This window comes from Scyliorhinus canicula, chromosome 17, assembly GCF_902713615.1.
Source record: "Scyliorhinus canicula chromosome 17, sScyCan1.1, whole genome shotgun sequence".
Taxonomy (NCBI): Eukaryota; Metazoa; Chordata; class Chondrichthyes; order Carcharhiniformes; family Scyliorhinidae; genus Scyliorhinus; species Scyliorhinus canicula.
This window is the reverse complement of record NC_052162.1, coordinates 133,703,290-133,775,378: the sequence shown is the minus strand read 5'-3', so window position 1 is coordinate 133,775,378 and position 72,089 is coordinate 133,703,290. Positions and strand designations below refer to the sequence as shown.

Sequence of the window (72,089 nt, the reverse complement as noted above, 5' to 3'; positions counted from 1 at the left end):
TGGGAAGGGATTCAGTGATTTATCCACTCTGCAGTCACATCAGCGAATTCACACTGGGGAGAAGCCATTCACCTGCTCTCAGTGTGGGAAGGGATTCACACAGTTATCCAGCCTACAGGTACATCAGCGAGTTCACACTGGGGAGAGGCCATTCACCTGCTCTCAATGTGGGAAGGGATTCACACAGTTATCCAGCCTGCAGGTACATCAGCAAGTTCACACGGGGGAGAGGCCATTCACCTGTTCTCAGTGTGGGAAGGGATTCAGTGATTTATCCACTCTGCAGTCACATCAGCGAATTCACACTGGGGAGAAGCCATTCACCTGCTCTCAGTGCGGGATGCGATTCACTCAGTTATCCCACCTGCGGAAACACCAGCGAATTCACACTGGGGAGAGGCCATTCACTTGCTCTCAGTGTGGGAAGGGATTCACCCAGTTATCCAACCTGCAGAGACATCAGCAAGTTCACACGGGGGAGAGGCCATTCACCTGTTCTCAGTGTGGGAAGGGATTCACTCAGTTATCCACCCTGCAGAGACATCAGCAAGTTCACACGGGGGAGAGGCCATTCACCTGTTCTCAGTGTGGGGAGGGGTTCACTCAGTTATCCACCCTGCAGTCACACCAGCGAATTCACACTGGGGAGAAGCCATTCACCTGCTCTCAGTGCGAGATGCGATTCACTCAGTTATCACACCTGCAGTCACATCAGCGAATTCACACTGGGGAGAAGCCATTCACCTGCTCTCAGTGTGGGCAGAGATTCCGTGTTTCATTCACTCTGCAAAGACATCAGCGAATTCACACTGGGAAGAGGCCATTCACCTGCTCTCAGTGTGGGAAGGGATTCATTGATTCATCCAGCCTGCAGAGTCACCAGCGAGTTCACACTGGGGAAAGGCCATTCACCTGCTCTCTGTGTGGGAAGGGATTCACCCAGTTATCCAACCTGCAGACACACCAGCGGGTTCACACTGGGGAGAGGCCATTCATCTGCTCTCAGTGTGGGCAGAGATTCCGTGTTTCATTCACTCTGCAAAGACATCAGCGAATTCACACTGGGAAGAGGCCATTCACCTGCTCTCAGTGTGGGAAGGGATTCATTGATTCATCCAACCTGCAGACACACCAGCGAGTTCACACGGGGGAGAGACCATTCACCTGCTCTCAGTGTGGGAAGGGATTCATTGATGCATCCACCCTGCGGAAACATCAACAAATTCACACTGGGGAGAGGCCATTCACCTGCTCTCAGTGTGGGAAGGGATTCACTGAGTTATCCAACCTGCACAGACATCAGCATGTTCACACTGGGGAGAAGCCATTCACCTGCTCTCAGTGTGGGAAGGGATTCACTCAGTTATCCAATCTGCGGACACACCAACGAGTTCACACTGGGGAGAAGCAATTCCCCTGCTCTCAGTGTGGGCAGAGATTCCGTGCTTTATCCAGTTTGCATACACACCAGCAAATTCACACTGGGGAGAGGCCATTCACCTGCTCTTAGTGTGGGAAGGGATTACATTGAAACATTGAAAATAGGAGCAGGGGGAGGCCATTTGGCCCTTTGCACCTGCTCTGCCATTCATTATGATCATGGCTTATCATCCAATTCCATAGTAAATCCCTCTTTCCCCTCCATGTCCTTTGATTCCTGTCGCCCTGAGTGCTACATCCAACTGATTCCTGAAAACATACAATGTATTGGCAACTATTTCCTGTGGTAACGAATTCCACAGGCTCACCACTCTCTGGACGAAGAAATTTCTCATCTCTGTCTAAATGGTCTCCCCCGAATCCTCGGACTGCGACCTCACATTCTGTACACTCCCACCATCGGGAAAATCTTTCCTGTATCTACGTTGTCAAGTCCTGTTAGAATATTATAGGTTTCGATGAGATCATCCATTCTTCTGAACTCCAGCGAATACAATCCTAACTGATTCAATCTCTTGTACGTCAGTCCAACCATCCCAGGAATCGGTCTGGTAAACCTTTGCTGCACTCCCTCTAGAGCAAGAACATCCTTCCTCGGATAAGGAGACCAATACTACATATTCCAAGTACGGCCTCGCCAAGGCCCTGTGTAATAAGAGCAAGTTATCCTTGCTCCTGTACTCGAATGCGCTCGCAATGAAGGCTAGCATACCATTTGTCTTCTTTCCCGCCTGCTGTCGCTGCATGCATACCTTCAATGACTGGTGCACAAGGATACCCAGGTCTTGTTGCACATTCCCCTCTCCTAATTTATGGCCATTCAGCTAATAGTCTGCCTTCTTATTTTTGCAACCAACGTGGATAGCCTCGCATTTCTCCATATTGTACTGCACCTGCCATTCATTTGCCCACTCGCCCAACTTGTCCAAAATCACACTGAAGGATCTCTGCATCACAGCTCACCCTCCCACGCAAAATGGTGGCATCAGTAAATTTGGAGATATTGCATTTTTTTCCCTCATCTAAATGCTTAATATATGGGGTGGCACAGAGGTTAGCACTGCTGCCTCATGGTGCTGAGGACCAGTATTAAATCTTGCCCCGGGTCACTGTCTGTGTGGAGACAAGTTCACTCCGTGTCTGCTTGGGTCTCTCTCTTCCCCCCCCCCCATAACCCAAAGATGTGCAGGGTAGGTGAATTGGCCACGCTCAATTGCCCCTTAATTGAAAAGAAAGAATTGGGTACTTTAAATTTTTTAAATGTCATTAATATATATTGTGACTATCTGGGGTCCGAGCACTGATCCCTGTGATACCCCAGTAGTCACTGCCTGCCAATTTGAAAAAGACCTATTAATTCCTATACTTTGTTTCCTGTCTGCCAACCAGTTTTCTATCCATCTCAATACAGTACTGCTGATCCCATGTGCTTTTATTTTACTCACTAATCTCTTCTGCGGGACTTTGTCAAAAGCCATCTGAAAGTCCAAATATACCACATCCAGTGGCTCCCCCTCATCAACTCTACCAGTTACACCCTCGAAGAATTCAGTCGATTTAGCCAAGCATGATTTCTCCTTCATAAATCCATGCTGAGTTTGTCCGATCCTGCCACTGGTTTCTAAGTGCTTTGCTATAAAGTCTATGATAATGGATTTTAGAATTTTCCCCACTGCCGATGTCAGGCTTACTGGTCTATAATTCCATGTTTTCTCTCTGTATCCCTTTTTAAATAGTGAGTTACATAAGCCACCCTCCAATCTGCAGGAATTGTTCCAGAGTCTATAGAATCCTGGAAGATGACCACCAATGCATCCACTATTTCGAGAGCCACTTCCTTAAGTACTTTGGTTGCAGATTATCAGGCCCTGGGGATTTATCAGCCTTCAATCTCATCAATGTCCCCAACACCATTTCTCTCCTAATATTGATCTCCTTCAGTTCCTCCCTCTCACTAAATCCTGCGTTCCCCAACATTTCTGGTATCTGATTTGTGCCCTTATTTGTGAAGACAGAACCAAAGTATGTATTTATTTGCCCACCCATTTCTTTGTCTCCTATTATACATTCCTCTGTTTCTGACTGTAAGGAACCTACATTTGGCTTCACCAATCTTTTTCTCTTCACATACCGACAGAAACTTTTACAATCAGCCTAATTTCCTGTTTTATGCCATTCCCAACATCACCACTGCAGTTTGGGCATCTATATCGGATGCCCATTATTTTTTTTGCCCCTTGGTGTTTCTAAGCTCCACCCATACAGATTCCACATTGTTGGAGCTAATATCCTTCCTCACTATTGCATTAATTTCCTCTTTAACCAGCACTGCCACTCGACTGCCTTTTCCTTTTTGTCTGTCCTTCCTAAATACTGAATATATTCAATTCCCACCCTGGTCACCCTGCCGCCATTATCTCACACCCGTTTACATCTATTTGTGTGATTCACTCAGTTATGCCATCTACAGTCACATCTGCAGTTCATAGTGGGGAGAGGCCATTCACTTGTCCTCAATGTGCGAAGGAATTTTGTAATTCATCGCACTTTCTGAGACACCTAACAAGTTCACAACCGATTACAGGGATTGGATTCTGCTGTTATTGTTTCTGTTCGCAATTACATCCAGGACTGCATTTTGTTCATTCTTAGTCAATGAGGATGGTCAGAGGATTTCTTTCTGCTGGACTGGCCGGTCTCATGGCTTTGTCTCCAGTGGTAATATTCTCTCTGAGCCTTCTTGCGAATATCTGGTTTCACATTTCATAAGGATCAAAAAGTAAAACGGTGTTTGGAGGTTAGAAGATGTTTCTTTACCATTTCTGTTGGGAAACCCCAAAGATCATGCCACATTGCCATGAAGATGGGCTATGGTGGTTACATGGTTCTTTTGTTTTATTCCATCAGGGTATGAGGGGCAGGTGGTCTGAGGTGCACTGGGAAATTACATTGAATAGTATGGTGCGAGACAGGCAATCACTAATATTTAAGGAATTATTACAGATTTACATTTGCACGGTTAGCTCAGTTGGCTGGATGGCTGGTTTGTGCTGAGTGACACCAACAGCACAGGTTAAATTCCCATACCGACTGAGGTTAGCCATGGTCTGTGTCAGTATTTATGCTCCACATGACCTCCACCCACCCCTCTACATCCCCCATCAGCATCTCCTTCTATTCCTTTCTCCCTCATGTATGTATCTAGCTTTACGCTCAATGGATTCATGCTGTTCACCTCAACCACTCGCTGTGGGAGTGAGCCCTACATTCTCACCACTTGCTGGGTAAAGAGGTTTCTACTGAAATTGCTGTTGGATTATTGAATCCCTTCATAATCTTAAAGATTTCCATCAGGTCACCCATCAGTCTTCTCTTTTCCAGAAAAAAGCAGCCCCAGCCTTTCCTGAGTGTTAAATGCTCAGTTCTGTGTATTATGAACCTTTGTTGCACCTTCTCCAGTGCCTCTATTTCCTTTTCTAAATGGAGATCATCAATTTGACAGTGCTCCTAGTGTAGTCTAACCATCGTTCTAAACAAGTTGAACATTTCCTCCGTACTTTTCAATTCTATCCCTCTGGAATAGAACCCTATATATGGGCTCCACACTTTTGGAAAGATGTGAATTTCTGAGAGAGGGTGTAGAGGATATTTACGAGAATGGCACTGGAGATGAGGGACTCCAGTTAGTTGGAGTGACTGGAGCAGCTGATTTTCTCTCCTGAGATCACAGCATCTGGAGGGTGGGTAATGGGGCCATTCAGCCCTTTGAGACCGTGTTGGCTCTCTGTGGGGCAAGCCAGTCTATCCATTGCCCCGTTCTATCACCGAATCCCTGTGGGTTTATTTCTCTCAGTGCCTGTTCAATTTCCGATTTAAATCCTTTTGTCATCTCTGCTTCTCCTACCCTCAAAGGCAGTAGGTTCCAGGTCGTTACCACTCGCTTTACATGTACACAAGGCTGCTAGAGCACAGAGGAGTCTATTTGGCCCATTTTTCCCATGCCAGCTCTCTGTACAGCGACCCATTTAATCCCAGAGTTCGACTATTTTCCTTTTTTCAGAATTTACCAAATTCCCTTTTGGATGGTACAGTTCAATGAGATTCCAGCACCATTTATATACGGTGCATTCCAAATCACAACAACTCGCTATGTTTTACAACAAATAATTGTGTATATGGTGTGTCGGGAGTGTGACTATTCAAAATGGTGTCAATGACATGGTTATTACAGAAATTAAGACTTAATCTTCATCAATGATTCTGGTGAGGACACCGAGTGTAATATATCCTAATTTGGGGACAATTAGAATAAATGTACATTTCTATAAAACCTCTCACTACCACTGGACCTTGTAAACTGTTTTAAAGCCAATGGAGTACTTTTGAAACATATTCACTGTTGTAGTGTAGGAAGCTGTAAGTCCGCATTTGTAATCACATTTAGTTTTAAAATTGTAATTTTCATAGTGTATTCACTGTCATCAGTAACAAGGTCAAGGAAGCACTTTTATACCTCTGACACGTGGCTTCCTGCAGCCATTTCACCTTCTGTACATATTAACTATGTATTGATTTCATAGCAACAGACAATAATTAAATTCATGATTATTCAGAAGTGAACATTGATTACCATTTGTGAATTGGTGTATTAGGTAATTATATTGGAAAGACTAGATCTTGATTTAAAAAATAAACACTGTCAACCAAAATGTTTCCAGAAACATTTCTCAGGCAGCATGGTAGCATGGTGGTTAGCATCAATGCTTCACAGCTCCAGGGTCCCCGGTTCGATTCCCGGCTGGGTCACTGTCTGTGCGGAGTCTGCACGTCCTCCCCGTGTGTGCGTGGGTTTCCTCCGGGTGCTCCGGTTTCCTCCCACAGTCCAAAGATGTGCGGTTTAGGTGGATTGGCCATGATAAATTTCCCTTAGTGTCCTAAAAAATAATGTTAATGGGGGTTGTTGGGTTACTGGTGTAGGGTGGATATGTGGGCTTGAGTAGGGTGATCATTGCTCGGCACAACATTGAGGGCCGAAGGGCCTGTTCTGTGCTGTACTGTTCTTAAAAAAAAAAAATGGCAGAACTATCAGGATTTGTTTAAAAAAATAAATTCCTTGTAATTATGAGAAGTTACAAGACATATTCTGCCAAGAATATGTGGGCTGGGCATTGGAGTAATGGTATTGTTACTGGGCTAGTAATCCAGAGACCAAGGTTAATGCTCTGGGGATCTGGGATCGAATCTGCCTCTGACAGATGGTGAAAGTGAATAAAAGTCTCAAATTAAAAGTCTCATGATTGTTGGAAAAACCTGTCTGGGTCACAAATTCCTTTCGGAAATCTGCTCTCTTGATGTGGCCTGGCCTACATGTGACTCCAGATCCACAGCAATGTTGTGGTTGATTTGTAAGTGCCCTCTGAAAGAGCCTCACAAGACACGCAGTTCCAGCGCAATTGGAATGAGCAGTAAATGCTGGTCCAGCCAGTGACCCCCAACTCCCATGAATGAATAATTTTTAAGGCGGCTCATTGTTCAATCTGAAGATGAGTAAGAAACTGTCTCTTTGGTTGGATTTGATTCATTATCGCGTGTACCGAGGTACAGTGAAAAGAATTGTTTTGTGTACAGTCCAGACAGATCATTCCATACATGAAAAAACAAAGTGCTCACCTTGGCAGTTTGCCCAGTTCACAAAAGAATTTAATGGTTTTGTAGATGGAGATTCAGATTTTAATCACCATCCAAAACATATCTGGACAGCTCATCTTGACAGACACAAACAATACTGTAACTGAATTAGGGGAAATGACAGAGATTTAATTGAACCACATTTTTGAAAGATTCGGCCTTAATGATGGAGAAATAGGAAAAGCCACTCATGGGGGATGAGGAAATCCAGGCTCAGTGCGGATTTACTGTCACCCCTCCTTTCTTATACATGAACGGTATTTAGGCTGCAGAACGTTTCACACCAAAACACAGAGGGGTCAAATATAAGCAACACATAATTCTCAATTCACTTCCATTTAACTATATTTGACTTTGTTCAAAAGCTGTCTGAGGTAAAACTGAACAAAGATTCATGGGATTTGTATTATCCAGTGAAACACTTTCTTGGGCAGTCATGTTCAATGGTGTATATTTCAGAGTGAAGACTCGAGAGCTATTCAATTCAAAATGAAGTCATCTATAACAAATAAATAAACTGAGGTTCAACCTTGAACAATAAAACATATTGAGTAAAATTGGTGGAAATTTTCCGTAGGAAGATAAGGATGATGCATTAATGATTGAACAGAAAACATTGTTCCGTTAGATATTTGCTGAACAAATGCAATACAAGTTCTGTAGCTTATGGTCTTGCAAGTTGAGACATCTGTTTTAAAGGAACAGCAGTCTTCACGTAATAAGTGACCCGGCCTCCCAGCTGAACCATTGAAAGCTGCAGCAAGACTGTGCAGTTGAACGTTGCACAGGTCCATTGGTACTGTGCTTCCAGCTGTTTCTGTAGCATAGAGGCTATCACATTTGCCTAACGTGTGAACGGTGCCTGGGTCGAAACTGGCAAAAGCATCAGATGCTTTTCATTTATGATGTGGAGGTGCTGCCGTTGGACTGGGGTGGGCACAACACCAGGTTACAGTCCAACAGGTTTGTTTAGAATGACTAGCTTTCGGAGCGCAGCTCCTTCCTCAGGTGAATGGAGATGTGGGTTCCACAAACACATATGTAGAAAAATTCAATGATGCAAAATGATATTTTGAATGCGAGCTTTTGCAGGGAATTGTCTTTAGAGGTCCATACGGTGCGACTAGAGAGAGGGATGATCACAGGTTAAAGAGGTGTGAATTGTCTCAAGCCAGGACAGTTGGTAGAATTTCGCAAGCACATGTCATGTGACATGAAACCAGGGTCCCAGTTGAGGTACTGATGTGTGCGGAACTTGGCTATCAGTTTCTAATCGGCCATTCTGCGTTGTTGCGAGTCCTGAAGGCCGCCTTGGAGAACATTTACTCGAAGATCAGAGGCTGAATGCCCTTGACTGCTTAAGTGTTCCCCGACTGGAAGGGAACATTCCAGCCTGGCAATTATTGCGCGATGCCTGTTCATCCGTTGTCGCAGCGTCTGCATGGCCTCGCCAATGTACCATGCCTCGGGACATCCTTTGCTGTAGCATATGAGGTACATAACATTGGCCGAGTCGCACAAGTAGATACCGCATACTTGGTTGGGTGGTGTTCTCACGTGTAATGGTGGGACCCATGTTGATGATCTAGCTCGTCTTGCAGAGGTTGCCATGGCAGGGTTGTGTGGTGTCATGGTCGCTGTTCTCCTGAACGCTGGGTAGTTTGCTGCAATCAATGGTCTGAGGTTGTGCGGTTGTTTGAAGGAAAGTAGTGGGGATGGCCTTGGCAAGATGTTCGTCTTCATCGATGACTTGTTGAAGGCTGCGAATATGATGTTTTGGTTTCTCCACTCCAGGGAATTCATCAGGCGAATGAGGCTCCAGGAGTTCTTCCACAGATCCCAAGAGGCCTACAGCGAACCCAATGAGACAACCAATGAACCGGAACAGCGGACCAAAAGATCTGTGGGACTGGAAGATCCAGCCAACAGGAAGAACTGGAAAACACCACCCATTGAAACAATTCGATCAGCTGATTCTACAGCGCCTCTTCCATGAAACCACTCAGTGAAACTGCCTCGAAGACTTTTCTTGTCCACATTCTGAATTCACATCATTCTCTTTTCCTGCTGTCTCCCATCATGCTCTCTCGGCGCTCATCTTGTCTGTGAGACTTACCTCCTTTGTCCTGATTCTCACGAAACTGTTTAACATCCAACTTCCACAATCATAGAATTTACAGTGCAGAATAGGCCATTCAGCACATCGAGTCTGCACTGGCCCTTGGAAAGAGCACCTTTCTCAAGCCCACACTTCCACCCTATCCCCATAACCCAGTAACCCCACTTGGACACTAAGAGCAATTTAGCATGGCCATCCCACCAAACCTGCACACCGTTGGACTGTGGGAGGAAAGCGGAGCACCTGGAGAAACCCACGCAGACATGAAGAGAACATGCAGACTCCGCACAGACAGTGACCCAAGAGGGAATCGAACCTGGGACAGTGGAGCTGTGAAGCAACTGTGCTAACCACTGTGCTACTCCTGATTTATTGGATTCAAGTTCAAATACAAGCCACGATAGAACATAGAACACTACAGCGCAGTACGGGCCCTTCGGCCCTCGATGTTGCGCCGACCTGTGAAACCATCTGAAGCCTATCTGACCTACACTATTCCATTTTCATCCATATGTCTATCCAGTGACCACTTAAATGCCCTTAAAGTTGGCGAGTCTACTACTATTGCAGGCAGGGCGTTCCACACCCCTACTACTCTCTGAGTAAAGAAACTGCCTCTGACATCTGTCCTATATCTCTCACCCCTGAATTTAAAGCTATGTCCCCTCGTGTTGGTCATCACCATCCGAGGAAAAAGACTCTCACTGTCCATCCTATCTAACCCTCTGACTATCTTATATGTCTCTATTAAGTCACCTCTCAGCCTTCTCCTCTCTAACGAAAACAACCTCAATTCCCTGAGCCTTTCCTCGTAAGACCTTCCCTCCATACCAGGCAACATCCTAGTAAATCTCCTCTGAACCCTTTCCAAAGCTTCCACATCCTTCCTATAATGTGGTGACCAGAACTGCACGCAGTACTCCAGGTGTGGCCGCACCAGAGTTATGTACAGCTGCAGCATGACCTTGTGGTTCCGAAACTCAATCCCCCTGCTTATAAAGGCTAGCACACCATATGCCTTCTTAACAGCCCTATTAACCTGGGTGGCAACTTTCAGGGATTTATGTACCTGGATGCCGAGATCTCTCTGTTCATCTACACTACCAAGAATCTTGCCATTAGCCCAGTACTCTGCATTCCTGTTACTCCTTCCAAAGTGAACCACCTCACACTTTTCCGCATTAAACTCCATCTGCCACCTCTCAGCCCAGCTCTGCAGCTTATCTATGTCCCTCTGTATCCTATAACATCCTTCAGCACTATCCACAACTCCACCGACCTTTGTGTCATCTGCAAATTTACTAACCCATCCTTCTACACCCTCTTCCAGGTCATTTATAAAAATGACAAACAGCAGTGGCCCCAAAACAGATCCTTGCGGTACACCACTAGTAACTGAACTCCAGGATGAACATTTGCCATCAACCACCACCCTCTGTCTTCTTTCAGCTAGCCAATTACTGATCCAAACCGCTAAATCACCTTCAATTCCATACTTCCTTATTTTCTGCAATAGCCTACCGTGGGGAACCTTATCAAACGCCTTACTGAAATCCATATACACCACATCAACAGCTTTACCCTGATCCACCTGTTTGGTCACCTTCTCAAAAAACTCAATAAGGTTTGTGAGACATGACCTACCCTTCACAAAACCGTGTTGAGTATCGCTAATCAACTTGTTCTTTTCAAGATGATTATAAACCCTATCTCTTATAACCTTTTCCAACATTTTACCCACAACCGAAGTAAGGCTCACAGGTCTATAATTACCAGGGATGTCTCTACTCCCCTTCTTGAACAAGGGGACAACATTTGCTATCCTCCAGTCTTCCGGCACTATTCCTGTCGACAAAGACGACATAAAGATCAAGGACAAAGGCTCTGCAATCTCCTCCCTGGCTTCCCAGAGAATCCTAGGATAAATCCCATCTGGCCCAGGGGACTTATCTATTTTGACATTTTCTAAAATTGCTAACACCTCCTCCTTTTGAACCTCAATTCCACCTAGCCTGGTCGACTGAACCTGAGTGTTCTCCTCGACAACATTGTCTTTCTCCAGTGTAAACACCGACGAAAAATATCCATTTAATGCTTCCCCGATCTCCTCTGATTCCACACACAACTTTCCACTACTATCCTTGATTGGCCCTAATCTTACTCGAGTCATTCTTTTGTTCCTGATATACCTATAGAAAGCCTTAGGGTTTTCCTTGATCCTATCCGCCAACGACTTTTCGTGTCCTCTCCTCGCTCTTCTTAACTCTCCCTTTAGGTCCTTCCTGGCTAACTTGTAACTCTCAAGTGCCCTAACTGAGCCTTCATGTCTCATCCTAACATAAGCCTTCTTCTTCCTCTTGACAAGTGCTTCAACTTCCTTAGTAAACCACGGCTCCCTTGCTCGACAACTTCCTCCCTGCCTGACAGGTACATACTTATCAAGGACACGCAGTAGCTGTTCCTTGAAAAAGCTCCACATTTCGATTGTACCCATCCCCTGCAGTTTCCTTCCCCATCCTATACCTCCTAAATCTTGCCGAATAGCATCATAATTGCCTTTCCCCCAGCTATAATTCTTGCCTTGCGGTATATACCTATCCCTGCCCATTGCTAAAGTAAACATAACCGAGTTGTGATCACTATCACCAAAGTGCTCACCTACATCTAAATCTAACACCTGGCCGGGTTCATTACCCAGTACCAAATCCAATGTGGCCTCGCCCCTTGTTGGCCTGTCTACATACTGTGTCAGAAAACCCTCCTGCACACACTGCACAAAAACTGACCCATCTATAGTACTCGAACTATAGTATTTCCAGTCAATATTTGGAAAGTTAAAGTCCCCCATAACAACTACCCTGTTACTCTCGCTCCTGTCAAGAATCATCTTTCCAATCCTTTCCTCTACATCTCTGGGACTATTCGGAGGTCTATAGACAACTCCCAACAGGGTGACCTCTCCTCTACTGTTCCTAACCTCGGCCCATACTGCCTCAGTAGACGAGTCCTCAAGCGTCCTTTCTACCGCCGTAATACTTTCCTTGATTAACAATGCCACACCCCCTCCTCTTTTACCATCTTCTCTGTTCTTACAGAAACATCTAAATCCTGGAACCTGCAACAACCATTCCTGTCCCTGCTCTACCCATGTCTCCGAAATCGCCACAACATCGAGATCCCAGGTACCAACCCATGCTGCAAGCTCACCCACCTTATTCCGGATGCTCCTGGCGTTGAAGTAGACACACTTCAAACCAGCGTCCTGCTTGCCGGTGCCCTCTTTCGAACTTTTAACCCTATCCCTGACCTCACTACTCTCAACATCCTGTACACTGGGACTACAATTTAGGTTCCCATCCTAAATTGAAGCATCTGCCGTGGTGGGGTTTGAACCTGCATTCTCAGAGAATTGTGCTGGGTCTCGGGATTATTCATCCAGTGACAATACCACTACACCATCACCTCTCCAGTCAAGCGTTTGCAGGGCTCGTCCAGGATATGAACCCGGGATTGCTCGTATTTTGGAAACCCCCGAAGCAAAAATCATACCCCACGGTTTCCACGGTATCTCCATGGAGTCTGTGTCTTTGTCCGTTTCATCTTTAGACAATCAAGTGAAGCTTGGTCCTCACACAGAACACGTGTATGGTTTCTCCCCTTAGTGAATGGTGTGTTTTTTTCAGGCTGTAACTGGTTAAAGCTCTTTCCACAGTCAGTTCACTGGAACACACTCAGGTGTGTGTGTGTCTCGGTGCTTTTCCAGTCACACTGATGTTTGAAATATTTTCCCACAAACAGAACAAACATTTTTCATTCCACATTTATAGTCTGAGGATATTCAGGTCCTGATCAGTTGAGTGACACTGTCAGATCTTAATGTGATATTTGGTTTGTGTTTCCTGTCTGAAAATCCTCTCCTAATGCCCTGTAAAAGGAGTTTACAAAGGTCACACTATCAGTACAAGGTAGAAATTCAGAACAGTTAATTCCAGTTTCTGCGGAACATTTTTGTCTCTCTTCTGTCCCCAAAACTGTAAATCCCCGTCCCACACACTCTCCCTCCTCCCTGGGCTGAAATCCAAATAAAGTATTCAATCATTATTTCTGTATCCTTTTACCAAAGTTATATAATTAGAGGTAAGAATATGCTTTATAAGTCACTTCATTCGTGACTTGTGAGACATTAATCTGGATGACCCTGACTGACCAATTGGAATAACAGAGGTGAACCTTGTGCACAGAAGTGACCATGTGGAGATTTGATGAGCAATCGCGAAAGTAATTTCTCCAAATCCTCCAGGGTTTCTTCCAGAAATAGCGAGGCATCTGGATGGAAATTGTCCCATTGGGCAGACACAGCATAGGTTAATAAAGGGCAGATCGTGCCTAACTAATTTAGTGGAATTTTTTGAGGACATTACCAGAGCGGTAGATAATGGGGAGCCAATGGATGTGGTGTATCTGGATTTCCAGAAAGCCTTTGACAAGGTGCCACACAAAAGGTTGCTGTATAAGATAAAGATGCATGGCATTAAGGATAAAGTAGCAGCATGGATAGAGGATTGGTCAATTAACAGAAAGCAAAGAGTGGGGATTAATGGGTGTTTCTCTGGTTGGCAATCAGTAGCTAGTGGTGTCCCTCAGGGATCCGTGTTGGGCCCACAATTGTTCACAATTTACATAGATGATTTGGAGTTGGGGACCAAGGGCAATGTGTCCAAGTTTGCAGATGACACTAAGATGAATGGGAAAGCAAAAAATGCAGAGGATACTGGAAGTCTGCAGAGGGATTTGGATAGGTTAAGTGAATGGGCTCGGGTCTGGCAGATGGAATACAATGTTGACAAATATGAGGTTATCTATTTTGCTGGGAATGACAGCAAAAGGGATTATTATTTAAATGATAAAATATTAAAACATGCTGCTGTGCAGAGAGCTGGGTATGCTCGTGCATGAGTCGCAAAAGGTTGGTTACAGGTGCAACAGGTGATTAAGAAGGCAAATGGAATTTTGTCCTTCATTGCTAGAGGGATGGAGTTTAAGACTAGGGAGGTTATGCTGCAATTCAATAAGGTGTTAGCGAGGCCACACCTGGAGGATTGTGTTCAGTTTTGGTCTCCTTACCTGAGAAAGGACGTACTGGCATTGGAGGGTGTGCAAAGGAGATTCACTAGGTTAATCCCAGAGTTGAAGGGGTTGTATTACGAGGAGAGGTTGAGTAGACTGCGACTGTACTCGTTCAAATTTAGAAGGATGAGGGGGGATCTTATAGAAACATACAAAATTATGAAGGGAATAGATGGGATAGATGCAGGCAGGTTGTTCCCACTGGCGGGTGAAAGCAGAACTAGTGGGCACAGCCTCAAAATAAGGGGAAGTAGATTTAGGACTGAGTTTAGGAGGAACTTCTTCACCCAAAGGGTTGTGAATCGATGGAATTCCTTGCCCATTGAAGCAGTTGAGGCTCCTTCATGAAATGTTTTTAAGGTAAAGATAGATAGTTTTTTGAAAAATAAAGGGATTAAGGGTGATGGTGTTCGGGCTGGAAAGTGGAGCTGAGTCCATAAAAGATCAACAATGATCTCATTGAATGGCGGAGCAGGCTCGAGGGGCCAGATGGCCGACTCCTGCTCCTAGTTCTTATGTTTCCTTTTGTAATGACCTCTAATTAGCATTATTGGTTGGCCAATTGGAGTATGAGCTCCCTCAATGATAGATCATTGAGGGGGCCCATATACACACCTGTGTAGGCTTTGCGAGTAGTCTTAAGTTGACTGGAATGCTAGCAGCACTGTTTGGAGCTGCTCTTGTATCTAGTTTTTGGCAATAAATATTGTTGTGGTGACAGGACTCCTGCGGATTATTACACCTTTGTTCTTCCTCTCCCTCTCGAACAAAGTTATACCGGATATCAGACTTAGGGCTCATTCTGGTTCTCTTTCTGTTTACTAAATAACTCAATCAAATATGGAGACGACGGAATCCACTGTTCGGTCCCTGCACCGATCTCCATTCCTGGCATACCGACTCTATCCATCTCGGCAACAGTCTGAGACTTAGCCAGTCTCTTTGTAAACTTCTTTTCACACTTGATCCAATATGAGCTTCTGACCTCATAATTTACAGCGCAGAAGGAGGCCATTCGGCCCATCAAGTCTGCACCAGGCCTTGGAAAGAGTAAGCTAGCTAAGCCCACACCTCCACCTATCCCCGTAACCCCCCCTAACCTTTTTAGATAATAAGGCAATTTACCATCATTACCTCCCGATTCAACAATTCCATTACACACCTGGCTGCTCTCCCACATTCTACCTTTGGAAACTTAAAGCCATCCAAAAGTCTGCTACCCATGTCTTAATTCACAGCAAGTTCCTTTCCCCTATGATCCCTGTGCTCTGAGACTTGCATTCGCTCCCATTCAATTCTCACCCTTGTTTTCAAACCCCTCCATGGCCTCGTCTCTCCCTGTGCCTGTCATCTCCACCAGCCCCACAATCCCCTGAGATATCTGCACAGCTCTGATCCTGGACTCTTGTACACCCCCGATTCTGATTACTCCGCCATGGATTTAAATTCCCTCCCTAAACCTCCCCGTCTCCACCTCACTTACCTCCCTTCAGACTCGTTAAAACTCACCTCTTTGACCAAGTTTTGGTCACCTGCCCTAATGTCTCCTTTTGTGTCTGGGTGTCTCACTTTGTTTTATAATGTTCCTGTGAAGTTGACTGGGATGATTTATGATGTTGAAGGTGTTATATAAATAAAAGTTGTTGTTGTTGACTGTAACCCTGACCCCCCTGTTTTACAATATCCCATTGGTTTCACAACAAACTCTATCTCTGATGTTTTGCCCCCTGTGCGTTTGCAGCCTCTATAAAGACGGCGGCCGTTAACTCGGGCCTGTCACCGGGAGCAGGCCACAGCTGTCCCCCCCACTCGATGCAAACCCGGGCCCGGAACTGATTGGGGTTCGGAGCCTCCGGTGCGCATGCTCCAGCTCACAATGCCCAAGGGAGTGATTGACGGCAGCTCTGGGCCAATAGGACGAGAGGGTTGGGCCGGGAGGCCCCAGCGACACCCCCACCCCAACCAATCGGAGTGAATGAGAGGCGGTGCTGACTCAGGTCTCCTACGTAGGCTGGAGCATGCGCAGTACCGATGACAACGCAGGATTCAGGATATTGAGTGAACATCCTCAGCTGGTCAAATTCCGTCGGGTAAGTGATGAGGGAGGGATGGAGCCGGTGGATGGGTAGGGAGGCTTTCTGAACACTCCGTGCAACGCAGGCCCCGAATACGAAGCTCGGATACCGCGGTTGAACCGGCGAAAGCTGCTCGGGCTTTTCCACGAGACAGGCCCGGGTGGCCGGGCGCATGCGGAAGGAGCGAGAGCCCCGGCTTTGCTCCGCCTCCCATTCGATCTGATTGGCTGGAGGACCAGCCGCTCTTCTTCGGTCTTCCAGCCCCGCCCCCTCTTCCTATTGGTCCGAACCCGCCGTCAATCAGTCCCCGGGCATTGGGAGCTGGAGCAAACCCTTCACCATCATTGTCAGCTCCCTGGTTTGCAGGAAACTGGGAGTGGAGGAAAGAAATGGTACAGATGCTGAGATGGGTTTGGATTTCAGCCCAGGGAGGAGGGGTGTGTGGGACGGGGATTTACAGGTTTGGGGGAACAAGAGAGAAAAAAATGTTCCAGAGAAACTAGAATTGCCTGTTCAGAATTTCTATCCTGGACTGACAGTGATGGCTTTTGTCAACTCCTTTTACAGGGGGTTAGAATTGGAGAATTTGCACACAACAAACTGAACCCAACGGAAAGGTTTGGCTCTTTGTGAATTCTATCCTGCATTGACAGTGATGACTTGTGTAAAATGGGAGACCACAACTCTCAGTAAAGATTAAATGGAGTGGGGCCTTTTTGTATCGACAACAAGAAATTAAGCATTGACCTGCTATAAATCGTATAAATTATCAGTAGTTTGGAGAGGGGAGATGTGAGAGAGTGACCATCAATAAACAACAGGTCATCAATGCAAGAAAGTTACGATTAAAATCCAAGTGAATAATACAGACAAAATTATTTATCACGGGTTCAGAATGTGCAACTCATTACCATGGAAAGGAGTTGAGGAAAGTGCTGAGATGTTTTCAAAAGGAAACGGGACAAGCACATGAGAGAAAATCGAAAATCAGCTGAAAGGCTGAGATTTGTTTGGTGTGACAGTCGGAGATATGTGCCGAGTATTGACAGCAGCAGAATCTGTGACAGAATGGCCTGGTTGTATCTTATATATTCACAGTAATTCAATGTAATCTCCTTTTACAGAATATTTGCAGTTGCAAACATCATGTTGAGATCTGACAGAGTCACTTGATTCATCAGGACCGGCCTTTCAACGTGGAAGGAGAAGTGTTTGTTTTGTCTTTCGGAAAAAATTTCAAAAATCCCTGTGATTGGAAAAGCACCAAGACACAGACATCAAAGTAATTTTCCACAGTTAGCTGGAACTGAGCTTTAACCAATCACACAGCATGAAATTAAATTGCAGCATTTACATCAGGGAGACACCGTACTCAGGCTTCAACTGATGATCCAAGTTGGAGAGACAAAAGGACATTCGTACCAAAGGAATAAAGAAGCAGCAATAGGACATTCAGCCCCGTGAGCCTGTTCCACCAATTAGTAACATGAAAATGAAAAAATGAAAAGAAAATCGCTTATTGTCACGAGTAGGCTTCAAATGAAGTTACTGTGAAAAGCCCCTAGTCGCCACATTCCGGCGTCTGTGCGGGGAGGCTGTTACGGCGGATCTGATAGTGACCTCAAATCTGCATCCCACCTACACCTGATTTCTTGTCGATAACCATGGAGAAACCGTGGAAATGTGGGGACTGTGGGATGGGATGCCAATCCCCGTCTGAATTGGAAACTCATCAACGTATTCACACTGGGGAAACACCGTTCACCTGCTGTGTGTGTGGGAAGGGATTCACTCGGACATCATCCCTCCTGACACACCAACTTGTTCATACTGATCAGAGACCTTTTAAGTGTGCTGACTGTGGAAAGAGCTTTAAATGCAGAAAGGATTTACTGACACATCAACGTATTCACACTGGAGAGAGGCCATTCATCTGCTCCGTGTGTGGGAAGGGATTCACTCTGTCATCCCACCGCCTGATACACCAACTTGTTCATACTGATCAGAGACCATTTAAATGTGCTGACTGTGAGAAGAGCTTCAAAAGCAAAAATAGTTTACTGTTACATCAACGCACTCACACTGGGGAGAGGCCATTCACCTGTTTGGAATGTGGGAAGGGATTTAATGCTTCGTCAAACCTCCGGGCTCACCGCTGGGTTCACTCTGACCAGAGACCGTTTAAATGTGCTGACTGTGAAAAGAGCTTTAAAAGCAGGAAGGATTTACGGGCGCATCAGCGCCATCACACTAGAGAAAAGCCATTGACCTGCTCCGTGTGTGGGAAGGGATTCACTCAGCCATCACACCTCCTGACACACCAACTTGTTCATTCTGATCAGAGACCATTTAAATGTGCTGACTGTGAGCAGAGTTTTAAAAGTAAAAAGGATTTACTGAGACACCAACGCACTCACACTGGGGAGAGGCCATTCACCTGCTCCGTGTGTGGGAAGGGATTCACTCGGTCATCCCACCTCCTGGAACACCAACATGTTCATACTGATCAGAGACCTTTTAAATGTGCTGACTGTGAGAAGAGTTTTAAAAGTAAACAGGATTTACTGAGACACCAACGCACTCACACTGGGGAGAGGCCATTCACCTGCTCCGTGTGTGGGATGGGATTCACTCAGTCATCAGTCCTCCTGAGACACCAACTTGTTCATAGTGATGAGAGACCTTTTAAATGTGCTGACTGTGAGAAGAGCTTTAAACGCAGAAATGATTTACTGACACATCAACGTACTCACACTGGGGCGAGGCCATTCACCTGCTCTGTGTGTGGGAAGGGATTCGCTCGGCCATCCCACCTCCTGCAACACCAGCGAGTTCACACTGGGCAGAAGCCGTACTCTTGCCCCGTGTGTGACAAGAAATTTACTCAGTCATCCAACCTGATCACACACCAACTTGTTCACACTGATCAGAAACCTTTTAAATGTTCTGACTGTGAAAAAAGATTTAAAAGTGAACAGCATCTGCAGAAACATCAGCGAGTTCACACTGAAACAGAATCATAGAATTTACAGTGCAGAAGGAGGGCATTCGGTCCATCGAGTGCACCGGCCCTTGGAAAGAGTACCTTACTTAAGCCCATACCTCCAACCTAACCCATAACCCCACCTCACCTTTTTGGACACTCAGGGCAATTTAGCATGGCCAATCCATCTAATCTGCACATTTTTGGACTTGTGGGAGGAAACTGGAGCACCTGGAGGAAACCCACGCAGACATGGGGAGAACGTGCAAACTCTGCACAGACAGTAAGCCAAGCCAGGAATTCTGGGACCCTGGAGCTTTGAAGCAACAGTGCTAACCACTGTGTTACCGTGTGGCCTACATGTGGGAGCGGTACTGGGGAGAGGCTGTTTAACTGCTCCGTGTGTGGGAGGAGATTCACTCAGTCAAATAACCTGCACAGATATCAGCAAGTTCACAGGCAACAGCAGGGTTTGGATTCAGCTGTTGTTGCTGCTGTTAGTCACATCCAGGACTGAATGATGCCTGGACGGCTGTTTCCAGTGGGGCTCCACAGATTTCCCGTAAATATCAGTGATTTGGACTGAAATGTATGCACCAGGATTATACAAAAGTTGCTGATGTGTTTTAGACAATGAGGGAGAAAGCCATGGACTGGGTCAGGTGGACAGAAAAGTGGTGAATGGAAATTTAGATAATGAGAGGTTAGGAACACACTTCAGTTAACTCCCGATAAAAATAAGGTCACTTCAGGATAATGGAAAAAACTGATTGGTGGGGAAGCTACAAATAATCCTTTTTTAAAGAATAAATTGAGTACCCAATTATTATTTATTTTTCCAATTAAGGGGCAATTTAGCCTGGCCAATCGACCTAACCTGCACATCTTTGGGGTGTGGGTGTGAAACCCATGCAGACACGTGGAGAATGTGCAAACTCCACACAGACAGTGACCCAGGGCCGGGATTCAAACCCGGGTCCTCAGCGCTGTAGTCCCACTGCTGACCACTGCTCCACGTGCTGCCCTAGCTACAAATAATTCTAATAACTTTATTGAACAGTTCTCAAATGGAAAGGCACTTGACCACATTAAAACTAAGGATCTGCAATAGACGTTTGATCGAACAAGTCGTATTTAGGGCAAGATTATAAACAGAGGGCATTCATTTAAAGTGATTAGAAAAAGAAGCAATGCTGAGCAAGGCTAGGAGAGTGGGCAAAGAAGTGGCAAATGGAATACAATGTGGAAAAGTGTGAGGTTATGCACTTTGGAAGGGGAAATAGAGGCATAGACTATTCTCTAAATGGGAAAATGCTGAGGAAATCACAAGCACAAAGGGACTTGGGACACCTTGTTCAAGATTCTCTTCAGGTTAACGTGCAAGTGCACTGCAGCCTCACGGCGCCAAGGTCCCAAGTTCGATCCCGGCTCTGGGTCACTGTCCGTGTGGAGTTGCACATTCGCCCCGTGTTTGCGTGGGTTTCGCCCTTACAGGTTAGGTGGATTGGCCACGCTAAATTGTCCCTTGGAAAAAATGAATTGGGTGCCAATCCACCTACCCAGCACATCTTTGGGTTGTCGGGGTGAAACACACGCAGACATGGGGAGAATGTGCAAACTTCACACGGACCGTGACCCAGGGCCAGGATTCAAACCCGGGTCCTCAGCGCCGCAGTCCCAGTGCTAACCACAGCGCCACATGCTGCCCAGCGAATACAATCCTAACTGATTCAATCCCTCATACGTCAGTCCCACCATCCCAGGAATCAGTCTTGTAAACGCTCGCTGCTCTCCCTCGAGAGCAAGAACATCCTTCCTTAGATAAAGAGACCAAAACTGCTCACAATATTCCAGGTATGGCCTTGCCAAGGCCCTATATAATTGCAGCAAGATATTCCTGCTCCTGTACTTGAATCCGCTTGCAATGAAGGCCAGCATACCATTTGCCTTCTTTACTGCCTGCTGTAGCTGCATGCTTACCTTCAGTGACTGGTGTACAAGGACACCCAGATCTTGTTGCACATTTCCCTCCTAATTTATGACAGTTCAGATAATAGTCTGTCTTCTCGTTTTGCTACCAAACTGGATAACCTCGCATTTGTCCAAATTATACTGTATCTGCCATTCATTTGCCCAATCACTCAACTAGTGCAAATCACACTGAAGGATCTCTGCAACCTCCTCACAGCTCACCCTCCCAAGCAACTTGTGTCATCTGCAAATTTGGAGATATTGCATTTTGTTCCCTCATCTAAATGGTTAGGTGATGCAGTGGTTAGCACTGCGGTCTGACAGAGCTGAGGACCAGTGTTCAAACCTGACCCCAAGTTACTGTCCGTGTGGAGACATGTTCTCCAAGTGTCTGCGTGGATGTCACCCCCACAACTCAAAGATGTTCACCTCTATTTACATAATTTTTCTAATAATGTGTTTGTGGACCCACCTAGTCCACAAACCAAGGGTTGTTTAGCACAGGGCTAAATCGCTGGCTTTGAAAGCAGGCCAGCAGCACGGTTCGATTTCCGTAACAGCCTTCCCGAACAGGCGCTGGAATGTGGCGACTAGGGTCACAGTAACTTCATTTGAAGCCTACTCGTGACAATAAGCGATTTTCATTCATTCATTCAATTCACTCGGTTATGCCGTCTGCAGTCACACCAGGGTGTTCATACTGGGGAGAGGCTGTTCACCTGCCCTCAATGTGCGAAGGGATTCATCGCACATCCTGAGACGCCAACAAGTTCATAACTGATTACAGGGATTGGATTCTGCTGTTATTGTTTCTGTTCTCAATTACATCCAGGACTGCATTTTGTTCATTCTGTTGGTCAATGGGGATGGTCAGAGGGTTTCTTTCTGCTGGACTGGCCGGTCTCATGACTTCGTCTCCAATGGTCTGATTCTCTCTGAGCCTTCTTGCGAATATCTGGTTTCACATGAAATGAAAAATGAAATGAAAATCGCTTATCGTCACGAGTAAGCTTCAAATGAAGTTACTGCGAAAAGCCCCTAGTCGCCACATTCCGGCGCCTGTTGGGGGAGGCTGGTGCGGGAATTGAACCGTGCTGCTGGCCTGCCTACGTCTGCTTTCAAAGCCAGCAATTTAGCCCAGTGTGCTAAACCAGTTCCTTTTTCACAAGGATCAAAGAGTGAAAGGGTGTTTGGAGATTAGAAGGTGTTTCATTACCATTTCTGTTTGGAAACACCCAAAATCATGCCACATTGCCATGAAGATGGGCTGTGGTGGTTACATGGTTCTTTTGTTGAATTCACCTTGGTGCTTCTCGCAGAAGAAAATTATTAGGGTATGAGGGGCATGTTATCTGAGGTGCACTGGGAAACTACATTAAATAATGTGGTGACTGATAGGCAAACACTAATATTTAAGGAATTATTACAGATTTACATGGGGATCGGTTAGCTCAGTTGGCTGGATGGCTGGTTTGTGCTGAGTGACACCAACAGCACAGGTTAAATTCCCATACTGACTGAGGTTAGCCATGGTCTGTGTCAGTATTTATGCTCCACATGAGCCTCCATCCACCCCTCTATATCTCCCCCACCCCACCAGCATTTCCTTCTATTCCTTTCTCCCTCATGAATGTATCTAGCTTTACGTTCAATATATTCATGCTGTTCACCTCTACCACTCGCTGTGGTAGTGAGTTCCACATTCTCACCACTTGCTGGGTAAAGAGGTGTCTATTGAAATTCCTATTGGATTATTGAATCCCTTCATAATCTGAAAGATGTCCATCAGGTTACCCATCAGTCTTCTCTTTTCCAGAAAAAAGCAGCCCCAGCCTTTCCTGAGTGTTAAATGCTCTCAGTTCTGTATATTATGAATCTTTGTTGCACCTTATCCAGTGCTGCTATTTCCTTTTTCTAAATGGAGATCACCAATGTTGACAGAGCTCCCAGTGTAGTCTAACCCTGGCTCTAAACAAGTTGAACATTTCCTCCATACTTTTCAATTCTATCCCTCTAGAATGGAACCCTATATAAGGGCTCCACACTTTAGGAAAGATGTGAAGTTCTTAGGTTGTAGAGGATATTTACAATAGTGGCACCAGAGATAAGGGACTCCAGTTAGTTGGAGTGACTGGAGCTGCTGAATTTCTCTCCTGAGATCACTGTAGCTGAAGGGTGGGAATGGGGCCATTCAGCCCTTTGAGACCATGTTGGCTCCCTGTGGAGGAAGCCAGTCTGTCCGTTGCCCCGTTCTATCCCCGAATCCCTGTGGGTTTATTTCTCTCAGTGCCTGCCTAATTTCCAATTGAAATCCTTCCGTCACCTCTGCATCTCCTACCCTCATAGGCAGTAGGTTCCAGGTCATTACCACTCCCTTTACATGTACACAAGGCTGCTAGAGCACAGAGGAGTCTATTTGGCCTATTTTTTCCGTGCCAGCTCTTTGTACAGCGACCCATTTAATCCCATAGTTCGACTATTTTGTTTTCTTTTTCAGAATGTACCAAATTCCCTTTTGGAAGTTACAGTCCAATGAGATTTCAGCACCATTTATAGACAGTGCATTCCAAATCACAACAACTCGCTGTGTTTTACAACAAATAATTGTGGATATGGTGTGTCTGAAGTTTCACAGTGTATTCAAAATGGTGTCAATGACGTGGTTATTACACAAAATTAAGACTCAACCTTTATCAATAAATTGGTGAGGACACCAAGTGTAATATATCCTTGTTTGCTGACAGTTAGAACAAATGTACATTTCTATAACACCTCTCACGACCACTGAACCTCCTAACGTGTTTTAAAGCCAATGGAGTACTTTTGAAATGTATTCACTGTCGTAATGTAGGAAGCTGTAAGTCCCATGTGTGATCACATTTAGTTTTAAAATTGTTATTTTCATAGTGCATTCACTGTCATTAGTAACAAGGTCAAGGAAGCCCTTTTATACCTCTAACATGCGGCTTCCTGCATCCATTTCACCTTCTGTATCCTTTCTATATTAACTATGTATTGATTTCATAGCAAAAAACAAGAATTAGGTTCATGATTTTTCAGTAGTGAACAGTGATTATCATTAGTGAATTGGTGTATTGGGTAATTATATTGCAACGGCTAGATCATTATTTTTAAAAATAACACTATCAACCAAAATGTTTCAGAAACTGCAGAGCTGTCAGAATTTGTTTGAAAAATAAATTACTTTGTAATTTTGAGAATTTACAAGACATCATATTCTGCCAAGTCTATGTGGGCTAGGCAGTGGTGGAATGGTATTGTTACTGGGCTAGTAATCCAGAGACCCAGGTTAATGCTCTGGGGATCGAATGTGGCTGTGACAGATATTGAAATTGAATAAAATCTCAAATTAAAAATCTAATGATGACATTGTGGATTGGTGTAAAAACCCAACTGTGTCACAAATGTCCTTTTGGAAATCTGCTCTCATGTGGCCTGGCCTACACGTGACTCCAGATCCACAGCAATGTTGTGGTTGATTTGTAAGTGCCCCCTGAAATAGCCTCACAAGACACGCAGTTCAAGCGCAATTGGAATGAGCAGTAAATGCTGGTCTAGCCAGTGACCCCCACCTCCCATGAACGAATAATTTTTAAGAAGATTTGATTTATTGTCACGTGTACCGAGGTACAGCGAAAAGTTTTGTTCTGCGTACAGTCCAGAAAGATCATTCCATACATGAAAAAACTCGGACATACGATAAATACACAATGTAAATACATAGACACAGGCACCAGGTGAAGCATGCGGAGTGTAGTACTACTCCGTAGAGAACCAGTGTATCTTGTATTAATCAAATGTATCAATTAAAAATTACTGTTAATTAGCTACCAGTCTGTAACAGATGATTAAATAAGCAGTAATCCTTAATTGATTTACAATTAATTAAATAATAATGAATCACTAGTTATAGTAAAAGTCTGAGTTTTATTTGTTGTAAAAATGTAAAAGCTTTATTGCTGTGTATATAAAGAATGTGCAATGAGGATAAATGTACTGGCAAGGGAGACCTTCCAACTCTGATTAGCCTCAACATTTGAAACTATGAATAAGGAATTGTGCAGAATGAGGTAAAGGGATAGTATGAAACTGTTCAATTGTATTCCTGTCTAAGATAATGAGAGAAGGTGGTGTCAGTAATTGGAGATCCAATTCAATTAAATTAGTGCCTAATTGACCAATGGTTACGTTACAACAGGCCCAACTCTGACATGAGGTAATGGTCACTTTGGGGGTAAAAGTTGAGGTTCCGAAGGTCTTCCTTGCTGGCCAAGTACTGAAGACTCTCGAGGCCGAGTTCCAAGGAAATTACTGTCAAGAAGGAGCCAGGGAGGGTTACCCTTCTACAGACTGATCACTTACATGAAGTAAACGTCAAACCCAGCCATGTCGCTCACCCAGATCTCTGATTTTGGAGACTTTGGGTCCCTCCACGCCAGCAATATCCGTCTCCGGGCTACCAGGGCGGCAAAGGCCAAGACATCAGCCTCTCTTGCCCCCTCGACTCCCGACACTCCAAAATTCGCCACCTCTGGACTCGGCCCCCTGCTCTCTGCCACCTCTGAAACCCCCCATCCAGCCTTCCCGGTTCAAATAATGGTTGTCAGAAATTGGGGCCCAGACCATTGCCTCCTCCCTCGGTGCAGCTTAAAATAACGCGACATCAGCTGATTCGTTCATACGCTTGCTACTGGTGCCTGGTACAGCAGCTGAACCCAATCAATGAAGCCCTGCCCAGACCCGAACCTTCCTAACACCTCCCACAAATAATTCCACTCCACCTGGTCACAGGCCTTCTCCGCGTCCATCGCAACCACCACCCCCCCCCCCCCCACCGAGGGGATGATAACGTTTAAGAGCCTTCTGACATTGGCCGTAAGTTGCCCGCCTTTCACAAGCCCCGTCTGGTTTCCCCCTATCACATCAGGGACACAGCCCTCCATCCTCGAGAACAATATTCTGGCCAACAGTTTGGCGTCCACATTCAATAGGGAGATTGCTCTGGGTTCTTCTCCCGCTTCAGGATCGAGGCCTGCGAGATTGTTGGGGGAAGGGCACCCTGCTCCCTTGCCTCATTAAATACCCTCGCCAGCAGCGAGCCCAGCATCTCCGAGAACTTCTTATAAAATTCCACTGGGTAGCTGTCCGGTCCCGGGGCCTTACCCAATGCCTGGCCTCCAGCCCTTCTGCTATTTCTTCAATTCCAATCGGAGCTCCCAACCCCTACACCAGTCCTTCCTCCACCTTCGGAACTTCAACTCGCCCAGAAACTGCCTCACCCCTCAACCCCAGCTGGGGGTTCCAGCTCATATAACTTGCTATAAAACTCCTTAAACATCCCTTTCACCCCTGCTGGGTCCAAGACCGGGTTCCCACCTCTGTCCTTCACTCTTCCAAGCTCCCGGGCCGCCTCCCTTTTCCTCAGCTCATGCGCTAGCATCGTACTGGCCTTCTCACCATACTCATATACCGCCCCCCTCACCTTCCTCAGTTGCTCCACCGCCTTCCCTGCAGATAACAGCTCAAACTCCATTTGTAGCCTCTGGCGCTCCATCAATAACCCCACCTCCGGGGCCTCCGAATATCTCCTGTCCACCTGGAGTATTTCCCCAACCACCCTATCCCTCCCTGCTCGCTCCACCTTTTCCCTCTGGGCCCATATCGAAATTAACTCACCCCTAACCAGTGCCTTCAGCGCTTCCCAAACAGTTGCTGCTGAGACTTCCCCTGTGTCATTTATTTCTAAATAGTTCTGGATGGACTCCCTCACCTGCCCGCACACCCCCTCATCCAACCTCCATTGCGGGCGCTGCCCTCCCTCCTTACTCACCCGTAAATCCACCCAATGTGGGGCATGGTCCGACACAGCAATCGTCGAACATTCGGTATCAACCACAGCCGCCAGTAAAGCCCTGCTCAGAATAAAGAAGTCGATCCGGGAGTATGCTTTGTGCACATGGGAGAAAAAAGAAAACTCTTTCACTCTTGGCCGTCCGAACCTCCATGGGTCAACCCTGTATCAATGACCGTATTGAAAACCCCCCCCCCCCCCCCCCTTCCATGATCAGCGTATGCGACTCTAGGTCAGGGATCTTACCCAACACCCTCATGAATTCCACATTGCCCCATTTTGGTGCATATATATTCTCAATTACCACCAGCATCCCCTCAAGCTTCCCACTCACCATGATGAACCTGCCCACCACGTCCGCCACTATTCTCCCTGCCTTAAAGGCCATCCGTTTGTTGATCAGGATCGCGACCCCCTAGTCTTCAGAGTCCAGCACTGAATGAAATACTTGGCCGACCCATCCCTTCCTCAATCTGGTCTGATTTATTACCCTCATGTGTGTCTCCTGTAACATTGCCAATCCCCTCAAATGTGCTGACACGCGAGTCCTTTTAACCGGCCCATTCAGCCCTCTAACGTTCCATGTGATCAGCCTAGTCGGGAGGCTCCTCCCCCCAGCCGATCACCCTTCCTAGGCCAGCCTCCAGCTCGTGTCCCTCGCCTCCGTTGGCCCACCCTCGGGCATCCACTCTCCTCTACCTCCCCTTTGTCTCCCAGCAACAGTTTCCCCTGTCAGCAGAGCAGCTCCCCCCTCCCCACTATTAGCAGCACCAGAATCCCAACCCCCCTTAACAAACTTACCACCTGCTCACCCCCCACTGCACTTCCGTGAGCTAGCCCACCTAGCTAGCTTGGTAACCCCCGCCCATGGCACCAGACATCCTATCCCATCCCCCGCACCCACCCGAACATACATATTCAAACCATTACAGTCCCCAATCAACACACAGTAGAAAAAATCCCTCCACCATCTACCTACTGAAATAAAGTTAACTTACAAATCTGAGCAACAGCCTAAAAAACTGTTCGAGAGCACTGCACATACAGATCAAAACTAAGAAAACTTTAATAGAATCGATACCGCAATCTCCCCCAAGGTTCAATGTCCTCAAACTCCTGCACCAGCCTTTTGTCTTTGATAAAGTCCATTGCTTCGTCTGGCGATTCAAGGTAAAGTTCTTGGCCCTCAAACGTGACCCACAGACGCATTGGGTATAACAACCCAAACTTCACCCCCTGCTCGAAGAGGGCCAATTTTACCCTATTGAATCCAACTCGTCTTTTGGTCAGTTTCACGCCCAGATCCTGGTAGATGCGCAGCTCACAGTTCTCCCACTTGCAGCTCAGTGTCTGCTGGGCCCACCGCAAAATCCGCTCCTTATCCAGGAATCGGTGCACTTGCACCCGGATCACCCTCGGAGGTACATATCGCTCGCGGCTACCTCGCAAACGCTCTATGCGCTCTGTCTACTTCCAAGGGTCGGGAAAACGCCCCATCTCCCATCAGCTTTTCCAGCATATTTGTCACACAAGCACTTGCATCCGACACCTCACTGCCCTCCGGGAGGCCGACGATCCTCAGGTTCTGTCTCCGGGACCTGTTCTCCTGCAACCTTTTCTGGTGGTCCCTCATCAGCCCCACCTCCACCTCCAATGTGGTTAAATGGTGCGTGCTCAGCCACCTTCTGGATCGCCAGTTCGTGGGCTTCCAGCCCCTGTTCCACCCAATCAATCGTTGCCTTAATTAGGTCTAACCCTTCCTTCATTTGCTTGGTGCAGCTCTCCTGAATGAACTCCACCCGCTGTACCATTGACCACTGTGTCACCAAACCGGAATCCTGCCCTTTCACTATGCTTTCCCGTGCTGCGGTTCTACAGTCACCTTCTCTGCTCAACTAATTCTTCTTATAGGATAGGGGATCTGTTCCTGGAAGGGAGCTTTCCGAGCACGAGGGCGCTGGAGGAGAAGTTTGGGCTCGCCTGAGGGAACGACTTTTGATACTTGCAGGTGAGGGATTTTGTACGCAGACTGGTGCCGTCCTTCCCACGTCTCCCGCCGAAGGGGAGGCAGACAGGGTAGTTTCTAGGGGACAGGATAGAGTTTCAGACGTCTACAAGGAGCTAATGAGAGCTGAGGATACGCAGACCGAGGATTATGTGGGAGGAGGAGCTCGGGGGCAGGCGGGCGGGGGAGAGAAAAGCTGGAGTACGGTATTTGGGCAGAAGCCCTGAGCAGAGTAAACACGACCGCAACATGCGCCAGGCTCAGCCTGATCCAGTGTTAGGTCACGGGTTTTGAAAACTGGGGTGGTAATGAGCCCAGAGTTGGCAATCTTTGGGGTTTCGGAGGACCCGGGAGTCCAGGGAGAGAGGCCAACGTTCTGGCCTTTGCTTCCCTGGTAGCCCTGGGCTGAGGTATGGCTATCAGACATGGCGAGCTTTCTTGGCCTAGAGAAAGTCAAGTTTGCCTTGAGAGGTTCGCTACTAGGGTTCGCCCGAAGGTGGCAGCCATTTATTGACTTCTTCGCAGAGAATTAAGCGTCAGCTGGGGGGGGGGGGGGGGGGGGGGGCTAAGGTATAGTACAGTAGGGGGATATTGAGGCGGGTCCGTGTGTGAACAGAGCCGTGGTTTGCACTATGTTTATTTTGTAATTTGTGTCTTGACTTTTTGTTTGTACTGTACAATGTCACTTTTTCTATATGCCTAAAATACCTCAATAAAATTGTTTGTTTAAAAAAAAAATTCTTCTTATGCAACCATTCTGGCTCCACATACTGGTGGGGGATTTCTCCTCACTGTCTCACTCTCCACCGATGTTTCTAATAGAATTCCCCAAAAAATCGAGAAAAGGTTCAAAAGGTCCGTCATGAACGGGAACTATCAATTGCCCGCCCTCCTACTCCATGGCCACCACCAGAAGTCAAAAGGATGAAATTTAGAGACAGTTTGGTCCGGTGGGCTCATGGAAGGGAGGGAAGCAGCAGAGGCAGCTGATCGGATTTACTCAATCTCAGTCACAAAGAAGCTCCACAAGCTCCTCACACTTCTTGTTGGAGGTGAGGATGGAAGAGACAGGAGAGAGCGAGAGTACTTCAAAAGGAAATAACTTGTGTCAGAGATATCAAAAAGTTTCAACACATTGCGTATTTAAAACAAATCTAATTTATTTGACTTTCAGTCAGATTACTGGCCCCTGTAAATGGGCTGGAGTTTGTTATCAGCAAAAAGAAACCCAAATGAACATGGTTCAGTCCTGAATGTGAGGAACAGTAAGATCCAATCACTGTAGTTACTTGTGGCCTCGTTGGTGTCTCAGCACATGGGATGAACAAGTGAAACCCTTCCCACACTGACAACAGATGAACGGTCTCTCCCCAGTGTGAACTCATTGGTGTTTCGCCAGGTCGGATGACTGAGTGAATCCCTTCCCACACTCTGAGCAGGTGAATGGCCTCTCCCCAGTGTGAACTTGCTGGTGACTCAGCAGGCGGGATGAAGTGGTGAATCCTTTCCCACACTTGGCGCAGATGAACGGTCTCTCCTCAGTGTGGGTGCGCTGGTGTGTCAGCAGGTTGGATGACTGAGTGAATCCCTTCCCACACTTGGTGCAGACGAATGGCTCCTCCCCAGTGTGAATTCGCTGGTGTGTCAGCAGGTAGGATGAGGTTGTAAATCCTTTCCCACACACAGAGCAGGTGAATGGCCTCTCTCCAGTGTGAATTTGCTGATGTATAGTGAGGTGAGATGATCGTCTGAACCCTGTCCCACAGTGAGAGCACCTGAACGGTCTCTAGCCAGTGTGAACACGTCGATGGCAAATCAGATGCCCAGAACTTTTGTAGCACTTCCCGCAGTCTGGACATTGAAACGGTCTCTCCCCAGTGTGAACTCGCTGGTGTGTCTGCAGGGACCATGATTCAGCTAATTTCTTCCCACACTTGGAGCAAGTGAACGGCTTCTCCCCAGTGTGAACTGGCTGGTGTTTCTGCAAGTTCGCTAACTGAATAAATCCCATCCCACACTTGGAGCAGGTGAATGGCCTCTCCCCAGTGTGAATTCGCTGGTGTGTGGACAGAGTGGATAACTGAGTGAATCCCTTCCCACACTTGGAGCAGGTGAATGGTCTCTCCCCAGTGTGACTGCGTCAATGGGTTTCCAGCTTGGCTGGGACAGTGAATCCTTTCCCACAGTCCGCACATTTCCACGGTTTCTCCTCAGTGTGACTGCATTTATGGCTTGTGAGGCCTGATGACTGACTGAATCCTCGTCCACACACATAACATGTGTACGTGTGTACTGGTTTCTCCCCACTGTGAACGATGCTTGTTCCTTCCATGTTCAAAACCCGATGATATTCAGGATATGATCAATTGAGGACTCTGTCAGATCCTGATGTGATGCTTGGATTGAGTTTCCGGACTTTGAAGCCTCCCCTTCGAACACCCTGTGAAATAGATTCAAAACATAAAATAGGGAGTGAGAGAGAACCCACAAAAACACAAAGGCAGGTTGTGAAATTGAGCTGAATGAATCTGGTCATTTGTGGGGCCGGCACTGGGAAAAAATGACCATGAAAACTGCTGGATTGTCATAAAAACCCAACTGACTTCTTAGGGAGGAGAGAGAAAGAGGTGAAGAGGGAGTTTGTATATCTACAAGACATATTAAGAGAGTAGTTGGCAAAGCAAATCCGGGTGCTCCGGTTTCCTCCCACAGTCTAAAGATGTGCAGGTTAGGTGGATTGGCCATGCTAAATTGAAAATGAAAATCACTTATTGTCACAAGTAGGCTTCAATGAAGTTACTGTGAAAAGCCCCTGGTCGCCACATTCCAGCGCCTGTTCAGGGAGGCTGGTATGGGAATTGAACCGTGCTGCTAGCCTGCCTTGGTCTGCTTTCAAAGCCAGTGATTTAACCATGTGCTAAACAGCCCTTGACCCTAAATGTCCAAAGGTTAGTTGGGGTTACAGGGACAGGGTGGAGGCATGGGCTTAAGCTTAAGTAGGGTGCTCTTTTCAAGCACCGGTGCAGACCCTGCAGTGATCCTGCACTGTAGGAATTCTATGAATCTTTATAAAGCTCTGGTCACCACACTTCAGGAAGGATGTGAAAGTTCTTGGAGACGGTGCAGAGGAGACTAACCAGAATGGATCCAGCAAAGGAGGTTCAGGGGAGATTTGATTCAGGTCCACAAGATTATGCCAGATTTCCATCGGTGGACAAAGAAACTCTGTTTCCATTCACTGATCGTACAAGCAGCCGAGACACAGATTTAAGGTTTTGGGTAAAACCTGATTGAACTATACAAGATCCTGAGGGGTCTTGACAGGGTGGATGTTGAGAGGATGTTTCCCCTTGTGGAACAAGGGTGTCACTGTTGCAAAATAAGGGGACACCGATTTTGAGGAAGCGAACAAACGAAGAGGGTGGACCGTAGGACCTTGAGGGTAATGTATTCACAGACAGAGAACAAAGGAGAGAGAGCAGAGCAAAGCATGGCTCGGGGGGGATGGTAACCTCGTGGTGAGCATGCTGGAAAGGATGCTGGGTTACCATGCAAAGTGACCAATTAGGATATAGGGCCAGGTCAGGAGGTGTATAGAATAACCAATGGGAAGCTTATATTTGAATCTTACTGTGATTTTGAATATATCAGCAGAAGCTTCTTTGTATACGATCTCTCTTGCTGTGGAACTCACAGGAGGCGGCTGTGTGTTCTGGAGTTCTACCAGTAAGCCAGCCTTGCAAGTTAGTTATTATTAAATATGATACCTGCAAATCCACCTCAGATTTTATTGAATCTGGACTGACAGCAAATTAACCAGGAATTAACATTTGGTGCCGAAATCCGGGTTTCTCGAGAATCTTGCCTTTCATCTGCGAAATCAGAATTGGACTGCTCTCGGAAGGAGAGGGAGGAAATGGGCCCACGATATGGCTGAAAATCTTGCAATATCGATTTTCCTCTGTCTCGTATTCTGCTAACAGTCTAATCACTCACATTTGATGAGGTGAGATTAACTCGACAAAATCAAAGGTCAGTCTGATGGATTCAAAGATTTTATTTCAGTCATTGCAGGTACGGCTAAGTTTTGGAATGAGGGAAACAGTTCAGATGGAGTCTGATGGGATGTTGTCTGGTCACTCAGTTGCATGCGAGTAGCAAATTAAAAATTGGTTCTATTAAATTATACTTTAATTCGGTTAAGGTCTTTAACGGATTGATGTGATGTCGCTGAAACAGTTCAGTGAAGGACAACTGATGGAATGTTTGCGGGCAATTCAATTCCGTTCAATTCTAATTTGATTAAAAATTGGTTCAGGTCTGTACCGGGTTGACGTGATGTCGCAAAACAGTTCAGTGCAGGACCGCTGATGGAATGTTTGCGGACAGTTCAATTCCGTTCAAGATATGGGTTGTTGGAATGAAACAGAATTGGGTTATAAATGACTTGTGTGTTGATGAATGAACGTATAAGGATTTGAATTCCTTTTGTCTGAATGGAGATCTCCAATGAATGAATGAGTCTGTTTGATAAGAATGTGATATCCTCTGTTTTGTGAAATGTTGTGTTTTAGGAGGTATTAAAGTGAGATTTAAAACAGGGTAAGTATTTGAAAGTTCTTCAGTAACTTAGTAATAATGCTTAACATTGTGAGAGTTAATTAGAACATAATTCTCAGGAAGAAAACAAAAAGTGAAATCAAAATGTATAAATTGGGATTTGTAAATGATTAGTTGCAACTCGGCATCGTCTTGGCGTAAAACAAAACAAATAATAAAATAGTTTCACATAAATTGGAAGTTATAAATGGCAGGTAGAAATGTGATCAGTATTATAGGATCGTAAATCGGTATGTTCAGAACTAAATTGGTCTCAGAATAAACAGATAGAGAAGTTTTTACTCGGCAGTAGTCAGCTGCTGCAGACTTTGAAGCTGCTGCGCTGAAATTGACACTGCATAGCTCCGCAGGGTCCTAGTGCCCGACGATCACGAAACGTCACTTGCAGAAATAATGATGTTTAGAATGTTATATACATTGAAGGAGGAGCTTTGGAGAATAAAGATATTGGACCAGAAGTTAGATTAAGAGCATTAATTGCAGTATCAGGAAATGAGAATCTGATTGCAGGAAAAGATTTAATAAAACTGATGCAGAAAAATTAAGATATTAAAATCAGTTGATAATACAGAGGAAGTTTGGGTGAAGCTACCAACTGAGACTGGAGGGAAAAAAATCTGTGAAGCTGTAAAATGTAAAGACAAGATTGTTCAGATTCTGGGTACACATACAGTTGAATTAGAGAAGCATGGTGTCTGGAGCAAAAGAAATTGTATCGCAATTAAAACATATGATCCAATTGGGGGGGGGGGGGGGGGAAGACAGTGAATTAAAACCTGTCAGCAGCATTGATTGGACAGATGATGAAGTTCAAATGTCATGTTTGGATCTTACTTTCATAAAAATCCAGTCGTCATCAAAATGAAGTAATTAAAGTAAATGCAGTAGCACTATCAGGAATGTATCAGGGGAAGGTTTTGACCAGATTGGATCACTGGGTGAGCAAAAGAGGAGTTTGAGATTCTTCGCATCTCACTCAGAGGTGTAATAACAGAAGGGGGAGGCTTAACAGTCCTTAATTGTATGATGTACATCAATGATAAGGAAAATAAAAAGGTTCAAAAAGAAATTATGTCAGAATTTAAAAATCTGGTCACATTTAACAAATACAGAGGAATTATGATACTCCATCGGCAGCCTACGGGCAATGAGCGTAGGAATGTAATCAGGAAAGATTTAAATGTATGGAATGATAGAACAGGGGCGGTGCTTAATGGCCCTCGGTTTAAAATGGTTCACAGTGAGCATCAGGAAACCACAAGTCAGGATTGTGGGGCATTCTGTAGCCCGATTGTTTGGACTGGTAGTAGTCATATGAAACCCAGGAGACGGTCAGATACTGAGTATTCAGGAGAATTGATAATGCATTTTCAAAGACAGCGATGGAATGCTGCAGCCCCCAGGTAGATTTGGGGCATTCAGGTTTGTCATGATTGTTTTGTGGAATATCAGGCAACTTTAATGATTGAGGTTTGTGACCACAGGGGGGATTTTGAATCCAAGAGCATGGAGCAGTGCAGCACAGGGCAGGCCCTTCGGCCCTCGATGTTGTGCCAAGCAATGATCACCCCACTCAAACCCACGTATCCACCCTATACCCGTAACCCAACAACTCCCCCCCTTAACCTTACTATTAGGACACTACGGGCAATTTAGCATGGCCAATCCACCTAACCCCGCACATCTTTGGACTGTGGGAGGAAACCCACGCACACGCGGGGAGGACGTGCAGACTCCGCACGGACGGTGACCCAGCCGGGAATCGAGCCTGGGATCCTGGAGCTGTGAAGCATTTATGCTAACTACCATGCTACATAAGTGTCAGTGTAAGTGGGATAGATTAATGACAACATGCAATTACTGCAAGGATAATTTGGCCGACAACAATGTGACTTTAAAAGGCTGTGCAAGCTTGTAGACAAGTGACAGACTTATGGTATCGATTTGTGAGGCAGTACGTGGGCTATGCTAGATGGTACTTCCTAGAGCCCGGAAGAAAAACTTTACGGGTTAGCAACAAATCAAAATATCAAATTATTACTGAATACTGAAACCTCCGGTCAGACATCTCTAACAGGACGTTAGCTGATGGGTGATCTGTGGTCTCCAGGAGGGACGTATTACGCGGAGGAGTTATTAAGGGTCTCGGCAGACAGCAGCGACTGACGAGGAACCCCCGTATTTTAAATGACAGTAGTCTGGAACAGTGCATCTCAAACTATCTGATGTGGCGTACCGGCAGTTTTTTCCAATGTGCCAGGGACCGGTGAGCGAAACAAGCCAATCCAGGATTACTGTCTCTTTCTTTTCTGGAAACACTCCAAGTACCGGCACCAGTACGTACGCGTACCACACTTTGAGAGGCACTGGTCTAGAATATTGGCAGCTTGCTGCCGCGAGGGGAAATTTGTAACCAATATAGCATTGGAGAGTATAACAGTTATTACAGACTAAATGTCCTGTAAATTGTTAGAGACTGTTATCTATAAATTCAATTGGGTTGTAACCACAAGAAGTTAACTGTACTAAGTGTGTGCGTGGTGTTTAAAAAACAAAAAACAAATAAATAATGGCAAGTATACACTCCATGCGGTAAGGAAAATGATAACAAACAGGGGGTTGAAGAAAACGGAGCTATTGTCTCAAGTAAGCCAGGGCTGGCAGGCTACATGATTCAGTACAATGTTCGACGTCAGAGTCAGAAAGTCAGGAATAGAAACAGGATTGGTTGAAGCTCCTGCAATTAATAAAGCAAGATAATCAGTGCATGATACAAAATATCAGTTACCATTCCTATGGGAAACAGAATGCACTTCCTACAAAAAAAAAACCAGTGAGGGATAAGGACCTTTTGGTCGCTGATGGACTGAGTTGTGTGCTGCTTCTAAGGGACATGAGGACGCTTTTATGGTGCTACTATCCCGAGGTAGTCAGATGCCTTGGAGGTAGTGGAACAACCAAAGGGCTATTGTGTTACCTTCCTGAGTGGCGCCAGCTATGGTTCACGGTGATTGGACTTGAGGAAAGCACATCACAAAGGGTCTATCGGTACTGGTCTGCGAGATGGATGCATTTACCATTGATTTTCCTGCACAGTTTACAAATCATGACATGTAAATATGAATGACAAGGCTGAGGGATAGTTGCTAGTCAGTGTAACTATACGAAGGATATAAATCCTAAGGACAACGCGGTAGTATTGAGGATGGCTATCTATCTCGTCGGATTCAGCTCGGGGTTATCTCTCATAGCTTGGTCATGGGGTTTTACCTGATGCATGGATTTATAATACTTGTTATTATAATTGTATACTGCACAATCATTGGATGCCTTAATATGTGTTGTACGTGGGCTAGGGCTCGGATGCTGCCGATAGGCTTGGCCCATCATTATTCACCAAAGATGACATCTTGTTACTGGTGACCATCACACCAGACGGAAGAGGACGGAGAGCCAAAGGCTGTAAAAATGTGATGAGGTGTTTATGTACGGAATATCGGCTCAGTTAAGTTCTGATAACGGACCTCATTTTATTGGACAGATTAACAAGGAGTTCTGCTCCCAGTTGGGCATACGCCAGCAGTTAGACTGCGGACAGACCGCAGGCGGCCGGGTTGGTTGAGAGACACGATCAGACCCTGAAAACTAAATTGGCTAAATTAAGAATGGACACGGGACTGACATGGCTTAAGTTGCTCCCCGTTGCCCTCATTCAGCTGTAGGTCACACCTGCAGGATCGGCCTGGCTCTCTCCTGCCGAGATCTTTTACGGCAGGCCCATTATAACACCCTGGAACCTGCCTGTTCCCAGATTGGTCCAATTTCACCATCTGACTAAAAAAAGGACTATGTTCTAGCCCTTACTAATGCCCTCAAGGAGCTCCATGGCCAGGTCCACGCAGCTCACTCGTCACCGTCCCTATCACATAGCTTGCTCTCAGTGCAGCCTGGTAGTTATGTCATGGTCAAAAAAATTGGACTCGGAAAGGGTCAGAGCCACGATGGGAGGGGCCTTTCCAAGTTCTCCTTACCACCCCCACGGCAGTTAAAGTGGAGGGGCGGAGTGTTTGGGTCCACCTCCACCACTGTAAACGGTCGGTCACTAACCTGCCTCCCTTCCCCAGCGCTATTTTACAGGTGTGAAGCATGATGGGGTGGCTACACGCCACCTGTGTGATCTTCGGCATCGCCTCGCTTAGAGTGACATCGGCGGCGGGAATGGAACAGGGGAATATCATCTACATCTGTAACCCCAACCGAAGTACCCGGACATTTCACCTCTGCAAAGGTGACGTTCTTCGCTGCCCCCATATACGAGGACGTGGTATCGACTCATGGAAGGTCATCCGGTTAACGGACCGTGCAGGACTTATGACGCAATTGCACCGGTCCCAAACGATGGGGGGTGGACCGTAGGAACCTGAGGGTAATGTGTTCACAGACAGAACAAAGGATGGTAACCTCGTGGTGAGCATGCTGAAAAGGATGCTGGGGTTACAATGCAAAGTGACTAATTAGGATATAGGGCCAGGTCAGGAGGTGTATAGAATGACCAATGGGAAGCTTATATGTGAATCGTACTGTGATTTTGAATATATCAGCGGAAGCTTCTCTGTATACGATCTCTATTACTCCTGGCTGCTACAGAAGACAGTATGTGTGTCCTGTAGCTCTATGGATTGATGCAGCCTTGCAAGTTAGTTATTATTAAATGATATGATACCTGAAAATCCATCTCAGATTTTATTGAATCTAGACTGACAGCAAATTAACCAGGAATTAACACTAGTTCCTATGTTCTTATAATAACTGCTGCAAATCCCATAAAGGTTGGATGAGCAAAGGTCTGGAACCGTTAACTCCCCAGCCATTGATAATTAACAGTTGTACTTCAGTTTGAGGCCCTGTTGTGTGAAGAAAACAACTGTGAGGTTTCAAACCTTCAGCCTCGTGTCTTAAATTAGTTTAACCTTTAACATGTAATTTCTGGAAAGAAGCAGTCACTTTCTGTCACAGTATAGAACCACCTTTGGTTTGTGAACTTAAAGAGTTTAAGTTCTCCAGTCAGTTTTCATAGTTTCTAGTTATTTTAACTAATATTACTCACCAACATGTATTCGTTGAATGTCATGGTGTATTTTGCTCTCTCAACATTTACACACTGATCACCTTTAAGCATTATTTTATGAACACTTGGTATACATTTTATATCTGAAATGACTTTGTAATTTCTGTATTAGTTTAAGGCTGTGTGTCAGTTTGTGCCCTTTCCATTAACTGCGTTCCAAGCTTTTGATGCCACTACGAAAACATAACACAAGTAGTTTATTTTTCAAAACATATTGATAGGTGCCTGTCCCAGTGAGAACTCTACAGGATTTCTATACGTCAATTAGACATTTGGGACAATGAGCCTGTGATGAGTGTATTTCAGATAGATTGTATTATAGGTATTTGGTGCAGTAAGGGTTAAAGGCCTGGGTTAGTGTGTGTATGACTGCTGCAGTCATGGTGCAGTAAGGGTTAAAGGCCTGGGTTAGTGTGTGTGTGACTGCTGCAGTCACGGTGCAGTAAGGGTTAAAGGCCTGGGTTAGTGTGTGTGTGACTGCTGCAGTCATGGTGCAGTAAGGGTTAAAGCCTGGGTTAGTGTTGCAATATGTAAGGCATGTAAAGGGTTAACAAGATGATGTTCATGCATCTCAACACTAGATGGCATTAGAGTCGTCATATAAATGCCGGTATCTCTTTTTTTTAATAAATTTAGATTACCCAATTATTTTTTCCAATTAAGGGGCAATTTAGCGTGGCCAATCCACCTACCCTGCACATTTTTTTGGGTTGTGGGGGCGAAACCCACGCAGACACGGGGAGAATGTGCAAACTTCACACGGACAGTGACCCAGAGCCGGGATCGAACCTGGGACCTCAGCGCCGTGAGGCGGTTGTGCTAACCACTAGGCCACCGTGCTGCCCTAAATGCCGGTATCTCTAGGAGTTCTGGGAGAAGATTAGTGAAAGGTTGAGATAATGTGTTAGTTGTATTAGAAAGATATTATAGATTTCTGCAGCATAGATTTAATACTGTTGTTTGATTAGCTATTACTTAGTAAAGTGTGTGAACCATATGAAGCAATGTAAAAATAAAGTAGTTTTGTTTCAAATACATAGCTTGGTGTTCTTTGTCAACACTACGACTTTTAGTCATCTTGAAGGACTACACAAGGAACATCACAGTCGAGTGGGGGCTATGCCAGGCCATGAGGTTGCAGACTGTGGTTGAATACAATTCTGCTGCTGCTGATGGCCCACAGAGTCTCATGGATGCCCAATCTTGAGTTGCTGGATCTGTTCAAAGTCCATCCCATTCAGCACAGTGGTAGTGCCACACAACACGATGGAGAGTAACCTCAATGTGAAGACAGGACATTGTCTCCACAAGGATTGTGCGGTGGTCACTTCTTCCAACACCGTCATGGAAAGATGCATCTACAGTAGCCAGATTGGTGTGGATGAGGTCAAGTATGTTTTTCCCACTTGTTGGTTCCCTCACCACCTGCTGCAGTCCCTGTCTAGCAACTTTGTCCTTTCAGCCCCGGCTAGCTCAGTCTGTGGTGGTACTACCGAGCCACTCTTGGTGATGGGCATTGAAGTCCCCACCCAGAGCATATTTTGTGCCCTTGCCATCCTCAGTGCTTCCTCAAAGTGGTGTTCAACATGGAGGAGCACTGATTCATCAGCTGATGGTGGTCGGTACGTGGTCATCAGCAGGAAGTTTCCTTGCCCATGTTCAACCTGAAGCCATGAGAGTTCGGCCAGGTCTCCCAACCACGCCGAGGCCCTGGGCGGTATCGCCGACCTCCATCCAAGCAGGACTCTCCTCTGAGCTACGAACAAGGAAACGGCCAACACGTCAGCCCCTCCTCCCTCAAGGAGTTCTGGGCAGTCTGACACCCCAAAGATCGCCTCCAGTGGACACGACTCCAGCTCGACCACAACGATCTCCAACATGGTCTCAGAAAATGAGATCCAGAACCCAACTAGCTTGGGGCAGGACCAGAACACGTGTGAGTGATTCGCTGCCCCCCCCCCTAAACAATGCTGACACCGCAGGGAAGAACCCACATCTTAGTTACTCTCTAACTATTTTAAACTGTATCAGGCTCCGGGCAGCATGGTGGCACAGTGGTTAGCACTTTTTCCTCAGGTGGCCGAGGACCCGGGTTCGATCCCGGCCCTGGGTCACTGTCCGTGTGGAGTTTGCATATTCTCCTCGTGTTTGCGTGGGTCTCACCTCCACAACCCAAATATGTGCAGGGTCGGTGGATTGGCCACGCAAAATTGTTCATTAATTGGGAAAAAAAATTGGGCAATTTAAATTTTAAGTAGCACAGTGGTTAGTACTGTTGCCTCACAGCGCCAGGGACCCGGGTTCAATTCCTGGCTTGGAACACTGTCTGTGTGGAGTCTGCACATGCTCCCTGTGTCTGCGTAGGTTGCCTCCGGGTGCTCTGGTTTCCTGAAAGACATGCTGTTAGGTGAATTGGACATTCTGAATTCTCCCTCAGTGCACCCGAACAGACGCCGGGGTGTAGCCATAAGACCATAAGTCAGAGGAACAGAATTAGGCCACTCGGCCCATTGACCTGCTCTGTCATTCAATCATGGCTGATATTTTTCTCATCCCCATTCTTCTGCCTTTTCTCCATAACCCCAGATCCCCTTATTGATCAAAAACCTATCTATCTCTGTCTGAAACACACTCAGTGAATTGGCCTCCACAGCCTTCTGCAGCAAAGAGTTCCACAGATTCACCCCCCTCTGGCTGAGGAAATTCCTCCTCATCTCTGCCTTAAAGGATCATCCCTTTCGTCTGAGATTGTGTCCTCTGCTTCTAGTTTTTCCTACAAGTGGAAACATCCTCTACACATCCACTCTATCCAGGCCTCGCAGTATCCTATAAGCTTCAAGAAGATCCCCCCTCATCCTTCTAAACTACAACGAGTACAGACCCAGAGTCCTCAATCATTCCTCATAGGACAAGCTCTTCATTCCAGGGACCATTCTTGTAAACCTCCTCTGGACCCTTTCCAAGGACAGCAGTCCTTAGATACGGGGCACAATACTCCAAATGGGGTTTGACCAGAGCCGTATACAGCCTTAGTACATCCCTGCTCTTGCATTCTAGCCCTCTCAACATGAATGCTACCATTGCATTTGCCTCCCTAACTGCCGACTGAACCTGCACGTTAACCTTAAGAGAATCGTGAACAAGGACTCCCAAGTTCCTTTGTGCTTCTAATTTCCTAAGCATTTCCCCATTTAGAAAATAGTCTATGCCTCTATACCTCCTTCCAAAGGGCATAACCTCACACTTTTCCACATTGTATTCCATCTCGTATTCCCTCTATACCTCCTTCCAAAGGCATAACCTCACACTTTTCCACGTTGTATTCCATATCGTATTCCCTCTAATGGAATCATTAACTTTTCTTGTTCGCCACGGTTGTGTCACTTTTCCTGTTGGAATTTTGTTCCTTAATAGAATCTAGATTTGTTGTATAAATGTGAAATAAAAGTCACAAAATACCCAGAGGACCACAGGCTGCTTTCCCCTTTGAGAGAGAAAGTGAGAGCGAGCGAGCTGACTGGCGGTGATTTAATCTGAGGGTCACCACACCTCAAGCGAGGGGTAATGTTGATAAGGCCGGGCCTTCATGGTTAACCCTCACCCGGTGTGGGAGTCGAACCGCGCTGTTGGCCTCGCTCTGTATCACGAACCAGCCGTCAGCCAACTGTTTTTTAAATTTAGAATACGCAATTCTTTTCTTCCCAATTAAGAGGCAATTTACCGTGACCAATTCACCGACCCTGGGTTTTGGGGGTGAGACCCATTCAGACATGGGGAGAATGTACAAACTCCACACAGACAGTGACCCGGAGCCAGGATCGAACCCGGGTCCTTGGCACCATGATCCAGGTAAATTAAACAAAAAAAAATAACCACCAGGGCCCATCTCCATGGCAGCGTGGCATGCTTTCGGAGATTCCAAACAGGAATAGGAGCTAAATACCTTCAAAATTCCAAACACCCTTTCACTCTGTGATCCTTGTGAAATTTGAAGCCAGGTATTAGCAACAAGGCTCAAAGAGCATCAGCCGACTGGAGGCAAAGTTGTGAGACTGGCCAGTCCAACAGAAAGAAACCCTCTGACCATCCCCACTGACCACCTGTCAGAATGAACAAAATGCAGTCCTGGGTGTAGAGCGGAAACAATAACAGCAGAATCCAACCCCTGTAATCAATTGTGAAATTGTTGGTGTCACAGCAGGTGCGATGAAACATGGAATCCCATCTCACATTGAGATGTGAAAGGCCTCTCCGCAGTGTGAACTCACTGGTGTCTCCGGAGGCTGGATACTTGAGTAAATCTTTTCTTACACAGAGCAGGTGAATGGCCTCTTCGCAGTGTGAACTCGCTGGTGTCTCCGCAGGTTTGATACTTGACTAAATCCTTTCCCACACTGAGAGCAGATGAACAGCTTCTCCCCAGTGTGAACTCGCTGGTGTTTCTGCAGGTGGGATAACTGACTGAATCCCTCCCCACACTGAGAGCAGATGAACAACGTCTCCCCGGTGTGAACTCGCTGGTGTTTCCGTAGGTTGGATACTTCAGTAAATCCTTTCCCACACTGAGAGCAGGTGAATGGTCTCTCCCCGGTGTGAACTCGCTGGTGTGACCGCAGGTTGGATCCTTGAGCAAATCCTTTCCCACACTGAGAGCAGGTGAATGGCCTCTCCCCAGTGTGAACTCGCTGGTGTTTCCGCAGGTTGGATACTTGAGAAAATCCCTTCCCACATTGAGAGCAGGTGAATGGCCTCTCCCCAGTGTGAACTCGCTGGTGTGACTGCAGGTTGCATACTTGACTAAATCCTTTCCCACATTGAGAGCAGGTGAATGGCCTCGCCCCAGTGTGAATGCGTCGATGAATCTCCAGCTGAGACGGGGCTCTGAATCCCTTCCCACAGTGCCCACATTTCCACCGTTTCTCCATGTTTTGGGTCTTCTCGTGACTCTCCATGTTGGACACCAGTTCAGAATCCGGGTAGGGTCTCTCCTCACTGTGAATGTTGTGATGTTTATTCAGGCTGTGTAACTGGTTAAACCTCTTTCCACAGTCAGTTCACTGGAACTCTCTCACTGGGGTGTGTGTTGTGTGGGTCTCGGTGCTTTTCCAGTCACACTGATGTTTTAAATCTTTAGAAGCTGACAGTTTGGGCAAACATTTCTCCTTCTAGATTCAAAGGCCGATGGTATTCAGGTTAAAGGGAATCGAGTGACTGTCAGATCGAGACGTAACATTTGAGATTTCTATCTGTAATTCCTCCTCGTCTAAAATCCTGTAAAAACAATTTACAAAATTCATCATTGTCAGTACAGGATAGAAATTCAGAACAGACAATTCTAGTTTCTATGTCACATTTTTTCTCTCTTATTCCCCGAAAGCTGTAAATCTCCATCCCACACAATCTCCCTCCATTCTCACTCTGCTGTGTCTAATATTCACCCTCCCAATTCTCCGGAAGGTGCTGATTCAGGCTGATTGATAGATCCATACTCACAGCTTCCTGTCCAGGAAGTCACAACAAATATGAAAAATGAAATGAAATGAAAATCGCTTATTGTCACGAGTAGGCTTCAATGAAGTTACTGTGAAAAGCCCCTGGTCGCCACATTCCGGCTCCTGTCCGGGGAGGCTGGTACGGGAATTGAACCGTGCTGCTGGCCTGCCTTGGTCTGCTTCCAAAGCCAGTGATTTAGCCCTGTGCTAAACCAGCCCCATGAGCAGCAGTCGGCCATTCAGCCCATCAAGCCTGAACCATTCAATGGGATCATTGGCCGATCTATCTCAACGTCGTTTTCCCACAATATCCCCATATCCCTTGACACCCTCAATATCTACAGGAGGGACATAGAGAACCTAGTGGAGTGGCATAACAACAACAATCTCTTCCTTAATGTCAGCAAAACTAAGGAGCTGGTCTTGAGTTCAAACAATGTATCGTACACACATCTGTCAGCATCAATGGTGCCGAGGTGGAGATGGTTAACAGCTTCAAATTCCTAGGTGTGCAACAATCTGTCCTGGTCCACCCACACCGACGCCACGACCAAGAAAGCTCAACAGCGCCTATACTTTTTCAGGAAACTAAGGAAATTCAGCATGTCCACATTGACTCTTACCAACCTTTACAGATGCACCATAGAAGGCATCCTATCTGGCTGCATCACAGCCTGGTATGGCAACTGCTTAGTCCAAGATTGTAAGAAACTTCAAAGAATCGTGAACACAGCCCAGTCCATCACACAAGCCTGCCTCCCATCCATTGACTCTGTCTATTTCTCCCACTGCCTGGGGAAAGCGGGCAGCATAATTAAAGACCCCTCCCATCCGGGTTACTCACTCTTCCAACTTCTCCCATCAGAGAAAAGTCTGAGAACACGCACTAACAGGTTCAAAAACAGTTTCTTCCCCGCTGTTACCAGAGTCCTGAATGATCCTCTTATGAACTGAACTGATCTCTTCACACATCTTCTCTACCGAGTAGTAATGCACTCTGTATGCTCACCCCTAGCCTGTGTATTTATGTCGGTCCTATGGGTTTTCTTTCATGTCTGGAATGATCTGTATGGACTGTCCACAGAACAATATTTTTCACTGTATCTCGGCACACGTGACAATAAATAAAACCAATCAATCAATAATCTCTCATCGTAACCTTACCTCCGTAGTCCGGGTATCGTTTTAGCAAATCTATATTGCCCTCTCTCCAAGGCCAAAATATCCTCCCGAAGGTGAGGTGCCCAGAATGGCTCACAGTTCTCCAAGTGGGGACTTCCCAGGGTTTTGTACAACTGCAGCATAACCTCTGTAACTTTATACTCCAATCCTCTAGATATAAATGCTAGCATTCCTTTTTGATTATTTTCTGCACTTGTCCGTGGCATTTTAAGGATCTATGCACCTTCGGCATCCACTGTACTTAACCTCTTTCCATTTAGAAAGTCCTCTGTTCTGTTCTTTCTGGGTTCAAAACGGATAATCTCACACTTGGATTACATTGAATTCCATCTGCCACAAATTTGCCCATTCACCTAGTCTGTCAATATCTCCTGGCAATTTTCTGCCAACATCTGAGCTGCCTACAATGCCACCGAACATTGTATCAACAGCAACAGTGAAGAGGCCTTTCGCCCAGCAAGTCTGTACAAGTCAGAATACAGGAGGGAGATAGAGAACCTAGTGGAGTGGTGCAGCGACAACAATCTCTCCCTCAATGCCAGCAAAACTAAAGAGCTGGTCATTGACTTCATGAAGCAAAGTACTGTACACACCCCTGTCAGCATCAACGGGGCCGAGGTGGAGGTGGTGAGCATTTTCAAATTTCTAGGGGTACACATCTCCAAAAATCTGTCCTGATCCACCCACGTCAACGCCATCACCAAGAAAGCACAACAGCGCCTATATTTCCTCAGGACACTAAGGAAATTCGGCATGTCCCATTAACTCATACCAACTTTTACAGATTCCTATTTGGCTGCAGCACAGCTCAGTTGGCAACTTTTCAGCCCAAGACCATAAGAAACTTCAGAGAGTCGTGAACACAGCCCAGTCCATCACATGAACCTGCCTCCCATCCATTGACTCCATCTACACCTCCCGCTGCCTGGGGAAAGTGGGCAGCATAATCAAAGACCCTCCCACCCGGCTTACTCACTCTTCCAACTTCTTCCATCGGACAGGAGATACAAACGTTTGAGAACACGCACAAACAGACTCAAAAACAGCTTCTTCCCCACTATTACCAGACTCCAAAACGACCCTCTTATAGACTGACCTGATTAATAACTACACCCCTGTATGCTTCACATGATGCCGGTGTTAATGTAGTTACATTGTGTACCTTGTGTTGCCCTATTATGTGTTTTCTTTTATTTCCTTTTCTTTTCATGTACTTAATATGTTGAGCTGCTCGCAGAAAAATACTTTTCACTGTACCTCGGTACACGTGACAATAAACAAATGCAATCCAATCCAACACTGACACACAAGAAACATCTGACCTACCTACCTAACCCCAGCAGTTGATCCATTGCCTTGAATGTTATGACGTGCCAGTCTTCATCCAGGATGTGAGGCAACCCGTCTCTCCCACCCTCCCAGGCAGCGCATTCCAGATTGTCACCACCCTCTGGGTAAACAGGGTCTTCCTCAAATCCCCCGTAAACCTCCTGCCTCTCACCTTGAACTTGTCTCTCCTTGTGACTGACCCTTCAACTAAGGGGAACAGCTGCTCCCTATCCACCCTGTCCATGGCCCTCATAATCTTGTACACCTCGATCAGGTCGCCCCTCAGTTTTCTCTGCTCCAATGAAAATAACCGACGCCTATCCAACCTCGCTTCATAACTTAAACGTTCCATCCCAGGCAACATCCTGGTGAATCGCCTCTTTACACCCTCCAGTGCAATCACATCCTTCCTGTAATGTGGCAACCAGAACTGCACACAGTACTCCAGCTAATAATAATAATAATGATAATCTATATTAGTGTCACAAGTAGGCTTACATTAACGTTGCAATGAAATTACTGTGAAAAGCCCCTCGTTGCTACAGTCCGGCGCCTATTCGGGTACACAGAGGGAGAATTCAGAATGTACAATTCACCTAACAAGAAGTCGTTCCCCATTTAGAAAATAGTCTGCCTCGATTATTCCTTCCAAAGTGCACAACCTCACACTTTTCCAACTTCTATTTCATCTGCCACTTCTTTGCCCACTCTCCTAAACTCTCAAGTCCTTCTGCAGCCTCTCCGCTACCTCAACACTACCTGTCCCCTACACATCTTTTTATCATCTGCAAGCTTAGCAACAGTGCTCTCTGTTCCTTCTTCCAGATCGTTAATGTATTGAATAGTTGTGGTCCGAACACTGACCCCTGTGGAATACCAATAGTCACCAGATTTGGAGCATCTTGTGAAGGCAGTGCTGGAAGTCCCGCTCCAGTGCTTTTGAGGTGCCTGCTCCAGGTTTTCCAAGTTTCTGAAGCATTTAGAGTGTAGAAAGAGTAAGGGATAGCCAACAGCTCATGGAACGGAAAGGCATGCACGGTTTCACCAGCGCTGCCAATATAATTGATGACCTAAGCAGTCAATGGCCCACCCCACTGAGAGCAAAGTGTGAAGGGGAACTCATCAAGGACAGAGAGTCAGTCAGTGCTCACTGGAGGGAACATTCTGAAGAACTCCTTGACTGAGACTCTGTTTTTGGCTTTAACATCCTCAAGTCCATTCCCCAGTATCCTGTCCGGCTCAGTCCCCGTGGTACCCCGATCTGGAGCGGAGTGAAAAAGCCATTCAACAGCTGAAACACAACACGGCCTCTGGAGCAGAATGAATCCCTGCTGAAATTCTGAAGCATGGCGGGGTTATACTCCTGGCATAGCTACACAATCTCATATTCCTCATCTGGGAAGATGGATGCATGCCGGCGGATCTCAGAGACACTGTGACTATATTCAAGAAGAGAGACAAGTCAGATTGTGGTAACTGCACAGGCGACTCCCTGCTGTCTGCCACAGAGAAGATCATTGCCAGGATCCTCCTCAATGATCTCCTCTTAGTGGCCAAAGAGCTCCTTCCAGAGTCACAGTTAGGTTTTCTCCCTTCACGAGGCACCAAAGACATGATCTACACTACTTGACAAACTCAAGGAAAATACAAGGAACAGCACCAATCGCAGTTCTTGGTCTTTTCTGACCTCACAAAAACGCTTTACACCATCAAAGTGATGTTGTTGAAATTCTTCAAATTTGGCTGTTCTCAGAAATTGGCCACCATCCTCCGCCTACACGATAACACACAAGCCATGAACCTCATCAATGGAAACACCCTAGACACTATCTCAGTGAAGACTGGGATCAGACAAGGCTGTGTCACTGCACCAACCCTCTTCCCCTTCACGGTAGCACAGTTGTTAGCACTGTTGCTTCACAGCACCAGGGACCTGGGTTTGATTCCCACTTGGGTCACTGTGCGGAATCTGCACGTTCTCCCCGTGTCTGCGTGGGTCTTCCACAAGTTCCGAAAGACGTGAGATGAATTGTAAGTTGAACTGGACATTCTGTTTTCCCTCAATTTACCCAACCAGTCGCCGGAATGTGGCAACTGGGGGATTTTCACAGTAACTTCATTGTAGTGTTAACGTAAGCCTACTTGTGACAATAATAAAGATTATTATTGTTATTATGGTGTCCATAAACTCCAACCCTGTTATAAGAAATTAAATTCTGAATAAAAATCAAGTGAAATCAATTTGTGTTAATCATAGTAATCACTGCAGTGTTAAAGTAAGCCTGCTTGTTACACAAATAAAAATTATTATCTCACCTCCGGCAATTCACCCGCGGGTGTGGAGATGATCGACAGGACAGGAAACCGACAACACCTTCAAAACAAAACCAGAATCAGTTCAGCCTCAGAAATTAAGCTCCAGTTTGCAAATGTCTGATCTGTTTGTTCAATCCATCCATCTCCCTTGATTCTATAACCATTAATACTCATTAACCATTAATAGCCATTAATAACCATTAATAGGGGCTAGTTTAGCTCACTCAGCTAAATCGCTGGCTTTTAAAGCAGACCAAGCAGGCCAGCAGCACGGTTCGATTCCCGTACCAGCCTCCCCGGACAGGCGCCGGAATGTGGCGACTAGGGGCTTTTCACAGTAACTTCATTGAAGCCTACTCGTGACAATAAGCGATTTTCATTTCATTTCATTTTTCATACTCTTGTCTCACAAACTTCTATCAATCTCAGTTTTTATAGTTTCTATTGACAGAATCTGAACAGAGTTGCAGATTTCACTATCTTTTCTGTGAAGTGATTTCTGACATTGCTCCTGAACAGCCCAGTCTCAGTTAAACAAATAAATATCACTGATTTGGACATTTAAATGGTGACAATTGTTTTACTCTTAACTGGTTATGTAACAAAATTTCAAAAACATAATAATAATTTAAGTAAAACCCTGCGGAAGCTGGAAATGTGAAGTGAAAACAGAAAGTTGTGGAAATCCTCAGCAGGTTTGGCAGCTTCTGTGAAGAGAGAGAAAGAGAGTTAACATTTCCAATGCAATCTGATTCTTCTTCAGAACTGAGTATTTGCAGCATTGTGGTTTAATGTGACCAACATACTGAATGTGAACTTTGTGGTTCTTACAGATATCTGGCTGTAAATCTGATTTCAGACCTTCCTCTGAACACTTTGCAACCTCAGCTCATTGTCCTTCACTAAAGACCCGGATAGAAAATCCCGCCACAAGATGGCGGCGTCCGCCGGGTGACCCGGGGCCAGTCACCGGGCAGGAAGCCCCGCCCACTCCCTCTTCCCATACTAAGATGGCCGCCCAAGCGCTCCGCTCCAGGAACAAAAGAAACGCCTCCCTTTCCAAAGATGGCGCCCGGTAAAGCCAGACCCGGATTGCTCTCTTCCTATTGGTCAGTAGCCACCGTCAATCACTCCCCAGCCATTGTGCGTTGAAGCATGCGCAGTACGAGAATGAAGCTGGATTCAGGCGGGTGAGTGGAGGCCCGAAACCCCCCAATAAGACCCATTGGTTTTATTGTCAGTCTGCAGACAGGAGCTGGAGAACTGAACCCAGGCAGAGGAGAGGGAGAAAACTGGGAGTGGAGGAAAGAAATGGTGAGATGGGTTTGGATTTCAGCCCAGGGAGGAGGGAGAGTGTGTGGGACGGGGATTTACAGCTTTGGGGGAACAAGAGAGGGAAAAATGTTCCAGAGAAACTAGAATTGTCTGTTCAGAATTTCTATCCTGGACTGACAGTGATGGCTTTTGTAAACTCCTTTTACAGGATATTGGAAGCGGAAGATTGGCCGACAGAAAACTCAAACCAAATATCGAGATCTGACAGTCACTCAATTGTTTAGAACCTGAATATCACAGTCTTTGAATGTGGAAGGAGTAATGTTTGTCTGTTCAGTTTGTGGGAAAAGATTTTAAACATCAGTGTGATTGGAAAAGCACAGAGACGCACACATACAGTGAATGTTTCAGTGAACTGACTGTGGAAAGAGATTCCACCATTCACAGTGGGGAGAAACCGTACATGTGTTCTGTGTGTGGACGAGAGTTCAACTTGTCATTCAACCTGGAGAGACACAAGGACACCGGCACCATGGAGAAACCATGGAAATGTCAGGACTGTTGGAAGGGATTCAGTTACCCTTCTGAACTGGAAATGCATCGACGCAGTCACACTGGGGAGAGGCCATTCACCTGCTCCACCTGTGGGAAGGGATTCACTCAGTCATCCAGCCTGCTGACACACCAGTATGTTCACACAGAACAGACACCTTTCAAATGTTCTGAATGTGAGAAGAGATTTAAAAGCAAAAAGTATCTGTTGAGACACCAACGCATTCACAGTGAGGAGAAGCCATTCATCTGCTCCTTGTGTGGAAAGGGATTCACTGCTACATCAAACCTGCAGAAACACCAGCGAGTTCACACTGATAAAAGACCTTTTAAATGTCCAGACTGTGGGAAGTGCTTTAAAAGTTCCGGGGAAGTGACCTGTCATCAACGTGTTCACACTGACGAGAGACCATTCAGGTGCTCTCACTGTGGGACTGGCTTCAGGCGATCATCTGAACTTACTGTACATCAGCGAATTCACACTGGGGAGAGACCGTTTACCTGCTCTGTGTGTGGGAAGGGATTCATTCAGTCATATCACCTACTGAAACACCAACAAATTCACTCTGATCTAAAACCTTTTAAATGTTTTGTCTGTGAGCAGAGCTTTAAAAGCAGCAATGGTCTAGTAATGCATCAGCGGATTCACACTGGGGAGGGACCATTCACCTGCTCTGTGTGTGGGAAGGAATTCACTCAGTCATACAACCTGCTGAAACACCAACAAATTCATTCTGATATGAAACCTCTTCAATGTTTTGCCTGTGAGCACAGCTTTAGAAGCAGCAGTAGTCTAATGAAACACCAGCAAGTTCACACTGGAGAGAGATTGTTCATCTGCCCTGAGTGTGGGAATGGATTCACTGACTTACAGCTTATGCTGAAACACCAGCGACTTGATAAGTGTCTGCAGGGATTGGATTTGGCTGTTTTTGCTGCTGTCAATCAGATCCAGGACTGAATGTGTGGGTTAATACTGAGGTGTGTAAGAAACGCGCCACAGTCGCTCTCTTCCATGGTTCAGAGCTGCTAGATACAGACAGAAGGCTCCTTTACAACTGTGTTTAGAGGCGACAAGATTAATGATGAATGCTGGAAATTTAAGATTTTAGTCCGGGAGTCAGAGTTTACCCAAAAAGGGGGGTCCATGTCATTGATAATTTTGAAGAGTTTATGAAAAAACAACAGGTTAGATATGGTACACCAGCTAAATTGGCAGAAAATACATGTGACCCATAACAGTTGTATTTTTGATCCATGGATGATTAATGGACATGTATTTTTAAATCAAGCAGGATTAATGGACACATATCTTTACGTCAAGCAGGATTAATGGACACGTATCTTTAAATCAAGCAGGATTAATGGACGCGTATCTTTACGTCAAGCAGGATTAATGGACATGTATCTTTACGCCAAGCAGGATTAATGGACATGTATCTTTAAATCAAGCAGGATTAATGGACATGTATCTTTACGTCAAGCAGGATTAATGGACATGTATCTTTAAATCAAGCAGGATTAATGGACATGTATCTTTACGTCAAGCAGGATTAATGGACATGTATCTTTAAATCAAGCAGGATTAATGGACATGTATCTTTACGTCAAGTAGGATTAATGGACATGTATCTTTACGTCAAGCAGGATTTTTTTCTAAAAATAATTTTTATTCAAGTTTTTCAATAACAAATTTTCTCCCCACAATTTAAAACAAACAAGGCGTGTTTCCACACCAACACAAGAAAATAACTCACCCCCGCAAAATAAATAATAACAAAAAACCAACAGCAATACAAGACAGAAGAAAATAACAACATAGCAAACCCACCGCCGTAAAAACAAACCCCCTAACCATCCCCAAACCCCCCCCACCCCAAGTTGCTGCTGAGACCGACCACTCTCTACCCCTTCACCAGGAGGTCGAGAAAGGGCTGCCACCGCCGAAAGAACCCCTGTACCGACCCCCTCAGGGCAAACTTCATCCTCTCCAACTTGATGAACCCAGCCATGTCGTTGATCCAGGCCTCCGAACTCGGGGGCCGCGTATCCCTCCGCTGTAACAGAATCCTGCGCCGGGCTACTAGAGACGCAAAGGCCAGAATGCCGGCCTCTCTCGCCTCCTGCACTCCCGGCTCCGAAGCTACCCCAAAGATTACGTTAAGCAGGATTAATGGACATGTATCTTTAAATCAAGCAGGATTAATGGACAAGTGTCTTTAAGTTAAGCGGTAGAATTCAGAAGTTACTGGAGAGAATACTAGTTCCTGCTGGTTTGAATGCTGATTTCCGGAGCTGGAAGTGACAGTCTCCTCGGAATGGATTACTGATCCCGGATCAGGAGGGTGGTGATATCCGGGGCTGGAAGTGACAGTCTCCTCGGAATAATTTACTGATCCCGGATCAGGAGGATGGTGATATCCGGGGCTGGAGGTGACGATCTCCTCGGAATGGATTACTGATCCCGGATCAGGAGGATGGTGATATCCGGAGCTGGAGGTGACGATCTCCTCGGAATGGATTACTGATCCCGGATCAGGAGGATGGTGATATCCGGCGCTGGAAGTGACCGTCTCCTCGGAATGGATTACTGATCCCGGATCAGGAGGATGGTGATATCCGGAGCTGGAGGTGACGATCTCCTCGGAATGGATTACTGATCCCGGATCAGGAGGATGGTGATATCCAGGGCTGGAGGTGACAGTGTCCTCGGAATAATTTACTGATCTGGATTAGGAGGATGGTGATATCCAGGGCTGGAGGTGACAGTGTCCTCGGGATAATTTACTGATAAAAATTAGAGTACCTAATTTTTTTTTCCAATTAAGGGGCTATTTAGCCTGACCAAACTACCTATCCTGCACATCTTTGAGTTGTGGGTGTCAAACCCACACAGACATGGGGAGAATGTGCAAACTCCACATGGACAGTGACCCAGAACCAGGATTTATTTATCTATTTATTAGAAAGGAACAGATATTCAAGGTAATCCTTCCTATTGCCATCAGAAACCATGAAGTTATGGAATGAAGAACCTCTTATATGAGGAGCGGTTGAGGTCTCTGGGTCTGTGCTCGATGGAGTTCAGAAGGATGATGGGGGGATAGAATTCTAATAGTGCAGAAGGAGGCCATTCAGCCCATTGAGTCTTTATGGACCCTCTGAAAGAGCACCCTATCTCGGCCCATGCCTCCATCCTATCCCCCGAACCCTACTTCACCTAACATTTCACAGTAACTTAATTGAAGCCTACTTGTGACAATAAGCGATTATTATTATTATTAAGGGCCAATTTAGCAGGGCCAATCTACCTAACCTACACATCTTTGGACTATGGGAGGACACAGGAGCACCAGGAGGAAATCCATGCAGACACTGGGACAAAGTGCAAACGTCACAGACAGCCACCCAAAACTGGAATTGAACCTGTGGCGCTTTGAGGCAGCAGTGTTAACCCCTCTGCCACCATGCCATTCTCATTGAAACTTACAGAATAGTGAGAGGCCTGGATAGAGTGGACATGGAGAGGATGTTGCCACTAGTAGGAGAAACTAGAACCTGAGGGCACAGCCTCTGACTGAAGGGATGAACCTATCAAACTGAGATTAGGGGAATTTCTTCAGCCAGAGGGTGGTGAATATTCTCACTCTCTCTTTCTCACTCTCTCTCTTTCTCACTCTCTCTCTCTCTCTCTTTCTCACCCTCTCAGGGTAGCACAATAGTTAGCACTGTTGTTTCACAGCGCTAGGGACCCGGGATTGATTCCCGGCTTGGGTCACTGACTGTGTGGAGTCTACTCGTTCTCCCTGTGTCTGCGTGGGTTTCTTCCGGTTGCTTCAATTTCCTTCCATAAGTCCCTAAAGACATGTTTGTTAGGTGAAGTGGACATTCTTAATTCTCCATCAGTGTACCCGAACAGGCGCCGGAGTGTGGCGACTAGGAGATTTTCACAGTAACTTTACTGCAATGTTAATGTAAGCCTACTTGTACCACTAATAAATATTATTATTATGTGGTACTCTTTGCCACAGAAGGCTGTGGAGGCTAAATCGCTGGGTGTCTTTAAGACAGAGATAGACAGGTTCTTGTTCATAAGGGGATTGGGGGTTATGGGGAGGAGGCAGGAGAATGGGGATGAGAAAAATGTAAGCCATGACTGAATGGCAGAGCAGACTTGATGGGCTGAATGGCCTAATTCTGCTCCTATATCTTGTGGTCATTTTGTGGCTCATTGCTTGCTCGGATCTATGTTTAACCTTTACTCAGCTGCAGGTTTACATATGGGTCCTCAGATCCTCCCCACCCTCCTCACATTTTTCTTGTTCCAGGCTCTGTGCTCGAGACAAGTCCTTGGCAGAGAAAACAGGCCGACACTGTCCTGTGTTTGTCAACCCAGGAAGCTTTCTTCACGAGAGAGAGGGAGCTATTCCGAACAGAGGCAATACATTTAAGATTTTATAAGGTTCCTGGACAAGGACGTCTTACAGATCTCCCAACCTGGAGAAGGGAATATCCTTATTGACTGTTCACAACTGATTTCTGACTAACCCAGCTATTTCTAAGCTGTGAGCTTGTTTTCCTAATATCTTGATTATAAACTGTAGATAACAAACTAAAGCCACCAGAATGATCACAATCAGCAACACAAACCCTTGAGCTGTCATCACAAATAAAAGTAAAACATTTCCAGTAAAATGTGACAACCATTGACTCAGATTCATCCTCCCCACCTGCAGATCATCCCACACAATTCCAAATTATTGACATGCTGCAAATACATCATAAAATGTATTGTAAATATCAATTGAACAACAGTTCATGCACGGACTTAAAAAAAATTCTCCAGCTTGTCTGAATCTAGATTGGGCAGCACGGCAGCACAGTGGGTAGCACTGGAGCTTCACAGCGCCAGGGTCCCAGATTTTCTCAGTGACCCTCAGTCACCATCATTGAGACTAACTTTAAATTCCAGATTTTATAAATTGAATGGATTGGAGCCGATGTCCCCAGAACATTTTCCTGTCTCTCTGGGTGACTAATGCAGTGACATTGTCACTGGGTCAGTGTCTCCCCCACTGGTCTCTGAGGTTGTTTGGGGAGAGAAGCCGGAATTGACGGATAGCACTGACCTCTCACCTGGTACCTGACGATGTCCAGGGAATGATTGACAGCATCTCTGGGCCAATAGGGATGGGGAGGCGGGTCTGGAGGACCGAGCGGGAGTGACTGGTCCTCCAACCAATCCGAGTAAACGAGGGCCGGGCTGGGCTCGTTCGTGTGAGGCATGCGCAGTGATCAGAGGCATGCGCAGTGTGATTAATGGCGGCGCAGAGACGGTGCTTTCTCGGTTCGATAATCCGCAGAGGTGGGTATGGCGGAACCGGGGGGAGCTATGGATCAGGCGGGGGGTAGGAGAAGCTTTGTAAACATGTTATATGAACCACAAACCCATGAAAAACAACTTACTGATATCCGGGATGGTCCCCATCCTTTGCACAGAGGAAGGCCGCAGCTTTCCTCAATTACACACCCGGGTTAATGTCCGCCATCTTTGTCGGGGGGCCTCTGGTCGCAGGGCGGCGCATGCGCAATGCAGAATCGCCATCTTTGTTAGGGGCACTATTTTTGAAATTTACCCAGTAACAGAACAAATTGTTCATTAAACTGCTTCACTCTTTCACCTCCAATTTCTTATCGATGACGCCGAACAACGATTTCAGGCCAATGACAATCATTTGTATTCATATTGTGTCTTTAACAGAATAAATCTGTCTATAAAATCAAAAGGAAAGGATGATGGTTTCTCTAGCAGATAAACTAAAGACTAAAGTGGAGCCGGGCTCTGTAAATGAGGGGGAAATAGGTGGTTTTGGAAATGATGTGGCTATGTGGTCAAAAGCTGTCCTTTAGCCTCAGACAGTTAACAAGTAGAGGGATGGAGTTAGTGGTTAGAGAGTGAAGTTTGTGGTGGTGACTGGAGAGAATGTCTTCAGCCTTCCCAATGTTTAAAGGCCGGAAATTTCTGCTCCTGCAGCACTTGATGTCAGACAAGCCAGGACAGTGTGTGTGAGTTGGAGATGAACTAGGTGGTGATGATCTTCACTTGCACCTACTTCCCGAGTCCATCCAGACAGTGGAGGTTGATGGGTTAAAAAATTCTCTCAGAGTTCTGGTCAAGCTGTAGTTGTAGAAAATTTGTCTCTTTTACCCTCTGTTTCTTGCACCCCTCTCTCTCTCTGTCTCCCTCTCATCACCTCCCATCGATGCTAGATTATGTGTAATCCCAGATTGGGTGGCAGGATTCATTCCGTGAACAACATTAGTAAATCAGCCTGATTTTTATGACAATCCAGTAATTTTCACAGTCACTTTCCTCGTGCCGACCTCACAAATTACCAGATTCATTCAGCAGAATTTTACAGCTTGCCTTTGTGTTTCTGTGGGCTCTCTCTCACTTCCTTTTTCTTTTGAAATCTATATCACAGAATATTAGAAAGGGGAGGATTTGCAGTCGGGAAACTGAAACTAAAGATCACATCAGGATCTCATGGACGCGCCCAATCTATTGTAACCTGAATATCATCGGATTTTGAAGATGGAAGAAAATAGCACCATTCACAGTGAGGAGAAACTGTACACGTGTTCTGTGTGTGGACGAGGGTTCAATCGGTCATCTGGCCTGTCAAAACATAAATGTAGTCATGATGGGGAGAAGCCGTGGAAATGCGGGGATTGTGGGAAAGGATTCAGTTACCCATCAGAGCTGGAAATTCATCAGCGTGGTCACACCGGGGAGAGGCCATTCACCTGCTCGGACTGTGGGAGGGGATTTACTAAGTCATCCATCCTGCTGACACACCAGCGCACACACACTGGGGAGAAGCCATTCACCTGCTCTGACTGTGGGAAGAGATTCACTCAGTCATCCACTCTGCTGAAACATCAGCGAATACACACTGGGGAGAAACCATTCACCTGTTCTGTGTGTGGCATGGGATTCACTCAGTCATCCACCCTGCTGACACACCAGCGAATACACACCAGGGAGAAGCCATTTACCTGCTCTGATTGTGGGAAGAGATTCGCTCACCAATCCACCCTGCTGACGCACCAGCAGGTTCACACTAAACAGAGACCATTCATCTGCTTCGAGTGTGGGAAGGGATTCATTAATTCATCGCACCTGATGATACACCAAAGAGTTCACACTGACGAGAGACCTTTTAAATGTCTGGACTGCGGGAAGTGTTTTAAAACCTCACAGGAACTGGTCTCCCATCAACAGGTTCACACTGATGAGAAACCGTTCAGGTGCTCTCACTGCGGGACTGGGTTCAAACGATCATCTCACCTCACTGTACACCAGCGCACTCACACAGGAGAGACACCGTACGCCTGCTCCAAGTGTGGGAAGAGGTTCACTCAGTCATCCGCTCTGCTAAGGCACCAGCGAATTCACACGGAGAGAGATCGTTCATCTGCTCTGACTGTGGGAAGAGATTCATTCAATCATCCAACCTACTGACACACCAACACGTTCACACTGGGGAGAGACAGTTTACCTATTCCTAGTGTGGGAAGGGATTTACTCATCATCCACACTGCTGAGACACCAGTGAGTTCACTGGTAACTACAATGATTGAATTTCGTTGTTACTCACATTGAGAACTGAGCCCTGTTCATTGAGGTCTGTTTCTGCAGATGTTAATACACTTCAGACCAGTCATAAAGACTAATATTCTGGACAAAAATCAAATATGCCATCTTTGTGTTAAACATGCTGTATGGTGTATTTTTAATATCTGAAGGCTTTGAACGGCTTTAACCCTCCGATCTCCTCCATCCCCACCAACAACAAGTGTGAGGAGCTGATGGAGCTTCTTTCTCACTGAGATTGAGACAATCTGATCAGCTGCCTCTGCTGCTTCCTCCCTCTCACACACCCACTGGACCAAACTGTCTCTGAAGCTCCCCCTTGTCCAAGATCTGAACTCACACCTTTCTCCAGTTTCTCTCCTGTCCCCCATCAAACCCTCTCATTGCTCATCCTGTCCATGAGACCTGCCACTATCAAACCCTCTCATTGCTCATCCTGTCCATGAGATCTGCCCAAACCATCTCATTGCTCATCCTGTCCATGAGATCTGCCCGAACCCTCTCATTGCCCATCCTGTCCATGAGACCTGCCGCTATCAAACCCTCTCATTGCCCATCCTGTCCATGAGACCTGCCGCTATCAAACCCTCTCATTGCCCATCCTGTCCATGAGACCTGCCTAAACCCTCTCATTGCTCATCCTGTCCATGAGACCTGCCCAAACTCTCTCATTGCTCATCCTGTCCATGAGACCTGTCGCTATCAAACCCTCTCATTGATCATCCTGTCCATGAGACCTGCCCAAACCCTCTCATTGCTCATCCTGTCCATGAGATCTGCCCAAACCCTCTCATTGCTCATCCTGTCCATGAGACCTGCCCAAACTCTCTCATTGCTCATCCTGTCCATGAGACCTGTCGCTATCAAACCCTCTCATTGCCCAACCTCTCCATGAGACCTGCCCAAACCCTCCCATTGCTTATCCTGTCCATGAGACCTGCCCAAACCCTCCCATTGCTCATCCTGTCCATGAGATCTGCCCAAACCCTCTCATTGCCCATCCTGTCCATGAGACCTGCCGCTATCAAACCCTCTCATTGCTCATCCTGTCCATGAGACCTGCCTCTATCAAACCCTCTCATTACCCATCCTGTCCATGAGACCTGCCTCTATCAAACCCTCTCATTGATCATCCTGTCCATGAGACCTGCCCAAACCCTCTCATTGCTCATCCTGTCCATGAGACCTGCCGCTATCAAACCCTCTCATTGCTCATCCTGTCCATGAGACCTGCCACTATCAAACCCTCTCAATGCTCATCCTGTCCATGAGACCTGCCCAAACCCTCTCATTGCCCATCCTATCCATGAGACCTGCCCAAACCCTCTCATTGCCCATCCTGTCCATGAGACCTGCCCAAACCCTCTCATTGCTCATCCTGTCCATGAGACCTGCCCAAACCCTCTCATTGCTCATCCTGTCCATGAGACCTGCCGTTAACAAACCCTCTCATTGCTCATCCTGTCCATGAGACCTGCCCGAACCCTCTCATTGCCCATCCTGTCCATGAGACCTGCTGCTAACAAACCCTCTCATTGCTCATCCTGTCCATGAGACCTGCCCAAACCCACTCATTGCCCATCCTGTCCATGAGACCCGCCCAAACCCTCTCATTGCTCATCCTGTCCATGAGACCTGCCCAAACCCTCTCATTGCTCATCCTGTCCATGAGACCTGCCCAAACCCTCTCGTTGCTCATCCTGTCCATGAGACCTGCCCAAACCCTCTCATTGCCCATCCTGTCCATGAGATCTGCCCAAACCCTCTCATTGCTCATCCTGTCCATGAGACCTGCCCAAACCCTCTCATTGCTCATCCTGTCCATGAGATCTGCCCGCACCCTCTCATTGCCCATCCTGTCCATGAGACCTGCCCGAACCCTCTCATTGCTCATCCTGTCCATGAGACCTGCCGCTATCAAACCCACTCATTGCCCATCCTGTCCATGAGACCTGCCCAAACCCTCTCATTGCTCATCCTGTCCATGAGACCTGCCCAAACTCTCTCATTGCTCATCCTGTCCATGAGACCTGCCACTATCAAACCCTCTCATTGCTCATCCTGTCCGTGAGACCTGCCCGAACCCTCTCATTGCTCATCCTGTCCATGAGACCTGCCCAAACCCTCTCATTGCCCATCCTGTCCATGAGACCTGCCCAAACCCTCTCATTGCTCATCCTGTCCATGAGACCTGCCCAAACCCTCTCATTGCCCATCCTGTCCATGAGATCTGCCCGAACCCTCTCATTGCCCATCCTGTCCATGAGACCTGCCGTTAACTAACCCTCTCAATGCTCATCCTGTCCATGAGACCTGCCACTAACAAACCCTCTCATTGCTCATCCTGTCCATGAGACCTGCCGCTATCAAACCCTCTCATTGCTCATCCTGTCCATGCGACCTGCCCAAACTCTCTCATTGCTCATCCTGTCCATGTGACCTGCCGCTATCAAACCCTCTCATTGCCCATCTTGTCCATGAGACCTGCCCAAACCCTCTCATTGCCCATCCTGTCCATGAGACCTGCCCGAACCCTCTCATTGCCCACCCTGTCCATGAGACCTGCCCAAACTCTCTCATTGCTCATCCTGTCCATGAGACCTGCCCAAACCCTCTCATTGCCCATCCTGTCCATGAGACCTGCCCAAACCCTCTCATTGCTCATCCTGTCCATGAGACCTGCCCAAACTCTCTCATTGCTCATCCTGTCCATGAGACCTGCCCCCATCAAACCCTCTCATTGCTCATCCTGTCCTTGAGACCTGCCACTAACAAACCCTCTCATTGCTCATCCTGTCCATGAGACTAGCCGCTATCAAACCCTCTCATTGCTCATCCTGTCCAGGAGACCTGCCCAAACCCTCTCATTGCTCATCCTGTCCATGAGACCTGCCACTATCAAACCCTCTCATTGCTCATCCTGTCCATGTGACCTGCCGCTATCAAACCCTCTCATTGCCCATCTTGTCCATGAGACCTGCCCAAACCCTCTCATTGCCCATCCTGTCCATGAGACCTGCCCGAACCCTCTCATTGCCCACCCTGTCCATGAGACCTGCCCAAACCCTCTCATTGCCCATCCTGTCCATGAGACCTGCCCGAACCCTCTCATTGCCCACCCTGTCCATGAGGCCTGCCCAAACTCTCTCATTGCTCATCCTGTCCATGAGACCTGCCGCTATCAAACCCTCTCATTGCCCATCCTGTCCATGAGACCTGCCGCTATCAAACCCTCTCATTGCTCATCCTGTCCATGAGACCTGCCGCTATCAAACCCTCTCATTGCCCATCCTGTCCATGAGACCTGCCGCTATCAAACCCTCTCATTGCCCATCCTGTCCATGAGACCTGCCGCTATCAAACCCTCTCATTGCTCATCCTGTCCATGAGACCTGCCGCTATCAAACCCTCTCATTGCCCATCCTGTCCATGAGACCTGCCGCTATCAAACCCTCTCATTGCTCATCCTGTCCATGAGACCTGCCGCTATCAAACCCTCTCATTGCTCATCCTGTCCATGAGACCTGCCCAAACTCTCTCGTTGCTCATCCTGTCCATGAGACCTGCCCAAACCCTCATTGCTCTTCCTGTCTATGAGACCTGCCCCCATCAAACCCTCTCATTGCCCATCCTGTCCATGAGACCTGCCCAAACCGTCTGATTGTCCATCCTGTCCATGAGACCTGCCCAAACCCTCTCATTGCCCATCCCGTCCATGAGACCTGCCGCTATCAAACCCTCTCATTGCCCATCCTGTCCATGAGACCTGCCCGAACCCACTCATTGCTCATCCTGTCCATGAGACCTGCCGCTTTCAAACCCTCTCATTGCCCATCCTGTCCATGAGACCTGCCGCTATCAAACCCTCTCATTGCCCATCCTGTCCATGAGACCTGCCCAAACCCTCTCATTGCCCATCCTGTCCATGAGACCTGCCGCTATTTCCCTTTGCCCTTTTCCACTAAATCACTGATCACCTGACTCCCCATGTTATCTGATATTGTTAATGGTTCTGTCCCTCCCAGCGTTAAATTCACTCGCATCATCCAACCTAAAAACAAAACCCTTGACCCCATCATCCTGGCAACCTACCTCTCCATCTCCAATCTCCCTTTCCTTTCCAAAGTCCGTGTACTCGGTGTTCCCCAAGGATCTGTCCTCGGCCCCTCCTATTTCCCATCTACCTGCTGCCACTGGGTGACATCATCCAAAAGCACCGTGTTAGTTTTCACATGGACACGGACAACACCCAGCTCTACCTCACCCCAATCCCTCTCCATTCCTCCACTGTCACTAAATTATCAAATTGCTTATCCCACACCCAGTACTGGATGAGCAGAAATTTCCTCCAATTAAAAACACGGGAAGATCAAAGCCATTGTGTTCAGTCACCACCACAAATTCCATTCCCTAACTCCTGAGTCCATCCCTCTCCCTGGGAACTGTCTGAGGCTGAACCGCACTCTGCACAATCTCCATGTCAGATCTGACCCAAAGATGAGTTTCTGACCCCATATCCACACCATCACTAATACCAGATATTTCAATCTCCATAATGTCACCTGTCTCCACCCCAGACCCCAGCTCATCTGCTGCTAAAACCCTTATCCATGCCCCTGTTACCTTTAGACTTGATGATTCCAATACATTCCTGTCCAGCCTCTCCCATTCACCCCACACAGAAACGTGAGATCATCCCAAACTCTGCTGCCTGTGAGCTTTCTCACACCAAGTGCTGTTCACCATTCCCCCTGTGCTCACTGACCTACACTGGCTCCTTATGTAGCACAGCCTTGATTTTAAAATTCACATCCTCATGAGATTCACTAGGTTAATCCCAGAGCTGAAGGGGTTGGATTATGAGGAGAGGTTGAGTAGACTGGGACTGTACTCGTTGGAATTTAGAAGGATGAGGGGGGATCTTATAGAAACATTTAAAATTATGAAGGGAATAGATAGGATAGATGCGGGCAGGTTGTTTCCACTGGCGGGTGACAGCAGAACTAGGGGGCATAGCCTCAAAATAAGGGGAAGTAGATTTAGAACCGAGTTTAGGAGGAACTTCTTCACCCAAAGGGTTGTGAATCTATGGAATTCCTTGCCCAGTGAAGCAGTTGAGGCTCCTTCATTACATGTTTTTAAGGTAAAGATAGATAGTTTTTTGAAGAATAAAGGGATTAAGGGTTATGGTGTTCGGGCCGGAAAGTGGAGCTGAGTCCACAAAAGATCAGCCATGATCTCATTGAATGGCGGAGCAGGCTCGAGGGGCCAGATGGCCTACTCCTGCTCCTAGTTCTTATGTTCTTATGTTCATCCTTGTTTGCAAATCCCTTCATGGCCTCATCTCGCCCTATCTCTGTAATTTCCAGTTTCACAAGCCTCAGAGATATCAGCATTCTGCTCACTCTGGCCTATTTAGCATTCCCCATTTAAATTACTCCACCATCAGTGTCAGTGCCAAGGCAGGAAACTGTGAAATTCCCTCTCTAACCTCTCTGCCACTCCACTTCTCTCTCCTGATTAAAGATTGTTGTTAAAATCAGCCTCTCCAATTAAACTTTTAACCATCTGTTCAGATATTCTCCATGTGACTCAATGTCAATATTTTCTTTATGAAACCCCTTTGAAACACCTGGGGATGTTTTGTTACAGTAACTGTGTTGTATAAATACCAGTTGTTACTGTTTCACTGCAGCCAGTTTGCGCACAGTAAGATTCCGCAAACAGCAATCAGATCAGTGACCCATTAATCCAGTTGTTCGGAAACAAAAAGTAATTTTATGAGATATATATTTGTATTGGTAAATATTAGAAATAAGGTATAATTTTAGGTGGGTTGAATTTCATGTTTCTGTGCCTGGGACGGACCTAAAGTTAAACTCATGCTGGAAAAGGGTGTTTGTGTGAATGGGGGTTGGTTAAGTTCCAATTATGTTTCTATTGTGAAAGAGAGAGCTATGGGGTGAAGAATAAATACAGTTGCTTAACAACTAGAGGCCCTGGTGAGGAAAAAAAGTTTTCCTTTGTTCTTTAGTTTCAGTTGAAAGCAACAACAGTTTGATAGGAAGATAGAGAGGGAACATCTCTCTCAGCTTTGCTGTCTTTCGTTGTCTGAAAGTCACACAATAGACTAATGGTTAAGAAAGCCAGTGACAGAAATCTCAAGGACAGTTACTTAAGGAAACCAGAGAAATGAAAACGTATTTCCAGGGAGCCTGAAGTTATCGGAACATTGAAGAAAATAATAGTCAGCACTTTGAGATTTTGCGAAAGGTCCTTTATTTAACACAAAGTTTGTGGGGGGATTAGATAGACCAAAGTCATTCCGAATGCCCCCCCCCCCCCCTCTACAGAGGTAAGGCAAGCAATTTATATGTTACAGTAAGGAATATCTCGGACAAAATGCATTCTTCAGATAAGCAGAAAGACAGAAAAAAATAGCAGGCCTTGAGTTCCTCGCCTAAGAAAAATAATAATTGTCTTCTGTCAGCAAAACAGTGTGCAGCTGTGTGCTTATTTACATTGTATGACCTTCTGACTGTTTCATACAGAACCTCGACTAGAAAATAAGGCAAAAGATCCATCATGCTTTGACAAATGCCTATTTCCATGAAATATAGTCAAGCAGATGGTTAAAATGATCCCGAGTATTAAGGCAGCTAATCTGCCAACTAAACTCCCTTCTACAGGAACAAAAAGGAACTGGGAGCAGAACAGAAGTCACAGAACTGTAAAGGAACTGGCTACTGGAATGTCAGAAAGACACGTTATGTAGTTCTAAGGGTTGTGATATGTTACCACAGTTTGTAAGACATTAATTGAAATAATTGTGGAGTAATTAGTGACTGGATGTCGAGGTTGTATTTGTGTAAAAGCAGACAAGACAAATAAATCCGAAAACGGTTTGGTGTAAAACCTAGAATTGAGCCACTGATTTAGTGGAGCGGAGGCCCTGTTCAAAAGAGTCCGATGGACAATATGGAGTGGATTTCAGAATGCAAATTGCTAACAGAAAGAATGATAATAACTGAATATTTTTAAGAGTGTTTTGGGGATTAGAGTTTGGAAACTTTTACATGACAATCAGCTGGGGAGGTTTGAGGAGACATCCACTGACATTCACTTGGGATTTCTGGGTGGTGTGTGTATTTGACCACAGGCATCTTGTGTGTGTCACAGAGACTTTGATGTGTCGATGAGACCATTGTAGCTTCAAATGTACTTTTGTCACCCGTGTTAATTTAAAAACCTGTGTATACTTGTAAGGAAAGGGGGGAGGATAAAGAAGTATTGTGTTATAATCCATGTTTTCAAAGTTTAATAAATGGCTTTTTAAACTAATTAGTAGCCCTGTGATTCTTATTCCACGTTGATTTTTTTTTAAAAAGTAAAAGTTATGGTCTTTTGAGCTAGGGTTCCATTCTGGGATCTTCCCGTCCAGTTCCAACATCAACTGAGATCGGAACACAGGTGTTTTGGTGGTGTCAGTTAAACCATGAATGCTGGACCAGGAGATCTCCCCTGTGGACAGTGTGTGGAGCTGCTGAGCTCTCCTGAGATGAGAGTGGAGCTGATTGAGCTGTCGGGCCTGCAGTGAACCTGGGAGACCCGCTGTCTGGGATCTTTCCTCTTCATTCAGACTCCCAGCTGAAGCTGTCTCTGCAGTAAAATAATTAACTTTGGATATCAATCCCAATTACTAAGAAGTCTTAAAACACCAGGCGAAAGTCCAACAGGTTTGTTTCAAATCACTAGCTTTCGGAGCACTGCTCCTTCCTCAGGTGAATGAAGAAGTAGGTTCCAGAAACATGTAGATAGACAATCTGTAAAGACTTAATTATCTGCAAATGCTCGCATTCAAAGTATCGTCTTGCATCTTTGACTTTGTCGATATATATGTTTCTGGAACCCACCTCTTCATTCACCTGAGGAAGGAGCACTGCTCCAAAAGCTAGTGATTTGAAACAAACCTGTTGGACTTTAACCTGGTGTTGTAAGACTTCTTACTGTGCTCACCCCAGTCGAACGCAGCATCTCACATCATCTCTCCCTAATATCACTGAGGCTGTACCTACATCAGATGGACTGCAGCAGTTCACCAAGGCAGCTCACCACCACCTGCTCAAGGCAATTATGAATGGCAATAAATACTGGCCCAGCCAGCGACTGCAGCATAAAATTAATGAATTTTTAAAAAGCAAAAACATTGCAGATGTTGAAATATCAAAATATAAAGAGGAAATGTTGGACACACTAATCAGATGAGACCGCATCTGTAGAGAGGAAGGAACAGAATTATACGTTCCGGTCTGATCTGCGATTACCCTCCAATAAAACAGCTATCGAATGGTGCCCATAGTTCCCACAGTCCCCCGCGGCCCAAAAACTGCTCGATCCAACTCGCTCATTGCCCAGATGCTGAGTGCGCATGCTCCAGGGCCAGACAGCCGCAGAGCATTGTGGGTAGCTCCTCTGTTCCGAGTCGGAAGGAACCGGGAAGAAGTGGTGCAGATGGGCTGCAGTAAACTGGTAAAGATATGGCATCCCAGGGGAAGTGATGGAGCCAGGTCTGGACAGGGAGAGTTTCTCAACTCCTCAGTGAACACCTGTGGTGAGATAACCACTGTAGTTATGTGTACTGCAGTAGGGGGATGTATGCCGGTACCTGTAATACAGGTTCCTCCGGTCAGCCCCTGCCGGCTAGCTCCGCCCACAGGGAGCTTATGTATAAATGTATGAGAGCTGCTCAGACCCTCAGTCTACAGTTGCGGATGGAGGGACAACATCGTACAGCAATAAAGCCTCTATTGTACTAGTCTCTCGGCTTTGAGTATAATTGTTAGCGCCACAATTTATTGCTGTACGATTTCCCAGTCACCATGGACATCAGAATCAAGCCTGACCGTCTGCAGCTGGATCCACATTCGCCTCACGCCAGAAAAGACTTTGATCACTGGCTCGCAGTCTTCGAGGCCTACATCTCTTCAGCACACCCTCCCCCGACGGAGGCTCAGAAAAAGCAACTCCTGTACTCCAGACTTAGCTCCAGCGTCTTTCCGCTCATTCGAGATGCGACCGACTACACCGCAGCTATGGAACTGCTCAAGGAGAATTATGCACCATCGACGAACACCCTGTTTGCGAGGCATCAACTTTCTACTCGCGTCCAGCAGCCGGGTGAGTCGATTGAGGACTTCTGGAGGGCCCTTATACCTCTGGTACGAGACTGCGACTGCCGGGCCCTCACAGCCGCGGAACATTCTGATTTACTCATGCGCGATGCCTTCGTTACAGGCATTGCATCGGACCCCATCCGGCAACGACTGCTGGAAGGGGTCGCCCCTGACCTCGCGGCCGCAAAGGCCCTGGCGCTCTCCATGACGGCCGCCTCCCGTAGTGCGCACACTTACTCCGCTAGCCACTCGGCCCACCCGTCCTACCCCTCGTGGACCCCGCAAACGGCTCCCCAGGCCCATCCGTCCCACCCCTCGTGGACCCCGCAAACGGCCCCCCCAGCAGCCGCCCCCGCGCACTATGCCTGCGCTGCCCGCCGCACCGCACCCCCTGGGGGTCCCCACTGTTACTTCTGCGGCCAACAGAAGCACCCTCGCCAACGCTGCCCGGCCCGCACAGCGACCTGCAAAGCTTGGGGAAAGAAAGGCCACTTTGCAGCGGTGTGTCAGTCCCGGACGGTCGCCGCTATCGCGCCGCCGGTCCCCACGCCTCAGCCGCTCCCTCAATGGGACCCGCCGTCCGCTTCCCCCGACCCCACGTGCAATTAGTGGGCGCCGCCATCTTTTGCCGCCCCGCCACGTGCGCCCCATGGGCGCCGCCATCTTCATCCACCACAGCCATGTGCGTTCCATGGGCGCCGCCATTTTGTTCCGACCCCATAACGTGCGCTCCATGGACGCCGCCATTTTACCCACAGGTACTGCGGATGCCGCCATCTCGTCTCCAGGGGCCGCCATCACGGGACACGGGTCGCTACCGCTCCTCGTCGGACTCATCTGACTCAACCACCGACCAACCACTGCTCGCCTCCGTTACGCTCGACCAGTCCCGTCCTCGCAACCTGGCACCCTCTTCCACATCGGTGCTGGTCAACGGCCATGTGACCTCCTGCCTCATCGACTCCGGGAGCACCGAGAGCTTCGTCCACCCGGACACGGTAAGGCGCTATTCCCTTGCGATCCATCCCGCCGACCGGCAGATCTCCCTAGCCTCCGGTTCCCACTCTGTCCCGATCCGGGGTTTCTGCCTGTACAGGGTGTGGAATTCGACCGTTTCCGTCTGTACATTCTCCCCGACCTCTGCACTTCACTCCTACTAGGCCTGGATTTCCAGTGCAATCTCCAGAGCCTCACCCTCAAATTCGGTGGACCCCTACCTCCCCTCACCGTTTGCGGCCTCGCGACCCTCAAGGTCGAGCCCCCCTCCCTCTTTGCCAATCTGGCTGTGGATTGCAAGCCCGTCGCCACCAGGAGCAGACGGTACAGCACCCAGGACAAGGCCTTCATCAGGTCCGAAGTCCAGCGGCTGCTTCGGGAGGGTATCATCGAGGCCAGCAACAGCCCTTGGAGAGCCCAGGTGGTAGTGGTTAAGACCGGGGAGAAGCACAGGATGGTCGTGGACTACAGCCAGACCATCAACCGGTACACGCAGCTCGACGCGTACCCCCTCCCCCGCATTTCTGATATGGTCAATCAGATTGCACAGTACCGGGTCTTCTCTACTATTGACCTGAAATCCGCCTACCACCAGCTCCCCATCCGTAAATTGGACCGTCCCTACACTGCCTTTGAGGCGGACAGTCGTCTGTACCAATTTCTGAGGGTTCCCTTTGGCGTCACGATTGGGGTCTCGGTCTTTCAGCGAGAAATGGACCGAATGGTTGACCGGTACGGATTGCAGGCCACCTTCCCGTACCTCGACAATGTCACCATCTGCGGCCATGACCAGCAGGACCATGATGCCAACCTTTATAAATTCCTCCACACCGCATCTCTCCTTAATCTCACGTACAACAAGGAGAAATGCGTGTTCCGCACAGACCGCTTAGCCATCCTTGGCTACGTAGTCCAAAACGGACTACTGGGGCCCGATCCCGACCGTATGCGCCCCCTCATGGAGCTCCCAATTCCCCACTGCCCCAAGGCCCTCAAACGCTGCCTTGAGTTTTTCTCTTATTACGCCCAGTGGGTCCCGCAATACGCAGACAAGGCCCGGCCACTTATCCAGTCCACACATTTTCCCCTCTCGGCCGAGGCACAACAGGCCTTCGCCTGCATTCGATCTGACATAGCCAGGGCGGGGATGCACGCCGTAGACGAGACTCTGCCTTTCCAAGTAGAGAGCGACGCTTCAGATGTCGCCCTTGCCGCCACGCTGAATCAGGCCGGCAGACCCGTGGCATTCTTTTCATGCACCCTCCACGCCCCCGAAATTCGGCATTCCTCTGTCGAAAAGGAAGCCCAGGCAATCGTTGAAGCGGTGCGGCACTGGAGGCATTACCTGGCCGGCAGGAGATTCACTCTCCTCACTGACCAACGGTCGGTAGCCTTCATGTTCAACAACACGCAGCGGGGCAAGATCAAGAATGACAAAATCTTGCGGTGGAGAATCGAGCTCTCCACCTTTAACTACGAGATCTTGTATCGCCCCGGCAAGCTCAACGAGCCCCCAGACGCCCTCTCCCGAGGTACATGTGCCAGTGCACAAGTGAACCAGCTCCGTGCCTTGCACGACAGCCTTTGCCATCCGGGGGTCACCCGCTTGTACCATCTGATCAAAGCCCGCAATCTGCCCTACTCCGTCGAGGAAGTACGGACAGTCACCAGAGACTGCCAGATCTGTGCGGAGTGCAAGCCGCACTTCTACCGGCCAGATCGCGCGCGCCTGGTGAAAGCATTCCGCCCCTTTGAACGCCTCAGCGTGGACTTCAAAGGGCCCCTTCCCTCTACCGACCGCAACACCTACATCCTTAGTGTGGTCGATGAATTTTCTAGGTTCCCATTTGCCATCCCATGCCCAGATATGACGTCTGCCACCGTCATCAAGGCCCTGGATTCCATTTTCGCCCTGTTCGGTTTCCCCGACTATATCCACAGTGACAGGGGATCCTCATTCATGAGCGATGAGCTGCGTCAGTTCCTGCTCAGCAGGGGTATCGCCTCCAGCAGGACGACCAGCTACAACCCCCGGGGAAACGGGCAGGTAGAGAGGGAGAACGGGACGGTATGGAGGGCCGTCCAGCTGGCCCTACGGTCCAGGAACCTCCCAGCCGCTCGCTGGCAGCAGGTCCTCCCTGACGCGCTCCATTCCATTCGGTCGCTACTGTGCACCGCAACTAACAGTACACCCCATGAACGTGTTTTTGCCTTCCCTAGGAAGTCCACATCCGGAGTGTCGCTCCCGACTTGGCTCACGACTCCGGGCCCAGTCCTTCTCCGTAGGCATGTACGGCACCACAAGGCGGAACCCCTGGTGGACAAAGTACGCCTTCTCCACGCCAACCCTCAGTATGCCTACGTGGAGTTCCCCGACGGCCGCCAGGACACAGTCTCGCTCCGGGACCTGGCTCCCTCAGGTGCCGATCCCATGCCCACACCCCTTCCTGCGCCAACCCCAGCGCCCCCCTATTCGTCCCCATCAGGTCCATCCCTCATCCCCCTGCCCACCCTGGAGGACATGGAAGATTTCGGCTTGCTCTCGGAGTCATCCCGCCAGCAGCCAGCACCAACACCGCCAGCACCTGCACCATCGGGTCCATCACCGCCTGTGCCGACGTCACCACCACAGCTACGTCGATCACAGCGGAACGTCCGACCACCGATTCGGCTCAACCTGTAACCTGCTAACCGGATGGACTCTTGATTTTCCTTGTTGGACCCTCTTGTAAATAGCATCCTTTGTATTAGAGTTACATGTCACCCCCGCCGGACTCATTTTATACAGGGGGTGAATGTGGTGAGATAACCACTGTAGTTATGTGTACTGCAGTAGGGGGATGTATGCCTGTACCTGTAATACAGGTTCCTCCGGTCAGCCCCTGCCGGCTAGCTCCGCCCACAGGGAGCTTATGTATAAATGTATGAGAGCTGCTCAGACCCTCAGTCTATAGTTGTGGATGGAGGGACAACATCGTACAGCAATAAAGCCTCTATTGTACTAGTCTCTCGGCTTTGAGTATAATTGTTAGCGCCACAACACCGCAAACCCTAAATAAGATCCTGCGGTAGCGAGTTTGTGGATCCGG

General features: G+C 47.0%; 1 protein-coding gene and 1 pseudogene across 3 annotated transcripts; one reads left to right on the top strand and one right to left on the bottom strand.

The window, feature by feature from the left end:
* Positions 1–30,565: 30,565 nt before the first annotated feature.
* Positions 30,566–50,298, bottom strand: LOC119951648 (annotated as a pseudogene).
* A 3,010-nt stretch (positions 50,299–53,308) lies between these two features.
* On the top strand, positions 53,309–59,241 carry LOC119951158 (gastrula zinc finger protein XlCGF8.2DB-like). Of its 3 annotated transcripts, none has more exons than XM_038774182.1 (2): positions 53,309–53,871; positions 57,660–59,241. In XM_038774182.1, the coding sequence occupies exon 2, from the start codon at positions 57,770–57,772 to the stop codon at positions 58,697–58,699; it is 930 nt and encodes a 309-aa protein (XP_038630110.1). In that variant the 5' UTR covers positions 53,309–53,871; positions 57,660–57,769; the 3' UTR covers positions 58,700–59,241. The 3 variants fall into 3 exon arrangements, with proteins under 3 accessions (XP_038630110.1, XP_038630109.1, XP_038630111.1); XM_038774181.1 differs by having other exon boundaries at positions 53,309–53,936; XM_038774183.1 differs by lacking the exon at positions 53,309–53,871 and adding an exon at positions 55,292–56,539.
* Positions 59,242–72,089: the final 12,848 nt, after the last annotated feature.

What these genes read in the sequence shown, in the direction of transcription:
- LOC119951158 (XM_038774182.1), top strand. Translation starts at nt 57,770, where the DNA reads ATGGAAGAAAATAGCACCATTCACAGTGAGGAGAAACTGTACACGTGT.